Source organism: Schistocerca serialis, chromosome 1, assembly GCF_023864345.2.
Source record: "Schistocerca serialis cubense isolate TAMUIC-IGC-003099 chromosome 1, iqSchSeri2.2, whole genome shotgun sequence".
NCBI classification, from domain to species: Eukaryota; Metazoa; Arthropoda; class Insecta; order Orthoptera; family Acrididae; genus Schistocerca; species Schistocerca serialis.
The window spans coordinates 631550215-631622303 of NC_064638.1; positions in this window are offsets into that span (position 1 = coordinate 631550215).

Here is a 72089-nt window from a genome sequence, read left to right on the forward strand (position 1 = left end):
GACCGTATAATCTCGACAACGGATAAAGGTTACTGGCTAAGAAAAATTTTGTTTCAGCTCTAACTTTTTGTCTACCTTCGTGCAAAGTTTGCATCTATTCGTAGAAGTTTAAAGTTCAGAAACCTTTCTTTAGACCAAGGTCCGATACGCCGGTGGACCCAACTGAGCAGTCTCGCTCCAGTCCGGAGTTATTTAAGGGCGACCGTTTACACACTTAAAATCCGAACTGTGCACGTACAAATGGTGCCGTTAGCTGAGCACTAATTTCAGCCAATTACAGTGTTTTTCAAAGTGGATTAATTGATTCGCACAATTTGCCTGGGTGGTGGCTCCAGTTCGTCGTTCGAACTTCGCGTAATATACTCTGACATAGCTGCAATACGATAGGTGCTCGAATGGCTACGCAAATGGACCCTGGTCCGGGCTAAACAAACAATTAGTAAATATTTGTTCCTAGATCAAATAGAAACCGGGCACCAAGGGCACCTCTCCACCCTTCCTCAAGCCCTGATTCTGCGCTCTGCCTTTTCACATACATTTGTTACAGCTTTCCTGCAGTGTAACGATTATCGTTTCTGAGTAATGATCAAAGTAGAGGGAACTTAACACATAAACATTTTGTATGTAAACGCAGTTTATTAAGCATGATTGTCATTGTGAATCTGGAGTTGAATATTGGTTATTGGTGTGAACGTGTTATGCAAGGAGAAACACGTACCTGCAAGAGTCTTAATTAGACAGCGCTCGCTCGTGGCCTGTCGAAATAGCTTTTTGTCGTTTCGAGCTGTTGTTGCACATGTACAGGTATGTTGGAATATCAGGCTGCCATGGGAATATCGAATAGATGGATTCAGGGATGTCATAAAGTCATGTAGGATCGCAACGACCTCGCGCGGAATACAACAGCTCCATGCTCCCAGCGCCCAAGGGATCTACCATGCAGGATAGTAAAGACACGACACGTTTCTTGAGTCACGAAACAATGTCCTTCCTTGCAGCAAGTCACGTCTGGAGCTTCATAGACTCTCAGGACTGTGACAATTGTTCTTCTTCTTTTGGCACTGCAGCAGACAGAGGCGCTCCGACGGTGTTACACCCTTCGATAACAATGGACGCTCCTGTGTGAGTGGAGCCACTTTTTTTTTTCAGACTCGTTGTGTATATGGAATCACAATGAACGTATCCGTGCGTGTACGTGCAGAGAAGAACGAAAGTTGTCAAATTGAAATCGTCAGGGCCAAACGGGATCACCATCCAGCGTGACAGTATCGGATAGCATTGGGCGCACAATACGATGACCTTTGTCTGCTTTGCACAGCAGATAGTTCAGAATGCAGTCATTACATTTGTGAAATGTTAAGGCCGGATATTAGGCTCTAGTTTCAATAAGATAACGCAAGACTTGCATGTTGCCCTCGCTGACTTTGCGTATCCTAATGCTTAGTGTGTTCGGGTGTTAATCTCCGCAGCACTTTCTTTGGATAGCTGAACATGGATTCAAACTGAATATTTGTTAAAAGTGGTAATACAATTTTACATCTCCTGTTAGTGTAAATTGTTCTGTCGTCCCATGTCCCTTCATCCAGATAGACACTGATTCTGCTGGACCAAGTTTTCTCCGGTTCCCTAAAAATCATGAGAGGAGCATCAGGTTAAAATATAGTCCTTGTTGGTGAACTCTGAAATGTCAAAAATCTTGGACATAATCAAACATCTCTCAGTGAATCTCTCATGGTCAGCCAATGACACAGATAAACATCGTACCACACCAATAGTAAGCCATTCATTCCTATGTCTAACAGCACCACTATGATAAATACTAAAACATAGCTTAGAACCTACAAAAACACAAGGACTAACTAAAAAAGTGAGATTCGGGCAGTTGCTTCGACGGATTTATTATTTATTCCCATAGAACCCGGCTTCAAATCAAGACCCTTAATCAACTTGAAGACAGTAGCGCGATGACGCACTTTCTCAGGATCTCTCGCACACGGAGAGATGATGGGGTGCTAACAAACTGGTACGCTCGCCAGAAACCCTGACATTGAGTTGAAGCACCATGGAGTGACATACTCGTAACTGTCAATATCTCATTTCGATTCGATGCCCTGCAGTTTTATAGCGATTTTTGCTGCAACAAGTGGGAGCTCTGTAAACAAGCTTTCGCATTTTGGCACCCTCAAATTAGTTTTCTTCCTACTACAGTACTTATAAAACAGTATTTCTGTTCCCCATATTTGAAGACCTGCTTACAGTTTCTGCACAGATTAAGAGTCAGGTGGACGACGAAAGCCTCTGGCTGTCTGCGGTCCTTGCGTATGTCCGAAGTCCATCGTAATGCTACGATAAATCTGCCGCGCGGGATTAGCCGAGCGGTCTACGGCGCTGCAGTCAGGGACTGAGCGGCTGCTCCAGCCGGAGGTTCGAGTCCTCCCTCGGGCATGGATGTGTGTGTTTGTCCTTAGGATAATTTAGGTTAAGTAGCGTGTAAGCTTAGGGACTGATGACCTTAGCAGTTACGTCACACACGTTTGACGATAAATCCAGCAGACAGGCCGGCCGGAGTGGCCAAGCGGTTCTAGGCGCTTCAGTGTGGAACCGCGTGACCACTACGGTGGCAGGTTCGAATCCTGCCTCGGGCATGGATATGCGTGATGTCCTTAGGTTAGTTAGGTTTAAGTAGTTCTATGTTCTAGGGGACTGATGACCTCAGAAGTTAAGTCCCATAGTGCTCAGAGCCTTTTGAACCAACTAGCAGAGACAAACACCGAAGAGCGAGTTCGCAGTTTAGGTCGTCAACAGTCTGATATCCATAGTGTATCTGGTAAAATAAATGTCATGTGACTGGGCCCCCCGTTGGGTTGACCATTCGCCGGGTGCAAGTCATTCGATTTGACGCCACTTCGGCGACACGCGCGTCGATGGGGATGAAATGATGATGATTAGGACAATACAGCACCCAGTCCCTACGCCGAGAAAATCTCCGACCCAGCCGGGAATCGAACCCGGGCCCTTAGGATTGACATTCTGTCGCGCTGACCACTTTTTTATTTGTTTTTATTTTGTTCGTTATTCTTACGTTAGTTTTTCTGGGTGGACGTCACATGACTTCCGCTCAAGTTGATCGTCGATTCTTTTACTCAGCTACCGGGGGCGGACTGCGTGTGTGGTATGCATGTGGGGATGAATACTAGACTTGGTTATCGCTGTGCAGGCAGTTCTATTGCACACCAGAGACCACGGGTGACACCACGTGACACGAAGTGGCCCATTGCTGTGTATTCGCTGCCTGCTGTGAGTATGTAGCTCTGCCAGTTACGGAAGCGAATACATAGACCCCTGTCAGAGTCTTTGGCTATAACAAGTGTAATGCACAATATGTAAATCTTTATCTTTTGCTATACTTTCTGGAGTTGTCATTTTAAAGGACAGTGCTGCGCAAATTGACAACGCTGCGAGATACTTTTAACGTCTGCGACAGCACCACTGGTGAGGGATTCCCTCCGCTCGTGCGCACACGGCGACAGCAGTCTTGGCAGCGAGTACGCCTGTTGCGGGGAGAATCATAATTTGCGGACGACGCTTGATGCGGCCCCGGCGCGTGGCAGGCAGGCGGCGGCGGCGGCGGCGGAACGCGGGACTGACAGCCGAGCAGAGGCAGCGCGGAGGCGGCGGGGCGGCGTGTTTGCATATTCAACAGGTCTGGGGACGTGCCGGCCGCGGCGCGCCGCAGGATTGCGACGGCAAACAACGGCCCGCCCGGCCACGAGGCGCGGGGCTTCTGGCGGCAGGCAGGCTGCGAGGAGGGGAGAGGCGAGAAGAAGCGGCCAACTTACAAGCAGGCGGCTGCGGAAAATTGTAAGGCAGCTCTCCAACCTGCCATCAGAACCGGTGGCGGTGACAACACGGGCCTTGACTAAATACGTCTAGTTACGGGTTAAGGTACCACAAAACAAAGAAAACAGTCGGACCTTTATACAAATACTTTTAAATGTCGTCCAAGAAATATTCATTCATCGACAGTATACTGTTGCCAACGTTGTAAATCTAATAATCACCAGCCAAAATAGCAGGTTAGTTTTCTGTGACTGCGTTGTAATGAAGGACGTATGTATTTACGACAACTAATAACAATATGTAGTATTATTCATCTTATAGCATTAATTTATTAGCGTCGCGTTTCCAGACGCTTTTGCTGATTATCAGGCATCAAAGCATACAAATCACTAAAGCATTATTTCTTGAGCTGCCAGGTTCTTCATTAGGCCTAAAATAAAGGCTTTCTTACTGGTACATATAAACGAAAATCTCGTTTGCTATATTTATTAACAAAAATCGTGCTGTTGTGTTAATGTTTTCTGGCGATGCAACGCTGGTGTCACAATGCTCGACCGAGCGAGGTGGCGCAGTGGTTAGACACTGGACTCGCATTCGGGAGGACGACGGTTCAATCCCGCGTCCGGCCATCCTGATTTAGGTTTTCCGTGATTTCCCTAAATCGCTCCAGGCAAATGCCGGGATGGTTCCTTTCAAAGGGCACGGCCGACTTCCTTCCCCATCCTTCCCTAATCCGATGAGACCGATGACCTCGCTGTCTGGTCTCCTTCCCCAAAACAACCAACCATCATAATGCTCGTACGTCCAATGGCTGCTGTGGTGGTCGAGCATCAGTCTTCGTTTGTGATGCACTTTTCACCTATGATTTACTTACTTTCCACGATGTTTTGCTGAGTAAGTTCAAAAATGTTCACATGTGTGTGAAATCTTATTGGACTTAACTGCTAACGTCATCAGTCCCTAAGCTTACACATTACTTAACCTAAAGGACAAACACACACCCCCATACCCGAGGGAGGACTCGAACCTCCGCCGGGAGCAGCTGCTCAGTCCATGCCTGAGTAAGTAAAATGCAGCATAATATACTCTCACTTAACATCTTGGTGTGTGCTGTATTTGCGAAGATCATCACAATATAAAAAAAAGAAAAAAAAGAAGTCCGACATATAAATGCCATTTGCCACTCAAAGATTTTACAAGCTGGCGGAGATGCTTCACTTAGAGTGCACTTGCATGATACACGCTGAAGTAAGCAGTAGTATGTTTGCTACTACTGTTTGGCTATAGTATTTACTTACTAGCTTAGTACCCATCAATGCCTGGGCACATTTTTATTCCAGTCTTCTGTTAGCCCTTCTCTTCCGTCCCTCTCTCTCGCTGCACATCTCCGCCTCCCATATCTCTGTCCACCTCCTACACCCAACTCGCACCACTCTCTGTCCATATCCTGCTGGCCCTCTCTGTCCACCTGTTCCTTTGTCGTCTCTCTATCCATCTACGGCCCTCTCTGACACTATCTGCTCCTCCCCCATCCATTTGCTTCTTCTTTCGATCTCATCTGCCTCCTCTATCACCTCCTTCTCCTCTCTGTTTCCTCCCCACCCTGTCTAAGTCATCTCCTCCTCTCGCATCTCTCTGCCCATTTCATTCTCCACCCTCTCTCCGTCCATCTCACCTTTCTGTTTCTCAGTCCATTTTCCCCTCCCCTTTTCCCTCTCAATGTCCTCCTCCCCCTATCGGTGTCCATTTTTTCCTTCCAACTCTCTGTCCATCCATTTCCTTCTCCCAATGCTCTCTCCACTACTTCACCCCACCTCAGTAGGAGGCTGCTAGTTCTTACTACCGCAGTTGTTCATTCCATGTGGCAAGAAATATGTCTACCAAAGTTTGTTTGAAGTAAGTCCAGGGCTTTAGGATGAGGTTTTTACCCATGGCTTTGTCTGCGCATGCGTTTGTCACATATGCGGAGGTTCGAACATTAATAGTGGCAACTATTTATTTACAGCTCTTACAAAATAGATACGTGTTTCAAAGTTTAACTGGCCTTCAGAGTAGTCACCAGCATTGTGTATAACCCACTGCCAGCGATGTGGAAGTCGTAGGATACTCTTAGCAGAGTCAGTTGTGTTGACAGTTCGAGTGGCGCGGTATGTTGCCCGACGAATTTGCAGCAGTTCTGAAGCGAATGCCTTGACGTGTTTCCTTCAGTTGAGAAATCGAGTTGAACTCACGAGGGCTTAAGTCAGGGGTGTGCAGTAAGTTGCATAGCACTTAGCAGCCCCATCAGTCAAAAAGATCAGTAACGGCTTGCACTGTACGTGCTTGAGCATTGTCCTGCAAAATGATGGTCAGCTCCTGCAGAAAGTGTCATAACTTCTGTCTCTATGCCGATCATTCTTGGAACAAACCTACGACCAGCTTAGAGACAGAATTGATGACACTTTCTGCAGGATCTGACCATCATTTTGCAGGAAAATGCTCAAGCACTTACAATGCAAGCTGTAACTGATTTGTTTGACTGATGGGGCTGCTAAGTGCTGGTTTCTCAGGATGATGCAGGATAGGCTTACTGTTGTGGATGGGGCTGTAATCAGTTACTCTTGGTTGCACAACAAATAGGTAAACTTTATTTAAGAAAATTGAAATTTTAAAGCAATCTCTTAAAAAAACACAATTGACGGTATGACGACTGAAGACATTATCACAGAAAAAACAATTTCACAATTTTAGGGCCGTAGGCCACCAACAATAACCTCAACAACAAACGGCTGAAGATCTGAATTACAAGTCAGAAGAACAATTCCAAACAGTACACATTTCAACAAATACTTTGCCTCTAAAACAAGTTTGCTTAAAAAAACTTAATGTAACACGTCTGAAGGCCTTATTATGAAAGAGGTGAAATTATTGCTCGGCTGAAGGCCACACACAACTTCAAATCACAAACGGCTGAAGTCCTTAATTAGAAGACAGAAGAACAGTTCCAAATAGCACATATTAACATAAATACTTCGTTTTAAAATAAACTGTAACACGGCTGAAGGCCTTAGTATTAAAGAAGTGAAATAACTGCTCGGCTGAAGGCCACACCAACAATAATTAGAGAATTACATATATCCTTAAAACAAACATCACAATCTAAGGAATCAGGACAAGGGGTTCTCCGCAAGTGTTCCAAGGGTCGACCTGTGAAGGTAACTCAAACATAAGATAAGGTGAGACAGGCATCCAAGAGTTGTACTCACGTAACAGGGTGGAAACTCGAACTAGGGACAGCTTAAGCTCCGACCGACCGACTACCCAATCCGACTAACGTCCGATCACCGGAGCAATGATGGTTTAGGCAAGGGCGAAGAGACAGAGAGCACTACGTCTTCAGAAAACACCTAAGGCCGAAGGAAACATTAGAACCAAGGTAAATATCCCAAATAAAATATGCACAGTACAATACAAGAGGATGTCGAACTACACGCCGTGTCGGACAGCATCAACACTGCCGGGAAAGTATGCTAACCTCCAGGGCAGGTAACTGGGGCGTTAGCGGCCACAAGGCAGAAAATACCGCTGGTTGCACTTCACTGATAAGAATAATACTAAATTCAATGATGAATAACAAATAGAGAAAGACGGCTGCAATATTTCACCTCCTCGAAACACTTCACTCGTTGCCACCAGGCTCAGCGGCGCTGGGAGCAACAACCCGCCGACCAGAGGAGAGATCTCAGAATAGTCGAGGTTGCATCCGCAGTTAACTATTCACTCAACTTGAACGTCCGGGGCTCTGTGTGCAACGAAATCGTCGCTCTCCCAACTACCGCTCCTCGATCCGGCGGTGGCAGCACGCCGCTAGTGGCCCTGGCTTGCCCTCGCGTTGCACGGACCTGCTCGCTGCTGCACCCCCAGCCGACCTGATGTCCGTTCGCAACTCGCCACTCCACAACGCGACCCGGAAAAACTCGTGGTCGCTCCGAAGATAATACCACACTACTCGTATCGATAAGTGCTGCTGCTGCCACTCACGGGCAGGCAAGCCAGCTACTTAGTGACGCCAGTAAATCGAATAAGAAACGAGATGCCACAACCGCAATAACAAGATGCCAAGCAATAAATGGCACGAACACGAGCCGCACATGGCTCATATACCACCTACTACACTCCCCTGACAAGCGCTCGTGAGTTCAACTCGAGTTCTAAACTGAAGGAAACACTTCACGGCATTGCTACAAATTCATCGGGCAATAGACCGCGGCACTCGAACTGTCAACACAATTGGCACTGCTAAGAATATCCTACGACTTCCACATCGGTACACAATGTTGGTGACTAGTTTGAAGGTCAGTAAAACTTTGAAACACGTTTCTATTTTGTACGAGCTGTAAATAAATAGTTGCCATATTTAAGTTCCAACCCTTCTATTTCAGATTTCACTGACATTTGTAAACATAGCTTACCTATATTAGCTTACCTATATCTCTAGTGAATTTCGTGTTGCAGTTTCTTTCCACGTAGCTCATCACTCGTGCGATTATAGAATTTTCCAAGTACATCTGTTGGTATATGTGGATGCTGTCTCCAAAATATGTATAAAAGATTTAGCAGTACAGAAAGAATAAATTAAAATGCCATGCCTCATACGACAGTTTTACTGCATAAACAGCGGAAAGGAATTAAAGATAATTTTTTTCTTTCATCATTTTGGGTGGGTTGTCAGTGAGAAAAAGTCTTGTAAAGGTTTGAAATTATTTTTGTAGTTTTTCGGAAATCACTAAGTGCTCTCATTTTCAGATACTGGAATGAATATATTCTGGATATTTGTACGTCGTGAAAAACAATAATTCTTTACTTCCATCCCTTTGAGAGGGAGGCTGTACTTACCCAAACAATGGTTCTTTACAGACCGCACCAACTTTGGTTCAAATAGAGTCATAGTTTTAGGAGGATATGTAGAACATACATACGTACAGACATACATACAAGAGTACACAGTTCGTCTGTTGATGTGTTGACGTAAACAAAGACAAAGCGAGAATATGGAAATGTTTTCCACTTCCTATAAACCTTACAATAGGTGAGTTATATAGAGCTTCTGGAACCTGGCACTGCTTACTTCTTTTACAATCGATAGGAGCAGTGATGTCATAAAATGAAGTTGGGAAAAGTGACCATTATCGTTGTCTACTGTACTCTGACTCAGTACGGTAGTATAACGTTTCATATCCTACGCTTGTAAGAATGATGGATGTCGGATGTGCATATCTCCGAAATCTCCAGTAGTTGTTTCCAGTCTTCTTGCTTTCTGCTCTTGCTTGTTTTGCACTGTACAGATCGTGAATAGATGGCTCTGAGCACTATGGGACTTAACTTCTGAGGTCATCAGTCCCATAGAACTTCGAACTACTTAAACCTAACTAACCTAAGTACATCACACACATCCATGCCCGAGGCAGAATTAGAACCTGCGACCGTAGCGGTAGCGGTAGCGCGGTTCCAGACTGAAGCGCTTAGAACCGCTCGGCCACACCGGCCGGCACTACGTACATTATTTTCGAAATTACGAGCCCCGCCGTTGTCTATTTTTTACTTAATCTATAACACACTTAAGTGCTGATACGTTTCAGCATGATATGGGTATGTACCACCTGCTAAAAACAAATGTTTTTCATCTTGTAAACGCTGCATGGATTTGTTCGACGACCACATATTTCAGCACATACTCTATTTCACACACACCTTGTTCAAGCGTCACTTATAAACGCTGAGGAGGATGTCGGCACTGTACCGACACTGATAGATCTGCATCGTTGGAAAGAGAAATTCCCGGTTTGATGAGACTATTCTGTAAAAATTTCTTATACCAAGGAAGCATTCTTGTTTTCCGATCCTGAAAATCATGACAAAGGATCAAACGACACATCTTGTCCTGGTACAGAGACGTGAACAACAAATTAATATGATATAGTGTTGCTTTGACTTCTGATAAAAACCTCGGACCTTGACATCCACACAATTTTAGTTGCATTCTAATTTGTTTGGACAGCTATTCGGTTTAGCTCCCAGAAAAGCAGAGACGCTGAGGCACCTAATGATTTGTTATTATGGTGCCCAGTGCATGTTGTAGAACGTGGAACATTAGGAATTAATGAACTATTTTCATACTCTTAGTGCGTCAGAAATGCAGTTATTGTTTCCTTCCCTTGCTCCCCACGTAATAATGAGTGTTCACTGAATGGCCGGTCCGAAATTTGAACTGCAGTTCTCCCGGACTCGAATCTACTTTGAGGCCCTCGTCTCAAAATAAAACTCACAAGGAAGTAGTACTACGCAGAATTGTGCTTAACGGATGCTGTGTTAGTGCTCAAAACAGTCCCTCCACATATGAAACGAGACACGTGTTCTTTCATAACAACTATATTCCAACACACCGGGAAAAAACTTATTTCATATGTGCGTACGCCGTCCCTAACACACTACTCTCTCATTACGTGATCTAACTTTTTTTTCCAAAGGGAGACGCTGCTGAAATAACATCTGCATGCTTGGGACTGTAAATGTTATAAATGGCCATAAGAATTTAGGAGAAGTAAGATCAGTTGATGGACGAGAAACTGAATTTTATGAGATTTTATTTTGGAAAGATGGTATACACGAAAGCATCCTTTGCACCACTCGCCCAGCTAGACGTGCAGTCTAACACACTTATTTTTCGTGACAAGATGTTACCAAAAATTTCATTCATTTTTCTAGAATATATCTTATCCATACTGTAGTACGATTTCCCCCTCAAGCTGCTTGAATTTCCAAGGAACACTCTAGGACGCATTATCACGCTCCCTAACATTGCCGTCCATTCTCGTTATTGGAATATTCAATACAATTCTTATTACATTAATTAACGATCGTCTTTATTTGTGATCATTTCCAGAAAATAGATATGTAATCTAGGTGTACAATAACCACTGATTTTGCAATTAGGTTACACTATTTTTCTGAAAGGTCTGGTAAATAGCAAAGTAAATAAGAAACTGATACGCTTTTTGTATATTTTTCATTTTGTAAACGGTGCATCAGTAAATGTTGTAGTGGCGTATGATGTAAAGAACACAAATATGTTCGCTTTAGCTACGTATTCTTTATGAGAAGAACGCGCAACATAAGAAAAGCCAATAGATAATTTGAGTATGCTCCACTAATATAAACAACCTTAACTATTAAAATTGCGTGTATCCAGTTTAATTGTTAAATGGACTGATTTTTTTATTTGATGGTTTATAAATGGTAATGAGAAATAAGAAAAATAATTAAAATTCATCGAATTAACGAATATAACTTGCAGAAATGTTAACTTACGAAACTTAAACGCCGGCCGGCGTGGCCGAGCGGTTCTAGGCGCTTTAGTCCAGAAACGCGCGACTGCTACGGTCACGGGTTTGAATCCTGCCTCGGGCATGGCTGTGTGTGATGTCCTTAGGTTGGTTAGGTTTAAGTAGTTCACAGTTATAGGGGACTGATGACCTCAGATGTTAAGTCCCATAGTGCTCAGAGCCATTTGAACCATTTTTTTTGAAACTTAAACATTGGAATGCAGACAACGAACCCACATGGCAGGAGGTGGGCTTCCATTACCCATAAGTCAAGCTTAAAGGTAGCAGTAGCAGTACACCATAAAAATTAAAACTTGTGTTATGAAGGTTAATGACAATCATTTCTCTATGATTCATACTAACTTAAAAAAGAAAGATTGTGGTTCATGTATCATTGAACCTTTCTGTGTAATAAAATGACGTGACAGAAAAATTACGCTGTCACCATAGAACCGTAAGAAATAAATTATTCACATCCTTCCTACCGTTTCAACTGGATGGAACTGCTAAATATGTACAGAACATAATCCGTCAGTTTACTATGCAATCGTCATCAGGAACTGTCAATTATTTCGTTGAATAATTGGTCAGATTTTAAATTAATTAACGTATGTAGAATTAAAGTGGCGATCGGAAAGCATTCTTCAACATGTGTCAGCAGCCGGGGCATCAGTTTCCAACGACAGGTGTGGAATCAGCGAGTTTCGTCTTACAAATGCGGAGAGTGAAATTGCGGAGGGACTCGCCTACAATGTACGCTACCAGGCTGAACGCTAAGCTGACTGGCGCTTCAGTTGCTGATAACGGATTGAGAAAGTGGTTCTTTCCTGAAGATGAGTGGAGGCAAAGACGATGAAGGCCACCAAATGAGTCTAACACTTTGGTTTCGATGTATTAGTCGTCACATTACTAGGGTATTGAACGATATATCAACTTGCGTCAGTAGAATATAGAAATTTCCGAACTCGTACTATATTTCATGATGTGAAATATCGTCTGGTAACCGATCAGTACTGTGAATAAAAAACTTTCTTTCCAAGCCCTTAATAATTCATGTCAAACCGTAATAAGTATTCTAATAGTAGCAGATGTTTAACATCATATAGAAACCATCATATAAGAACTGCGATTATCAAAATTTGGCGGTGAAATCAATCAAAAAGAGAAATTCTTTTCAGACTGAGACCACATAACGCCTTAAGAAAGACAAATATCACATAATAGAAGCAAACCTCACCAAGTTAGATGATAATGTCGGCAAAACTGCGCATTTTGATGCTTGTAAAAATATCTATTCCAGGCATGAAGCAAACAGAGCTGTGATTCTGTTTATAAGGGGAATAATTTGGGTCAGTTCATATAATATGATATGAAATGTGGAATGTAAAATATACAGCTTGTGGTTTGACCCATAAAAACCAGTACACACTGATAACTATTTCCGACCTTCAATTGAACCATATAAGTAAGGTTACGAATTAGACTCCTGTCAGCCACTGAAGCACAAAATGTGTTCTCTTAAATACGATAGTTGAAGAAATGTTTATGGACAGTACAAAAATCATAAACAGGACTATTTTTGCCGACATTTTTCATAATGGGACCAAAACCATTAAAGAAGCTGCGTATTGTTTCTCAGTAGGGAGCGGTTTCAAAGGGGAGAAACAGGTATTACCTAGCGAAAAGGAGGTGGAGGAAACGCAATTATGGCGTAAGCCGGTTGGTGCTCTGTTCCCTACAATTTGCACCGATTGAGTTTTCTGGACTGCCTCAGAGAAGCAGCTATATCAGTAGCAGGACTGGAGGTGAATTTTTTATGCGGTAATTCCTGCCCGCCGACACGAAAGTGAACGCGGTGAACGGTTATGATGTCGTTCGGGACTTGGCCTGCTAGCTTACTAGCGTATTCCATTATTGTGCTCTTCTGTAATGAAATATTCAAGGCATTAAAGTCCAGCAGAGCTCGTACATTAGTGTGGAGCTGCAGAGCACGTACTCATAATTGTGTTATCCTTCTACTCACTCGTAAACTGTATGGATGAGCGCTCTGAAAATACTTATGCGCACAAATCATTCTGCATAGAAAGACGCAACACGTAGTGTGAACTTCTGGAAAATACATAAGGATCAAAAAATGCCTCCCTCCAGGAAGCTGGTATAGCGGAAACAAATTATGAATTACACTAGCAGATGGGAAGTGTATAAAAAAAACTAATGATATAGGTAATGTATGACTCCCTATTAGATTTTCATCTCATGCTTCCCCACCTCCCCCCCCCCCCCCCTCAAAAATATATATAAATAATTTGTAATCGTTATCAACATTTTTACTCAAAGATTGACTTAAACCATAATGATTTATTATATTTATTAGTGTCTATACATGTATTTGTGTTTATAATGGCTATCGGTGTCATTCCATTTTAAAACAGTTGGGGCTCTGTCATAACAAAATAAAAATATGCTACGTTCATCTTTCATAACTAATATGAAATACATATCTAAAAGTACCAAGTGTTATCCACAGCTACACTCGCATATCAGCAGTTTTGTTATAGTAAGTGACGGTGCAGTAGTAAGGTGTTGTGCATGCAATCAAGTCAGCTGTCCTCACATGTCTGCCTGTTTTGGTAAGCATGCTAGTAATGTCCAACCCCCCCCCCCCCCACCTCATGTTCACTGATATAAAAGATGGTCCATTCCCTACTTGACCCTCTTAGGAGTTGATTTATTTTCTTTATTTCCCTCTTCTAGTTTCTAGTGTAGACTATTTGTTCCTCTAGATTCTAACTGCCTCCATACCATGTTCTATCGAAAGTGATTTAATCGGTTTACAGGTTAATCATTAAAACGTAACAGACTGATTTGATATCGCATTTATAATATTAATATCGGAGTATTGTTTAAACACATTGAGGGTTGCGTAAGCATTGCATCCATTACGTTGAATCGTATTACGTGGAAAACATCGACCAATAAAAGCATATTCACAAATGTGATGAGAGATGAAACATTTTTTTCAAAGAGAAAATATTATTTCCCAATTCCTGTTTGCATTCTTCAAATCAAGAAATATCTTGTTCTTCACACCTCCTCACGTAGCCTGTTTGCATACTTCAAATCAAGAAATATCTTGTTCTTCACACCTCCTCACGTAGCCTGTGTTCTTCCTTAGTGTTCAAACTATCTCCATATCATATCTAATTGAAATCGGTTCGGCAGTTCAATTATGAAAGCTTAACAGACAGAGTTACTTTCACATTTGTGATATTAGTGTGTATATGCTGTACCTATTGTAGATACAGAGCAACCTATCAGTTACATGTGCTGCGTTCAGTCCTCATAGTCACCAAGATATTCGTTACGAAATCAGAATTATAAAGGAGTGTCACCAATAATATGGAATGCATAAGGATGATGAAGTCGATGTATGGAAACAGAACAGTTAAAAAAATAAATAAAAAATGAATAAAAATGAAATACTGGTCAGCGTATAAAACAAAAACTAGCTTGGATGAGGATCTAGTAGTTCATCCCTCGAACACAGTTCTAGTTCTGCAAATTAGTATGCTCATTCAGCTAGTATTTCACCAGATGGATTTATTTTTCGCGTCTGGGGAACACACTGAGTACAGCACACAGTCCAACTTCGCTACTGAGCTGGTGTCATTGTCAGGATGAATGTGTGTACCGAACACAGTTTTATTATTTGGGCCTACATGCGTATTTAGTAAATTTGTGTCCGAGCCTAGGGAAATAACTCTTTCTGATGGATTACTAGCAGAAACAGCGCACTATTATGCAAGACTGAAGGAAGTGTGTTCAAGCTGTGAACTACAAGATTCTTATCCAGGCTGGTTTTCATTTTACATACTGACCATAATTCTATTTTATTTTTGGAACTGTTCTGTCTTCACATACTGACTTCATCATCTTGATGCACCACACGTAAAGAGTGACACTTCCCAACACGCTAGCTCACGTTTGTTCTTAATACCTGGCTTTTTAAAATATGCACATATGTACTTAAGGCTTAATGGGACAGAGCGCAGCACATATACATAACAAGCTGCTCTGCAACTAAAATAGATACTTTATACACTTTTGTAGTTTAATTCGAATTCCCACTTACATCTCACGACATTGAACTGACTAGATATTGTGTATTTGTAAATGTTAGACAGATAAATTTCTGCTACTTGTTAATCAAAATGGTTCAAATGGCTCTGAGCAGTATGCGACTTAACTTCTGAGGTCATCATGAGGCGTAGCGCCTTCGCATCGCTACTGTCATTTGTTAGGACGGTATCGTTATAGGCATGAGTCATCGACAGATGTCACCAGCTGACACGGACCTGAGTTACAGAGCTGCACGTAGTTGAACTAGTAGGCGGCAGAAGTCAGCAATTGACGGACAGTGCCAGCAGTCATAGTCAAAACAATGTTGTAAAGTTATGTTTGATTAATATTTAATGTATTTGCATAATTATAATTGTTTTATATATGTAGTAATTAGCAGTGTGAGTGTTGTATGAGTGAAGAAGAACAGAAGTAAATGAAAATTGTTTTGTTTATTCATGAAGTACCAGTTAAACTATACAGGGAATTTACTATAGTTAAATGTGCAGTCAGTTTATGGTACTAATAAATCGTTAGTAGAACACAAATTAATCGGTAATTTCAGTAGGAGTAATTTTATATTTGATACTTTTCTAAATTTATTTATTTAGCAATTTCCATAGAAAGAAATGTTTTACTATGATTGATCATTGAAGTAAAGCGCGGGTTAGCACGGGATAATACTGCAATCTGATTTTCTGTTAGCAATATCAGCCAATCAGAAAAATGCAGACTCGCGCCACACTATGCTGGGAACAAAGCCTTTGGTGTGATCTAGGGGGGTCGGGACTGAGGGTTCGAACTAGTAACATCTCGTTGAAAGCAGCTTCGACGAAAGTACTGTAAAATCGCGGAAAAATGCTAATTACGAGTTCGCGACGTAGTACAAAGTGTATTTAAGTGAACGGTATAGTGAAAGTCGTGTGGAATTTCGGACGGAATATCAAAATTATTGCTTTTGACTGTTAGTTAAATCCGCGTGGCGTGTTGTGCAATCTAAGACTGGCACAGGTATTATGTGTAGAGCAGAGTGCACAACATTTGAGCGAGCATTTTCATAACTAAACGATCCGGTGAACTCTATTAACTTCGGTAACGGGTGTAAATACCATAAACTGGATACGTGTGTGACTGTGGTATGCGTGTGAACTTTACATTGTGTTGCCACTTAGTACGGACTTGGCAGTATTAACTGTGATCTTTATCGTAAAAATACACCTGAAAATTTACATTGCCAAGTTAAAACTTTTATTTCAGTAGCTAGTTTACCGGACAATTCTGTGTATGTAGCGACCTGCAATAGACAGTAGTGGTCTAGTATTGTCTACTACAGCTTTTAGCTAGACAAATTAACATTGCTGGACACTGGCAGGGCGCTAAATAAGTAACGTGCCGCGCCGCAATCAGTAGCCTAGAACCTAGAACTAATTAAACCTAACTAACCTAAGGACATCACACACATCCATGCCCGAGGCAGGATTCGAACCTGCAACCGTAGCGGTCGCTCAGTTCCAGAATGTAGCGCCTAGAACCGCACGGCTACTCCGGCCGCCTACTTGTTAATCCACCAGATATGTGTGTCATATATTTTATCTTTCGAAAATGGTATAAGTCAAAATGTGTAAGGTGTAACAAAGTCAATAGACACCGTGGGCGAACAAAAGTGTTACCATGGTGCACAGGTGCTCAACTGTTTTAAGTTTGAGATCTGCTACATGCAGTTTAGTCCAGTTAGAAAGCTACTGACGGAGGTACTTAAAGGTTTAAGCAAGAAATAACACCATAGCCAAAATTAACCATTATATCTGCACAAAGTTCACAAAAGGTAATTCTCCCTTCGTCAAAAGTTGTGGCGAACTACTTTGTTTTTAAGATATGCAGTTTAGTCCAGTTAGAAAGCTCCTGACGAAGGTACTTAAAGGTTTAAGCAAGAAATAACACCATAGCCAAAATTAACCATTATATCTGCACAAAGTTCACAAAAGGTAATTCTCTCTTCGTCAAAAGTTGTGGGCGAACTACTTTGTTTTTAAGATATTATACATGTCAGAAAAGTACAATACACAATATCATAAATGTTGAAAAAGGTTTAATGAGATACTTGGCTTTGCGTATCATTGGCAACTTTATTGTAATTTGGTGAGTTATTACGCAGAGCCAAATGTACATGATGACGATCAGTCGGTTTATTTCTACACTTAGATCGCCATTATTTCCATCGCTGAAAACATTGCCCCACATAGATACGATGATCCAAAAGACCACACAACATACTACCCTACTTTTTAAATGCTACCTACTTTCATTGTATTTTGATTTTAAACAAACGTCACTTTGAAACTGCATTATTTCCTCTTCAAGTTCAGCATCACTATAGAGAAAAGAGTACTCACTTTATTTGAAACATCTTCCACACCCACAGTCTTCTGGCTGGTTTGATGCAGCTCGCCCACGAATTCCTTTCCTGCGCCAACTTCTTCATCTCAGAGTACCACTTACACACTACCTCTTCAATTATTAATTGAATGTTTTCGAATGTCTGTCTTCCCCTAGAGATTTTACCACCTACAGTTCCTTCTAGTACCATGGAGGTTATTCCTTGATACCTTAACATATGTACCATTATTCTGGTCCTTCTTCTTGTCAATGATTTCTGTATGTTCTTTCCTTCTCCAAACTAGCCTCTTCATACCTTATCTTATCAGTAGACCTGATTTTCAACATTCTTCTGCACCATCATATCTCAAATGGTTCGAATCTCTTCCGTTCTGGTATTCCCACTGTCCATGATTCACTACCATATAATGATGTGCTCCAAGCGTACGTTCTTAGAAATTTCTTTGTTAAGTCATGGCCAATGTTTGATACCGGCAGCAGTGGAGCAATGATGGTGTTGAGTCTCGCCCACTCGTCTCATATAGGGTGCCTAAGGGATGCAGCGTTCTCGGAATGCTGTACAACAATTGAAACAAACAACATTAGTAGTTTTATTTCTATAAATCAGATTAACAATACTTAATTTGGAGATTTACAAAGAGTAGTCGCGAACGATGGGAGACATGCAAACAGTAATATTCTTCATTACAGACAAACTCCAAGTGAGCGGTTGATAAGAACCCCTACAATCTGTTCTGTGAGTGCCAGTCTACAACCGTCAACTAATGTCCACATACGGAGCCGATCTGGGCTCCCGTGGCCGGCAGGAGCGGCGCTTATGTTCACTTCTTGCAGGTTTCGCTCCTGTCGTGGCGCGGTCCTAATCCGCGCACCTTTGGCCGACGTCGTTTCACCGCCTTCTCTTGCGTACTTCTTCGTTCCGGCGCTTGTGGTTACGCCAGAACAGATGGGACATGGAAAATTTATCAAAGGAATTAATTATATCATTAACCCCACCCCAATGACATCATGGGTTTTCACCAGCAGGCACATGGGTCCCTTTCTCCACCCTTCAGGGAAATCGCGACCCCTCACGCATCCCTTCCCCTTCTCCTTCCAAATCCCCTACCTGCCTGCTTGGAAAAAATGGTGGGATAGGCAGTCTGTGTTTAGCTACTGGACTACAAGGATCAACGCAGAAATATTGAAGCAATTTCACCTGGTTTATTTATTTATTTATTTACCAAGTAGGAACAAGTTCACAATGTTTATTTATTTATTTAAACAATTAGAGAGCTGGATTTCACATTCAGTACCAAGTAATGTTGCAATGTCTTTGTGTGCTCATAATACCGATGTTTATTTAAGCAATTTGCGGAAATATTTTTTATCTAATCAGTTTTTGGGAGACAGGGCTGTCCCACGTGGATAAAGTTCATATCTGCCCCCAATTCCCGTGATGTAATAACTGTAAGCACAGAGGAATGATATAATATGTGGTACAGCAGCTGTCGTTTGGGCTCCCTCACTCATGTGTCTGTCGTTCGAGCGCCTCTATGGGAAACAAAAACCACCCAATGTCCTAACTACAAATTCCAGTACTAAATACCGCGATTCCTCTAATCTCGTTACCTTGAACAAAGTATCTGGTGGTGGCATTCTGTTGATCACGAAATTCTGGCTTGCTTCCTGTCTGCGTCTCTCTCGAGTGCCTGCTTCCTATTCACGCGTGAACCAACTTCTCGAAGCACACAAATGGATGTTTTCGTTCCTCCTGAGAATACCGTGCTCGTATTGGCTAATGCTTGGGATAAATGCAGGGCTGGTGCAATTTCGGTATTCAAGATACAGGGAAATAGTCAACTTGCACTAACCTATCAAATTAATTGTTTAACAATTTAGAAGATTCAAACAGATCACTTCAGACACTCACCACCACCTTACGATGATCCTTCTTCGCAATAAAACATATTTTCAATGCTTGAGCATCAGATACAAAGTCATTACGTGCATCTGTTGATTAAGTTTTAGCCACAAATAGATCGTAGCGCTAAATATACGGTTCAAATGGCTCTGAGCACTATGCGACTTAACTTCTGAGGTCATCAGTCCCCTAGAACTTAGAACTAATTAAACCTAACTAACCTAAGGACATCACACACATCCATGCCCGAGGCAGGATTCGAACCTGCGACCGTAGCGGTCGCTCAGCTCCAGACTGTAGCACCTAGAAGCGCACGGCCACTCCGGCCGGCTAAATATATCTGAGATCTTGTACGCACCAACGTTTGAGAACACAAGCACCCTTCTTCACCACAATGTTTCCACTAATGTGGCGAATAAAGCTTTCCAGTCGTGATGACGATCACGAAGCGCACGCCGGACCACATCACGCACCACCCGCCGCCAGGCTCGCGACGGAACCGCTCTGCGCAGAAACAGCTGTGCTGCGCACGTCCATCGTATGGATATTTAAGCGTCAGTCTCCCGGTATTCGGCATGCCTGCCACACCAGACGCCTAGGGGCGAGAGAGAGTATCATTGCGGCCGCCCAGCCATCAACCAATCTATTTACATGGTGGGAGATAATTGTCCAGCGAAAACACTCGCCACATTGAATTTTCTCACGCAACACACCCGTCCGCTTCAGTCAGCACTCAAACAGCGTACTGGCTAGTTCATTGTTCAGTTATCCAGAGGATGCAGCGAGGGCTGCCGCCGGGACTTATCTCTGCAGCCGCTTGAAAGACCCGACTCACCGGTACGCCGATTCTTTTTTTATACTTGCTGGTCGCTGGAGCCTGACACTTAAACTGGTCGCAGACACTGCGAGACAAGCACCAGCGGCTTGGCTGTGCACAGTAGTTCTACCTGATTCCACCTCAACATTGATCCCCGTCTTCAGTTTAAAAAATCCGGTTACCCAGACCGAGACAGTACATAGTTGACAATACGCCTCGAATTTCACATTCGCCGGTCGCTGTGGCCGAGCAGTTCTAGGCGCTTTAGTCCAGACCGCGCTGCTGCTACGGTCGCAGGTTCGAATCCTGCCTCGGGCATGGATGTGTGTGCTGTCCTTAGGTTAGTTAGGTTTAAGTAGTTCTAAGTCTAGGGGACTGATGACCTCAGATGTTAAGTCCTATAGTGCTTAGAGAAATTTGAACCATTTCACAGTCGAAATATAGATTACTCAATTTTATACAAGTTATTTGGTACAGGGTACCAAGTGCCACACACCTTACAATGGCTTGTAAAGTAAGTATATAGATGTTAATGTAAAGAGACAAGATTCTTTCGTGAGGTTAGTTTGCCTATAAATGGATGGAGAGACATCTACCTATTAGATGTCACGCCATCCATTTATAGGCGCACATATACAGGGTGAGTCACCTTACATTACTGCTGGATATATTTCGTAAACCACATCAAATACTGACGAATCGATTCCACAGACCGAACGTGAGGAGAGGGGCTAGTGTAACTGGTTAATACAAACCATAACAAATTCACGGAAGTATGTTTTTTAACACAAACCTACGTTTTTTTAAATGGAACCCGGTTAGTTTTGTTAGCACATCTCAACATATAAACAAATACGTAATCAGTGCCGTTTGTTGCATTGTAAAATGTTAATTACATCCGGAGATATTGTAACCTAAATTTGACGCTTGAGTACCACTCCTCCGCTGTTCGATCGTGTGTATCGGAGAGCACCGAATTACGTAGGGATCCAAAGGGAACGGTGATCGACCTTACGTACAGAAGAGACTGGAACAGCACATTACGTCCACATGCTAACACCTTTTTATTGGTCTTTTTCACTGACGCACATGTACATTACCATGAGGGTTGAGGTACACGTATACACGTGGTTTCCGTTTTCAATTACGGAGTCGAATAGAGTGTGTCCCGACATGTCAGGCCAATAGATGTTCAATGTGGTGGCCATCATTTGCTGCACACAATTGCAATCTCTGGCGTAATGAATGTCGTACACGCCGCAGTACATCTGGTGTAATGTCGCCGCAGGCTGCCACATTACGTTGTTTCATATCCTCTGGGGTTGTAGGCACATCACGGTACACATTCTCCTTTAACGTAACCCACAGAAAGAAGTCCAGAGGTGTAAGATCAGGAGAACGGGCTGGCCAATTTATGCGTCCTCCACGTCCTATGTAACGCCCGTCGAACATCCTGTCAAGGGTCAGCCTAGTGTTAATTGCGGAATGTGCTGGTGCACCATCATGCTGATAACACATACGTCGACGCGTTTCCAGTGCGACATTTTCGAGCAACGTTGACAGATCATTCTGTGGAAACGCGATGTATGTTGCAGCTATTTGGGCCCCTGCAATGAAGTGAGGCCAATGAGGTGGACGCCAATGATTCCGCACCATACATTTACAGTCCACGGTCGCTGTCGCTCTACCTGTCTGAGCCAGTGAGGATTGTCCACGGACCAGTAATGCATGTTCCGTAGACTCACTGCCCCGTGGTTTGTGAAACCCGCTTCATCGGTAAACAGGTAGAACTGCAACGCATTCTCTGTTAATGCCCATTGACAGAACTGCACTCGATGAATAAAGTCATCACCATGTAATTGCTGATGTAGCGACACATGAAACGGGTGAAAGCGGTGACGATGCAGTATGCGCATGGCACTACTTTGACTCAGTCCACCGGCTCTCGCAATGTCTCGTGTAATCATGTGAGGGTTCATGGCAACAGCAGCTAACACACCAACTGCACCCGCTTCTCCTGTGACGGGCCTGTTACGGACCCGTTTGTGTGCTACGACCATACCTGTTGCATACAGTTGGCGGTAGATGTTTTGCAATATGCGGCACGTTGGATGCTCTCCGTCCGGGTACCGTTCTGCATACACCCTGCAGGCTTCAGCTGCATTTCGTCGACACTCGCCATAGATGAGTATCATCTCCGCCTTTTCAGAGTTCGAATACACCATGGTCACAGTTCCTACAACACTACACTATCACAGACGTCTGGTAACACGGTGTACTACAATTGGTCTGCGTGCGGAGACGAATGCAGAATAACAATAGCAGCAAGTGCTACATGCGGACACTGCGACAGCTAGACCAAACCACAACAGTGTACTATAGCCACACTCGTAAACACGGTCGTCATCGTAAACATGTCCCTGCAGATGCTGCTCGCCGACCGTGGCCCGTGTTTGTTACAACACGCAACTGAACGTCGGAGGTTTCAAGCGTCAACTTTAGGTTACAATATCTCCGGATGTAATTAACATTTTACAATGCAGTAAACGGCACTGATTACGTATTTGTTTATATGTTCAGATGTGCTAACAAAACTAACGTGGTTCCATTTAATAAAACGTAGGTTTGTGTTAAAAAACATACTTCCGTGCATTTTTGTATGGTTTGTATTAAACAATTACACTAGCCCCTCTCCTCACGTTCGGTCTGCTGAATCGGTTCGTCAGTATTTGATGTGGTTTACGAAATAAATCCAGCGGTAACGTTAGGTGACTCACCCTGTATCATGGAAGAACCTTGTCTCTTATTTATCAAAGAAACAAAAGACGGTAGCTCTGCTGCTGTTTGTCTCTCGGTGAAAAATTTTCGCATTGGCTCCTAAATACCACATTGCAGTCATGTTGGGAGATATATGTCAAGGTAATATGTTTGCCTATGACACTAAAAAAATGGCTCTGAGAACTATGGGACTTGTGAGGTCATCAGTCCCCTAGAACTTAGAACTACATCAACATAACTTACCTAAGGACATCACTCACATCCATGCCCGAGGCAGGATTCGAACCTGCGACCGTAGCGGTCGCGCGGTTCCAGACTGTAGCGCCTAGAACCGCTCGGCCACTCTGGCCGGCTACGACACTTAGAAGAAGTAGTATAGAACTCCCCTTTCCTCAGAGTATCGCTTACCTGTCGTTCCCTTACGTATCTTCCAGTCTTCGGTTGTAGCATTTGAATCCACACTATTCGCATGAGTAAGAGATATCCTCCGCCAGGTCACAGGTCTCTGAAAATTCATTCAAAATCGCATCACTTTCTGGCAGCGCTGTTTCATAAGTTAAAAGGTTGTCTAGTCAACCACCTGTCACAGAAACAGACGTGTGTGTTGCTTAAGAAGATTACATATGGCGAGTGTCTGCGCCGGACAACGCTGGACAATTATTCCCAACTCAAGAGACGGATGGCGTGTGATGCAGTGTGGCAGATGGCGTGTGCTTCATGACCGTGATTGCGGCTGAAATTTTGTTTTCGCCAGATTAACGGAAACGATGAGCTTGAGGAGGGTGTTTGTGTTCTCAAACCTTGATGCATACGAGACCTCAGATACATCAGCGCTACGATCTATTTGTGGTGGAAACTTAATTAATTGATGTGCATAACGTTTTTGTGTCTGATACTCAAACACTGAAAATATGTTTTATTATTAAGAAGGATAATCGTAAGGTGGTGGTGAGTGTTTGAAGTGATCTATTTGAATCTTCTAAAATGTTAAACAATTAAATGGTTCAAATGGCGCTGAGCACTATGGGACTTAACCGCTGTGGTCATCAGTCCCCTAGAACTTAGAACTACTTAAACCGAACTAACCTAAGGACGTCACACACATCCATGCCCGAGGCAGGATTCGAACCTGCGACCGTAGCGGTCACGCGGTTCCGGACTGTAGCGCCTAGAACCGCACGGCCACTCCGGCCGGCCTGTTAAACAATTATTTTCATAGGGTAGTGCAAATGGACTATTTTTATTTTGGTTACTTAAATTGCGCCAGCTGCTGTAGAACATTTCATTTCATTCCTCTGTGCTTACGGTTATTACATCATGGAAACTGGGGGCTGATATGAGCTCTAACCACGTGAACAGCTCTGTCTCCCACAAACTGATTAAATAGAAAATATTCCCGCAAATAGCTTAAATAAACATTGGTATTATGAGCACACAAAAACATTCCAGCAATACTTGGTGCTGAATGTGTAGTCCTTCCGTCCAATTGCTTAAATAAATAAACTGTGAGAAATTATTCCTAACTGTTTAAATAAATAAATAAACCAAATGAAAATGTTTAAATAAATACTACGAGTATAGGGGTGAGGGAAGGGAACCACGTGCCACTTGGGGAAAACTCATGACGTGATTGTGGGTAATTAATTCGTCATTATGATTAATTTGCTTAATTAATTTGACATCAGTTTGGTGTAAATTGTACTCCAGTACTGCCTGTAGCCTTCTCTGGATCAGGAACGCTCTTTTTGACTGTGCAAGCCTGCTTCTTATCTCCTGCTTACTTCGACCATCGCGGATAAGCTCACAGCGTGGGGCCATTCCTTCACTTCGTCTGCTTTGTCACCCCAGTTTCTGTATTAAGTTTCTCGCTATTCTAATTTTTGCTACATATTATTACCTTTGTCTTTTTCCAGTTTACTCTCAACCCGTATTCTGTACCCATTAGATAGTTCATTCCATCCAACAGAACTTGTAGTTCTTCTTTACATTAATGGAGGACACAACGTCATCAGTGCTCTTGGTATCCTTTCACTCTGAATTATCGTCGCACTCTTGAACCTTTCTTTTATTTCATTCAGTGCTTCTTCAATGTAAAAACTGAGTGGCAGAGCCGAGTACTGCATTCCTGTCATATACTCTTTTTAATCCGAGGCCAATGCTATTGGTCCCTCTTTCTTCCTGTTCTTATTGTATATTATCAGTCTTTCCCCATAGCTATAGGTACAGATTGAGCTATGAAATCTTGAACAGTTTCCATTGCCTTTAAATCTGAAAATCGGTTTTGAAACTCCGTGTTTAGTAATGTCAGGTTGGCCGTATACTTCTTTGCAGCTTCGTAGTCGAATGATGTTTATTTATGCCACAGTTCTGACTGTATTTGTAGAAAGTGTTTAATTTTTACTTCTGTAACTGTGCTATCAAAACGGCAAGTTTTAGCACGAAACACTTTACTGAAGACAGATGTGTTATGAAGGTTTGGTTTTTTCCTTAAAGTTCTTTGTTAACTCATTTGGTTAACTGCAATTTCTGTTACAAACGCCATATCCAGCAACCAGATCAAATATTATAGTTGTGAGTAATCTTCCTCCCTTTCAGACACAATAGATGTTATCGCTGGCAGAAGTTCTCTAAATCTGTTTAGAACCGTACTTCTATTCAGCCATCGAACATCGGGTGTGCTTTAACAGGTGTACATACTGACTATCCAATTGTACCAATAGCACTCTAAACTTTCTTCTCTGTGGTGATTGTAAGCAAACTGAATTCAAAAATTTTGTTACAATCCTCATCACACGTGCCATTTTCTAAATATGTCCATAAAGCACTTGCTGATGCGCGATAGACTAATACTTAAACAGATGTGGGAAAGACTCGTCGTTCGCACACGAGGTAAAAATTCCTGCCATGCAAGGCCCTGCACTATAAGTAACAGAAGTAAGTTTCTGAACTGGCAAATCTTATTCAGAAATGCAGGATTAGAACGCATTGTAAAAATATTCTCCTCATTTAGTGTTTTCTTGTGCCAAAATTGTAAGCAAGACTTCAAAACACTGCAATAGAAAAATATAACTCTTAAAAAAGTCATAACTCGAGGTGAATCTACTCGATCTACTGACTCGTCTAACTGCCATGAGAAACACGTACAGGATTACGAATGTGTTATTAGTTGAAGTTTTATATTTTTCGCCATTAATTACACTCTTGAAATATCCGGCAGATTAAAACTATGTGCCGGAACGAGACTCGAACTCGGGATTTTGGTCATCTGTCGACAAGTGCTCTATGCACTAGCCTGTGATAGGCAAAGGTCCGGAGTGCAAGTCTCAGTACGCCACACAGTTTTAATCTGCCAGGAAGTTTCATATCAGTGCACACCAGGCTGCAGAAAAAAAATTCGTTCTGGAAACATCCGCCAACGCCTTGGCTAAGCCATGTCTCTGCAATATCCTTTCTTCCAGGAGTGCAAGTCTTGCAGGTTTCTCAGGAGAACTTCTGTGTAGTCTGGAAGGTAGGAGACGAGGTACTGGCGGAAGTAAAACTGTGAGGACGGATCGTGAGTCGTGCTTCGGTAGCTCAGTCAGAGTGCCTTCGGCAGCGCAGCGATTCGGTGTTTACGTCCCTGCCCCACGTATTGAGCGCGAAGAGTTTATCTGTAAGTATGTGGCTGTGTACTGCGTTAGTGGATTGAAAGAATAATGGCCTCGTTCCGCAAATCGACAAGGAAATTTAGTTTTGTTAACGAATATGCTCGACCGAACGCTTAAGAGATCGAAGGTTACTGACAGGGTGAGTTTAAAATCGAACCTGACGTTCTAGTGGAAAACACTCATCCGTAGTCGATAGCGTCAAACTCATTAATGATGAAATACTACTCCGACACTGTCAAGGATTTAATTTCGTCATTCATAGGAGCATGTTGGAGCGTTTACAGTTGAACACGCCTGCACGAGGCCACAAACGATCCACATATTTGAACTCCCGTTCGAGGTACCAGAAGAGTTGCTGATCGACGCATTGCACTTTTATGAAACGGTTCTTACTCATGTGGCTGAAAAATTGGCGAGTTTCAACACATATCCTTTCTCCAACGACCTCAGACAAATATGGATCGAACTACGAAAACATGTCTCGTCGTACCTGTACATCGCTGGCTGTAGGACTATTTTGTTCGATCACGGTCATCACGAACGTGCTTTTGGTTTGGAAATGGGGGACACGTACACTCCGAGTGTACCCAGAGCAGCGTGCTATAGCTGCCACTTGGTGAGCCCCACACACACTACAAGCGACGGTTCTCCCGGTGACCCAGGCCGCAGTATTACACGATGAAGTTGGACATGCTAGAGAAACATACAGGAACGAACGAACAGTGGCAGCTCAGGGCCAAACAGGTAAAAATGAGGTCACACCGGACCACCCTGAGCGGCTGCAGGACGCTCTGTCATCGGTGCCGCCCGCGACCCCATCGGATTTGGCAGTTATGGAAGTAGGCAATTCGACGGAACAGGATTCCGAAGTCCCCCACAACAATCAAGAGGCGATTGATTCGGAGACTCGGCAACGGAAACAGCGCTGCGCCGCCTCACGGTGGAGAACGGTCAACAAGATCCAGAATGGAATGCTGAGGCTTTTCCGTGTATAGGTCAGCCAACCATAGATACAGAAGAACTTGTAACACGCCCGGGAGTACAATGGGTGGGGTGGTACATTTTTAAACTGTTGGTCGTTTCGGACCGTTGCTTGACCGCGCGCCATGTCCACACCACGTACCTGTTAATACCGCGGCGGTCGTTTTGTCCTGCTCCACACTACTACTGGCTTGCCTGAAATTATCTATCGAAATATGCAAGCGAGTAAGGGGAGCCACTCAATGTTAAGCACAACACTGTTCTACGTCTGGTATGAATATCTATATTCTGAGACGATATGGAAATCACAGGTTGCTCTGTTTACACTCTTAAGTCGTAAAAGTTTATCCCAATTGACAGTCTTGATGATTATCCGTCCACAATATCATTCTGACGAGCGTACGCGTAACCGACACGACGTGGGTGATTGTTGTTGATACGGAAGCCGAATGATCGAACGAAAGTTCTTACGCTCGTCACACATGCAGATATGTGGTAATAGTCCTCCTTGACACTAGTGATAATATAACACAGTTCGTAAAGTTATTTTTTCAGTTTCTTAGTTCTCACTTGTACGAGCGTGCGCGTAACCGTTGCGGCGCGACTGATTGTTAATAAATGCGGAACGCGATGACCGATCGCACGTCCTCACGCTCGCTACAAGACACTGGCACTTGACTGCACTCTTTTATGGTAACTAATTTCTACTGATTTACATCAGTTCATTCCGGGAGACCGAACACGGTGCGGATGATTGATTCTGTGCGACGCGCAACGAGAGGATACATAAATACGTAATTGACGGCATTGCTCATTTTCAATTACTTCTTGACGCACTTTCCCCTGAACCATATATCATCACTTTACTGTAATAGCACTTGTAGCAACACTTCAACTTCCATACTAGCAATGCCTCTCATATGCGGGGCTACGCACTACAAAACATAACACTTCCGTGTTCCGCGCTCGACTCTACAGACTCGGCTGTCCACAAAGATACTCCATAACTAAACCAGCGATATGACAGTACATTTACAAACTGCATAGCTTGGATGCTGGGGGTGCCGGTGGAATGGCGACGCGTGTTTGCCGGGACGACGTCCAGGAGGCAGCGAAGGAGTAGGACCGACCACGCCAGGTTACCAAGGAGGCTAAGGCCTCTGCAACGCCGGCCAGTGTGGCCGAGCGGTTCTAGGCGCTACAGTCTGGAACCACGCGACCGCTACGGTCGCAGGTTCGAATCCTGCCTCGGGCATGGATGTGTGTGATGTACTTAGGTTAGTTCGGTTTAAATAGCTCTAAGTTCTATGGGACTGATGACCTCAGAAGTTTATCCCAGAGCCAGACATAACACACAACCATGCACGAGGCAGGATTCGAACCTGCGACCGTAGCGGTCGCATGGTTCCAGACTGAAGCGCCTAGAAACGCTCGGCCACTCCGGCCAGCCTTGTTCTGTTCATCTGCAGTGATTGTTTTTCCTTGCGCTGCTTTGTTCTTGTTTGGTCTTTTATAGTGAACAACGGGCAATTGTGACATTTTGTTTCCTACTCGGTAAAATTGCTGCTGAAACTGTTTTAATGTTGAAAACAGCTTACCAAGGTGACGATACGGGGCAATGTGCGATAGGTGTGCTCGATTTAAAAATAGTGGCTTGTCGATTGATGGCAAACCTAATTCTGGACGTCCATGAGTTGCCTGAATCGTCTAAAATATTGAAAAAATTCAAGCGCCTGTGCTCATAGACCGTCGACAGACAGTTGTTGATCAATGTCAGAGATTAGTGGGTTATCCTGGAGCTGCGTTCAGTGAATTTTAACGGAAGATCTGGGAATGAAAACGGTTGCTGCCAAGTTTGTTCCTCGGGTTCTGACTGACAATCAGTAAGAACGTAGAGATGAAACATGTCGCTCTTTGAAACAACAGCTTGAAACTGATCATTACTGGTGCTGTGGTTACGACCTAGAAAAAAAGCAACAGTCTAGCCGATGGGAGACGCAATCTTCACTTAATAATAAAAAAAAGTCACCAAGTCAAATGAAACATCAAAACAATGATGATTAGCTTTTTTGATGCCAAGGGCGTAGTCCTTTTAGAGTTTGTTCCCCCAGCTCAGATAGTCAATCAAACCTTTAATTTAGAAATTATACGAAGATTGCACAACAGTGTTCATCAAAAAAGACCCGATTTGTAGCAGTCAGGAGACTGGTTCTGCCACGACGGCAACACACCTACACACACTCGTCTCTATTAGACAGTTTTTGGTTAAAAATGGCGTAGTTTCGCTGCCCCACTCACCTTACACGCCTATCCTAGCTCCGATCTTTTTTTTTTTTATTTACACGCATCAAAAGGCGCATGAAGGACACACGACGGCTGAACAAGCCTTGAAGAAAACGAGGTAGGAGCTGTTAGCTGTTTCTAAAGATGACACCACACATTTTTCGAACAGTGGAAGCACCGGTGGGACAAATGTATTAGTTGTAATGCAGAGTATTTTGAAGAGGTAAGGTAGTTTTATAAACAGTTTGAAATTATAGCTTTTAGACCATAATTCCTGTTTTTTTCTCGTATTTAAAAAACCAACGATCTGTCAGACGCGACTGTCCCTTCTACATCCTCCAGCATGCGATCGTCTTAGAACGGTGCCTCGCAAGCCTTCGTCATCGATTAGCTGGGATCTCTCTATGGCATTTATTATTTAAATGTCGAGAACATGCAGAATATATGGTGTTTCTCATATGGCCTGAAGGGGAAAGTCGTTCAGCACTAGACTGCATAATAGAATGGCATCTGGCAGTGAGGTCAGCTTCCGAAAATCACAATACATTCACGTGGGGCGTGACTAGAACCAGGAACGGAATTACTGCTGATTATGGTCTAAACCCTACGATGTTTGTATGTCACCATTCGTCAGGAGACGGCGGAGACGGCTGCGTTCAATTACCTCCGGTTGCTGAGCGGAGTTCTCACGTCTCTGCAATTAAACACCTTACGGTTGGAGGATGTGCCGCAGCGAGTGACACTCGTTAGCCTTTATCGCGCTCCCATAATGGGTCACCTGACACACCTTCTCCATATGACGCGTGCGATGTCTAAGACGATTCAAGCGGCTTTTTGGTATTACGTAATCCTGAGACAGCTCTTTAAAGTACAGTACGACACCCTTACCCTCCAGTGCGAGAAGGGCGTGTTAGCTTAGTCCAAGAAGAGGCGCGGGCCATCTACATTAATGGGATGCACAAACAGTGGTGCAACAAACACCCCTCCCTAACGGGGTTGCTCATCAAAGAACTACGTCCCTACATTCGACATCAAAGAGTATGTACAATCAACTTCTTCGGCAAATTACCCAGAAAACAGAGGAACAGAAACATCCTGCCGTTAATTCGAGAATGATGCGGCGTATATCTTCTGGTAAACCTTCCGGGATGTAAGGTCGTGGTCCATGAAACTCTTCAGCTCCTAACGTTTCGTCCAGAGCTGCGCTGGACATCTTCAGAGGGGTGTTTCTCCTCCGGTGAGTCTTGCCGACTGACGGGTCGGACGTCTGAGAGCGACTTATATATCGTAGAAAGTGGGCGTGACCAGAGTTGCACGTGATATGCAGAGCAATTCTCAAAATCAGTCAGACGCCTGGAAATTTTACGTAAGAAGAGAGCGCATTTAATTTGTACTTTAACTTTGTTGTTGCGTTGTAGGGATTCGTCTACCATACCGAATTTTCTAAAGTTGAAGAGGATGTTCCAGACAGCCCGTGTTCATCGGATATTTGATTATACAGAAGCAGCACTACTTCGAGAGAGGATACATTATACAAGACGAGAGATGGATTCTGTTGACCGTAAGTCACTGCAGCTACATTTATTCCTTGCTAGTAAGATACAGATAGACCTATAGAATAAAATAGATTGCCTTACATTTCGATCTATGGAAACCATGATGGAAACGACTACTAGAAGGCATAAGAAGTTCGAAAAGTTACAAACTTATGCAGAATCTTCAAATAATACAGCGATGTCCGAAACTGTTATTAACAAGTCAGACAGAGTTTTATCTCAAGACGAAATTTCAGTTCTTGCAAAAGGAGGAAACTACGCTATAACACCTCGGAAAGTTCCTGTTGAGGATATTATTGCAAATGTAGAAGCAGGTATACCTACTCTCCCCAAAGAAACTGCAAATGCAATCCGGATCGAAACTACCAGAGTATTATGCCGCAGTAAACCTCTGGAAAGTAATTTAACCAATGGCGAAAGAAAGGCTCTGAGAGATTTAAATGCAGATGAAGACATAGTGATTGTTCGTGCTGATAAAGGGAATGCTACTGTAGTTTTAAATACAGAAGATTATTAAAACAAAATTTTGAATCTTTTAACGTCAGGACAATACAAAAAACTTAAGAAAGATCCTACAGCCAGCGTACTACGGAAAACAAATAATCTGATAAAATCGGCCACTTCTATTCAAAAAGAAGAAAAAAGAGCTTTATTGAAGACTGAAGCTATGTGTCCTAGACTCTATGGCCTACCCAAGGTACATAAGAGGGACCTTCATCTGAGACCGATTGTTAGTGCTATCAATTCTCCTACGTATGAAATAGCAAGATATCTAGCAACTCGTTTACTACCATATATTGTAAAAACTGACTCATATATAAAGGACTCACGTCATTTTATAGAGAAAATTGAAGGTTTAATTCTGACGCCTGAAGATATTTTAGTAAGTTTTGATATAGTATCTTTATTTACTATGATTCCAGTTAACGAAGTTATGGATTTTATAACGGATATTTTTCCAGAAGATCTGACTGCTCTTTTCAGACATTGTCTTACTTCCAGTCAGTTCCAGTGGAATAATGAACTTTATGAGCAACTTAATGGCGTAGCAATGGGTAACCCATTGGGTCCTGCAGTAGCTAATTTCTACATGGAGAAATTCGAACAGTCAGCCTTGGAAAAAGCAGATAAGAAACCATCTCGCTGGTATCGGTATGTAGACGATACATTTGTGATCTGGCCACATGGTAGAGAAGCCTTAGACGAATTTTTTGATTACCTTAATAATATAAATCCAAGAATCCAGTTTACCATGGAGAGAAAAATGATAAGAAAATACCGTTTTTGGATGTTTTAGTTATGAGACAGACAGATGGAAGGTTGAAACAACAGATTTTTAGAAAAATAACGCACACAGACAGGTACTTACATAAAAACTCTAACCACCATCCACAACAAAAGAGAGGTGTGATTAAAAGTGTCGTTGACAGAGCCAGACGGATTTGCACGCCGGAGTATCTAGACATCGAATTAAAACATCTGAAGCACGCTTTTGAGAAAAATGGCTATTCAAAGAAAGAAGTAAGCAGAATTCTGCACCCAAACAACAAAAAGCCTAAGGACAAGCCCGAAAAACGATGGAAGAATACAGTCTCTCTCCCTTTTATAAAGAAAGTAACGGATCAGATTGGAAAGATTTTAAGTAAACATGATATTAGACCTGTTTTTAGACCAACGAAGAAAATCTGTCATGTTCTCCGGTCTGTAAAAGATAAACGCTCTCCTCTATCAGCCAGTGGCGTATATAAAATTCCGTGTACATGTGGTAAAGTTTATATTGGAACAACAAAAAGAAGCGTAAATACACGGTTAAAAGAACACAGAAGTCTTTGCCGATTAGGAAAAACAGATAAATCGGCTGTAGCAGAACATGCTTTTCAGTCAGGAAATCATCAAGCGAAGTTTTCCGAAACAAAAATTTTATCTACGACGACGAACTATTACCCACGGCTTTGTAGAGAAGCAATTGAAATATATAAACATAGGGATAGTTTTAATCGGAAAGAAGAGACCATGAAACTTAGTGATATTTGGACAGTAGCACTACAGAATTGCTAGACAGTTTTATCCGTGACGAGATTACGATCGATAGTTAAGTTTTATCTCTGTCAAAGATTATCTCTGGGTATCACGTGCAACTCTGGTCACGCACACTTTCTACGATATAGAAGTCGAACTCAGACGTCCGACCCGTCAGTCGGCAAGACTCACCGGAGGAGAAACACCCCTCTGGAGATGTCCAGCGCAGCTCTGGACGAAACGTTAGGAGCTGAAGAGTTTCATGGACCACGACCTTACATCCCGGGAGGTTTACCAGAAGATATGTCATCCGGTCGTGAAAGCCTTCGTACTATGATGCAGCGTATAGTTCAGCACCCCCACCTACCTATATCAGTCAGGTTGACATGGTTCATTATGGTGAACTGGAAGTCCCAGACGAATGGCAAAAAGTACGCTATTCATTTGGAGGAATCGGCCATGTGTCAAAGACGTGGCATGCTTCACACGGACGACCACCGATTGAAGTATAAGTAATGTGGTAAGAAGCTGGCGTTGAGTGGAAGGACAATAGGCCACAAATTTATTAAAATATTTATTAAAAACACAAAACAATCTATTAAAACACAGAAAATTATGCAAGACACTCTGAGAAGCTATCCCCGGAATTAATTAGTTTCCAACGACACAACTATTGGTAGGTATTACATTACTTTCAAAAATGAACCTTGAGTTAAGTAAACTGATAGGTACTTAGCACAGAGATCTAATCAGATCACAATTCTAATAAATTAGCTCGCATATTCCACATTACAAGTTTCAAAAACATATTGAAAATAGCTAACAGGTCATTAACATCAGCCACGCACTATTACGTAACTGTCGCTGAGCTGTACTGTTGCTGTGCTGTGTAATGCTGCACTATTTTGATCGCGATTGTTTCGATAGTTAATGATGAAGCAGTTATTTGACATGTCAATTCAAACAGCAATCTCAGTTTCGTTAAATCAAAGTATTTAACCAATGATTACCTCGCCGCGCACTTTATTGTTTCGTGGAAGCTTGCAAACAGAGGTATGTGTTGGCTACTGCGCAAACCCTGAGCGCTCTCCCTTCTCACCACAATCTCTCTCACAACGTGCCAAGTTGCAGTTCGCGAACAGTAATGCCAGACTTTAAGACAATTGACAGGAAGAAATCAATATGTAAGGAAGTGGGATAAGGAAGTACTAAGGAATGACGAGATACGCTTGAAGTTCTCTAAGGCTATAGACACAGCAATAAGGAATAGCTCAGTAGGCAGTACAGTTGAAAAAGAGTGGACATCTCTAAAAAGGTCCATAACAGAAGTTGGGAAGGGAAACATAGTTACAAAGAAGGTAACTGCGGGGAAACCATGCGTAATAGAAGAAATACTTCAGTTGACTGAGAAAGGAGAAAGTACAAAAATGTTCCGGGAAACGCAGGAATACAGAAGAATACAGAAATACAAATCGCTGAGGAATGAAATAAATAGGAATTGCAGGGAAGCTAAGACGCAATGGTTGCAGGAAAAATGTGAAGACGTCGAAAAGAAATGATTGTCGAAAGGACAGCCACAGCATACACGAAAGTCAAAACAACCTTCGGTGACATTAAAAGTAAGTGTGGTAACATTAAGAGTGCACCGGTAATTCCACTGTTAAATGCAGAGGAGAGAGCGGATAGATGGAAAGAATACATTGAAAGCCTCTATGACGGGGAAGATTTGACTGATGTGATAGAAGAAGAAACCGGAATGGATTTAGAAGAGATAGGGGGTCCAGTATCGGAATCAGAATTCAAAATAGCTTTGGAGGATCAAGTAAGGCAGAAGGGGTAGATAACATACCATCAGAATTTCTAAAATCATTGGGGGAAGCAAGAACAAAACGACTATTCACATTGGTGTGTAGGCAATATGAGTCTGGCGACATAACATCTGACTTTCGCAAAAACATCATCCACACAATTCCGAAGACGGCAAGAGCTGACAAGTGCGAGAATTATTGCAAAATCAGATTAAGAGCTCATGCATCCAAATTGCTTACAAGAATAATACACAGAAGAATGGAAAAGAAAATTGAGAATGCGCTAGATGACGATCAGTTTGGCTTTAGGGAAAGTAAAGCACGAGAGAGGCAATTCTGACGTTGCGGTTAATAACGGCAGCAAGATTAAAGAAAAATCAAGACAGTTCATACGATCTGTCGACCTCGTAAAAGCGTTCGACAATATAAAATGGTGCAAGATGTTCGAAATTCTGGAAAAAAAAGCGGTAAGCTATAGGGAGAGACGGGTCGTATGTACAATATGTACACGAACCAAGAGGGAATAATAAGAGTGGACGCTGTTAGAGGCTGGAACGATAGAGAAATAGCCTGAAGGTGCTTCGATAAACTGTCTGCCAGACACTTGATTGTGAACTACACATTAATCATATTTATTCTTAAGAGTTGTTATTTGATGAAAATTTCAATCATGTCTTCATCACTTTCTGTGGCCTGATCATACTGTTGTGTAAGAACATGACATCCTTTAATGTAGATATAGAAAGGGCGTGAATTTAAAAAAGCAGTCCACGTAAGGAGGGCCATGATTAATATGGTATGTTCTAACACGTATCGCAGTTTACTTAGCAGTGGATGGTGCTGTGCAGGAGAAAAATTGTAGAAACGTACAGTTACATCGTATGTGAAACAGAGATGATGTACGTAATAGGTATTTAGAGCTAATATATCAACAAGAGATTGAAGGAGATGTAAGGTGACATTCAGTATCTGAAGAAGACTGATGACGTAAGAGATGGGTAGGGTGAGGGTTGCTTCCAAAGCATGCTTCATTAATTAAATCTGAAGCACTTTTTACGGTAGAAGTTCACAGGAAAGTACGTAAGGCTAATGTTGCTAACGACGTCCAAAGCATTATTCCAAATGGAATCTCTGAGTGGAAGCTTTTGTCTTTCTTTGAATATTGTTGTTCAGCTACAGCATTATATGCAAACGGTCTGTTGTGCGGTATTTAAATTGTCTAGTCATACTGCTCGCTCTACATATCCAAGGTCAGTAACGCATGCCTGTGCTGTGGCGCCTGTATTAGTTGGTTCGAACAGGGGTGGTGGGGACCTCTGCCATGACCACTATTTGCCCGAATAGGGAAAAAATGTGATGGGCCACAGCTCCTCATCACCATGATTTACGTCGAAGCCTTTGGTTAAATTACTAATCAATTCGCATTATCTCAAGAAATGGGCATACTTGAAATGATTGTAGTCAAAGAAGTTAACTCGGTGCTGTTCTACAAGAATATCACCGGAAACAGAAACAACATACTAGACAGCAGCACAAACACCCATCACATATAACTACATCAAAGAGTTAGAGTTGAGCCCCTAGTACACAAAACATCTCTGCTGAGTCAACTAGAAAGGATTAAACAAAGCCTAGGACCAAAATAAATCAATAACTCATTATCATCTGTATCATCTGGCTGGAAGCAATATTGAATTGCTTTGTTAGTCATATGGAAGTTTAATCATTTAGTTATATAGCTATTAGTAACGTCTTATACCAGTTTCATCATCTATTGACAGTTACAGGAAGAAAATAACATGTCTGCACATAAATTTTCCTACTTTCGTAGGAGAGTTAAGATCGTGAGTCAGAAGCACATCACTAGTAGTTTGAAAAAAAAAGTATAAACTAACATGGGGTCATTGCAAGTGGAAAAGATAGTTACTCAACGTTTCTATGCTAGATGAAATGCAAATGTGTATCCACACTCTTAACAAATTATTCAAATACATAATCAAATTATCATCACGTAAAGAACAATAATCACTGATATAAGTAAAGAAATACGGTCTGACACCAGCACGATATCTTATGAATTTCTACGAGAACACATTACATTTGACGTACACCAGTACAGTCTCTGGGGCTGTATTGCTGGCGCTGCCTAATTGTTTGTGCAGATTGCACTGTGTGTAGAAACGGATACATCCCGCACAGCTCGCATGTTACATATGTCATATAGTGGCTGCAGTAGACATGGTTTGAACAGAGGAGCTCCGCTAACGGTAGTTGTCAGAGGCATCATTTTCAAAGAGAGTTTACCGCTTGTGAGGCTTTCATCGTATTTGTAGGTCGCAACAGCAACGATCCATAACCGGTCTGAATGTGGATGACTTACAGATACATCCGCTGCTCTGAGTTGTCGAGTCTAACGGCGTAATGGTACTGAAACTGATATGCATTGTTTCTACTGACGTGCCACACTTCACCTGGCAAGTGTATCAGGGATGGGGCACCATTCAGAAATCCACTGCCAACATCTCGTCGCTCTTGTTGAATTGAAGGTTGTAACATAACTTCACGTAACACTATACATATTCTACGCATAAAATAATCGTTTCATTTTCGTTGTCTGTTGTAATACGAAAAATTTTAAATATTTGTATAATGTATTTCATATTATAGAGTAGTTTACTTTGAAGAATTTCATTATCGAATTAGCTTTGCCAAAGATTAAAGCTTTTTTGAGTCATCAGTCTTCTGAATGGTCTGATGCGGCACGCCACAAATTCCTTTCCTGTGCCAACCTCTTCATCTCAGAGCAGCACTTTAGAACTCTCTCCGGCTAATTAGGCTTTTCTATATGACCGTGTACCTAAAGTCCCTAATCTTCGGGGAAAAGGCATCTATTCCGAAGAATAATGCAAAAGCGAGAAAAGTACATGAAGCTATAACCGAATCGCTACTGCTCAGTACCCACAGATACGGACTGCCTAATATTTGTGCACAACCTAGATACATATCATATGAGAACATTCGGCATATTCTCTATCGAAACAGCTGTCACATTCTTTATTATATTTCTGTTGATACATTAGTGGGTATAAACATCCAGAAGCAATGTTAACGAAGTCTCACTTGTATTTTACATTGATGTAGGTAGTGTATGAAGAGTAACGTTATGTTTGCATATACGTGGAAAGATATTTACGGAAATCAGTTTCCATTTACTGAAGTTAATAGGTTGCTACTGCCACTCAAATATGTGATCAGTTCTTCGGACATTTCCATTGTTACAAAAGAATACGAATAATCGTGTAGGGCTCAATATACTTGGAAGCACGAGAGCGCCATCATCATCTTTTGACCAGATTTGGTCCTTGTGGAACTGGTTGCCTACACACGGCCACTGTAACGCTGATCTTTGATCTTAAACTTTGGACATGATTCTTACCTATGAAACTAAGACGGTCGAGAGTCATGTGACTCGATGTAAGAAGCTGTCTGTTATGACACAATAACAGTCAAGTAGAGAACTTCAGCCGGCCGGGGTGACCGAGCGGTTCTGGGCGCTTCAGTCTGGAACCGCGCGACCGCTACGGTCACAGGTTCGAATCCTGCCTCGGGCATGGATGTGTGTGATGTCCTTAGGTTAGTTAGGTTTGAGTAGTTCTAAGTTCTAGGGGACTCATGACCTCAGAAGTTAAGTCTCATAGTGCTCAGAATCATTTGAACCATTTTTAGAGAACCTCCTGCTACAAGGATATTACGAAATAAAGCTAACATTTTAAGTCAATTTCTAGTCCTTCCAATTAAAACTCAGTATTTAGTCACAAGATAACGAGTCATGTCACCTTGTCTTGCATAATCAATTCTTCGTCTCCACAATGAAGTTTTTCTTCCCTAACTTATATCTTTCTTCCTTTTCACTATGCAAACTTTTGAATATGTATGTGTTGTAACTTACGCTCTCACACACTCACGTATTGAGCCCCCACGCAGCCCCCTTCCCCTGCCCCTCCCCTTAACACATGTTCACCGTTAATGGCAAGTTAGTTCCGACAATTTACTTAACGCTGTGTACCCGAGACAGATTTTGAGGATGTGGCATAAAATAAAGCGATGGCCAGATATTTTAAAGGGCCTACGGATGAGACTCTTTTTCATAATATAGCGCTTTAACGTTGTGCACTTTCATAACAACAAACAGTTAAGGGGAAAGGAGGTGTGACTGCCCACTCAGCAGACGGTGTTCTGGAACTCGAGCCACACACATCTGTGCCCCTGGTGACACAATATTAGTATGCGAATGATAATCGTCAATGCGCATTAGAGCGCTGTAAATCATAGCTGAATCATTGTCAGTACGTAACGGATATATATATATATATATATATATATATATATATATATATATATATATATAAAATTATGGTTACACTGACATGAAATTACGATTCTCAACTTCTCTTGGTGCTGCCAGGATAGTTACGGTACGTAGTATCGCATGTTTGCTAACTCAGTATTAAACAGCATCAGTTGCTACGTGTTCCACGTTTCGATTTCAGCTAAATGCTTCCTTAGTTTCCGATGTAAGTAGGACACGTAGTCATTCTAACTTAACGAAAAATATTTCAGGAAGAAAGATTGGACTACATTTTCCCATCTCCGAACTTTGAGTACTTCGTTTCTAAAAACTCTTAAATCTAATCCAGGTTATGAAAAACGTATAAATAAGACAAACTGAAATTTAACCTGGGCTATAAAGCAAATTCTTAGCCTCACTAAACAGTGCGTAGTTCGCTAATGATCTAGTACGTCTGGACTCCACTTAAAGGCAAAAAGTCTCACAGTAGAGATAATGGCAAAGATGGGAATACCAAGTGAGATCAAACATTTAGATAGCCACTTGAAAATCCATTTCCTTAATGTGTCTGAAGCGTGATATAAGCAATAAAAGATACATATGCGTCACAAGAAAACTAAGCATTACACTACAACAGTAGTTTCAACAAGTCTGTAGTAGTTTTAGCAAGGCTGTATGATTCTGAAACAGGGACCATTACCAACCGTAAAGACGTCAAAATTATGGCAACACAGAAAATATGCTCACGGGTGTATTGTAAGATTCTGGTACAGGATTGGAGTCTGAGCAGGGTAGGGAAAGAGGGGTATGGCGTCACTCAATGTTACTAGCTCTATAGAAAGATTGCTACATTTTCATTAGCAGGCTATAGCAAGCTATTTCATTAGCGTTTTAAAATGCTAATATAGTAATAATAAATTTTTTAGTTTCGACAAGATGTATAAACCGTTTTATTATATCACTTGGTTTACATCAGTGCTTATAATAGTGTGTAGCGTAACTTCGAAGAAATTTCAGTACTGAGGAATTTAGCATCTGGAACTATTCATCCGAAAATTTTAGAACTTTATGAGTCATATCAGTGATCTGAGGATTATGGTAGCAACAAACTCTCGAAACATTGACAAACTCATTGACAATGCCAGACATTACATAATCACACTGTATGCTCACCATCATCAATATTTCACTGAGAACAATAGGTCTGCGGAATATGGCTATGCGAATGTGTAAATGAGGGGAATGATGTTTCTTGCAATCACCATCCATGTTTAGAAAGTCGTTCGTTCCGTCTCTCTTCTCCTTAGTGAAGAGTCTTTCGCTGTGTATCTTGCCCTTACTGAATTTCCTGTGATTTGCCAGTCCTGCTAGCGGTGTCGCGACGGATTTATTGTTGACAAAAGATGCTCTCAGCAGGTGTGTGTGTGTGTGTGTGTGTGTGTGTGTGTGTGTGTGTGTGTGTGTGTATGTGTGTCACCACATGGGTGGCATGCTCTCTGCTGGAGGCCATGCCCTCATGCAAGCAGCTGGTATTATTCTTCCTGAAGCACAGTTTGTAAATGTTAAAATTCCTTTCCCTTTTCGAGACTTTTATATTTTTCTTTCTATCCTATTCTTCTAAAGTTAGCCGAGAATTTTGTAAGTTCATGTAGGAATTTAAAACCTAGAAGTTTTTACTAAAATGTTGTTCTTTGTTGAGGAAGGGATCATAATTTTCACCGTCCTCCCACCCTCTTCCCTTGGATCCCCGCCTAGTGTGTATCCGAAACAACCAAATAAGTCGTGATGAACTATGTCTGAGAAAATAAATCATGTTGGATACAGTACATGTGCAGCGAATCGTGATACTGTAATCGGCTGCAATATTAATCTTTGACTGACACAGAAAGATATTTGCATTGCCTACCACTACACACTGATAATAATGACAGTGTCTTGTAATGTGAATGAAATAAATATAAAAGGCACTAGTGCAAAATGACATTACATTTTAGTATGCATGAGCTGCGACGATGTGCCACTGCTGGAAATATATTTTATTTGCGTCACTTGACACACGAACGTAAATCATAGCAATGTACAAGTCGGAAATTAATCGCCAAATACATCTCAGTTCCTAAAAGATATTAAAAGCCGTGCCAAAGTAACTATGTCCTGGCTTGGATAGTGGATACACACCATCAAGAATAATTTTACTGTATATTTCTTAAAAGCTTAGTAAAATATTTTTAGTAGCCTACAATGGAATATTACGAGGAAACTAACGCACATGTGTAACAAATAAGATTCCATGAAACTATAGAAGTATCTTGGAATATTTTGTTGAGCCTTTTTTTTCAAAGATGTCTGTTCACCAAGTTACGAAACATGACGTAATGTAATGATTAATAACTATGTCTTTCTTTTGTATTAAAGAAATGGGAACTTCCTTTTTTGAGATCTTTTAGGAAAGGTTGAAGAAATAAGTATTCAATATAAGAGTAACAAATTACAAAATTATGACGCAACAGCAACTCACGAGCAGTAATACATTACGGTTATGAACCTGAGAACGCAAGGTCATTTAATCTTTACAAGGCAGAAGCGCTGTAACGAATATGTCTGAAAAGGCCGCACGCTGAATCGCCGTTTCGGGGATTACGTTTAGCTCGGACCAGAGGCTATTTGTATAGCCATTCGAACATCTGTCTTAATGTAGCTATGCTACAGTATACTGATCATGATTTTAACTAGAAACCGCAGATGGCGCCCAGTCAAATAGTGAGAATCGATTAATTTCTTTTGAAAAAGGTATTAATAGGACTGAAGCAAATGCTCAACGTGCAAAAATAGGACTCTCGTTCACATTTTACTTGCAAAACCAGCCAGCCTCAAATAACTCTGGTCCAGTGCGAGACTGATACTTCAAATTTGGTCTACTGGTGTGTCGGACCTTGATCTAAGATAGTTTTAACCGTTTGAAGGAAACTTGCTCCGTTTGCATATTACCCGCAAAAACACGTTTTTCTGGGAAATTTTTGAACCACGTCACTTCTACATTTTAAACTTGCAACAGTCAGTTCAAACTTTACATGAAGGGAAATAAATGTATAAAATGAAAATATTTATTTTTATTCAATAATCTTTATCCGTTGTGGAGAAACAGTGGTTTAACGTTTTTCTGGGATGTTTTTGAAGGGCATCATTCCGTAATTTAAACTTGCACAAATCCGTTCAAACTTTACGCGAAGGTAATAAATCTGTAAGGTCAAAACGAAACTTGTTTCACCAATTATCTCTACCATTTGTTGATGCAGGATGATTTAAACTCAAGCTAAATGCATAATGAAAAATTCGTTCTTACATAAACTGGACGCGCAGAATCTGTTTAAAGTGAATGAAACAAATAAAAAAAATCATTATTACGAGAAAATTGAAAAGTCAGATTAAAAAATCTAGCTTCATTCGGATTTTACGTGGAAAAAACATATTTTTGTGAATTCTTTTTACGCATGCCACATCTATGTTTCAAACTTGTGCGAATCCATTCAAATTTTGAAAGAAAGTAGACAAATAAGTACACAAATACGTGTAATTAACGGTCGCCCTGTTGTTTTGGAATGCACGTTATAAGCAACGTGGCTCGAAAGACAATAGAAAAACGTGTACAGGATCAGTCGTCGCCTGAGTAACTGAAATCTACCTGAGTTGCCGAACTGTGGCAGTCTAACATCAAAATTATGGTAGAGCAGAAGTTGGAAAGCAGAATGAAAAATGTTCCTGTCGTAGCACAAAAAAAAATAAAAAATAAAAAAATATGTCCTGGGCAGAGATACGGATGAAAATGAAGGGAACTAGCTTTTCTTGTTATCTGGCAGCTTCAGAGACATTAAAAAAAATATTTTGGCACATCCCCACTTTTTTAACGAGTTAATCCTACCTGCAGAGAGCAATCAGCTCTCTTACATCCAAACCGGGTTACAAGTATGGTGAGGGGTGTGAGAACATATTTATATTCTTCTAGAGAGTGGGATGCATCTACAACAGGAAATGTCAGACAGTGGGGGTACATCTACAATAGGAAGCAAACCAGAGAGGGGACGCATGCACACTAAACTTTAATTGTCACCTTGTGTTATGCTACGCAACATGACAAATTTCATGCTGGATGACTTGATGGCATATGTCCCGTTATGACATCATGAACCATGTTAGTTTACTTGACACGTTGCGTTATATTAAATGTCGTGGGAAGTAATACTAACAAGCAAAAAACGCGAATATATCAAAATTTTTTGATTTAAAAGTCTTTCAAAATGACAGATAAGTACAAAAGCAAGTTCCCTCGTTTCATATCCCTGATTCTGCCCATGACATTTTCGTCTGTTTATTATTTTTTTTGTGCCACGATAGGAGCATTTATTCATTTGGTTAAAATATATTTAGTTCACAGCAAGTTGAGAATTTTTCCAGACTGTAGCATTTTAGAATATATAACAAAAGAGCTGCGGAAAATGTTGCTCTGCCGAGACAACCGTGAAAGTAAGGTAAGGCATTCGGTAGTGGGAAAGGTGAAAATGATTCAAGAAAATGTTGCAGGAGGAACATAAGTAGAAAGGTACTGGAAAGCTAAGGAATTGAGTAGCTGGGGAGAGAGAGAGAGAGGAGGAAATCTTATGTCTTAATAACAGGTGCTCAGTTCAGAGTGGAGTCGTTTGCCACCAGAATCTGAGGGAGAAAATTCGCTTGGAGAGACTCCAGAAGCAGCGGCGAGCAGCGACCTTAATTTACATATCTGCGCAGGCTGGGAGCACCGGGGCGCTGCGCGACTCGCACTGTGCGTCTTGCGGCGCTGCCGCGCGGGGCCGTCTGCAGGCCGCCTTCAAAGACCTAGCGCGGCCGCCGCGCCGGAAGAATGCCCGGAATGCTAATCTCGGCCGCCGCTGGCCGCGTGCACAATTACCCGATATGACATTCCTGTCCCGCTGCGGCAGACTGGCCGGCACACACAGCGCGGCCCGGAGCCGCCCCACTGCAGTCGGCCTTCGAGGAACGCGGCGCTGGCGCCTGTCGGTGTCTGTCACAAAGGCGCCTGCTCTGACTGCAGCTGCAGGTGCTTCCCTTTGGCCTTACCGTCCTTTTAAACCTCTGCCTGCTGGTTATTGGTCGAAGTAGCGTAGCGCAATTGCTTCCGTATGACTACAGTTCGCGAATTCTCAGTAGACCCTCTGTTTAATCAGGAATAATAAAAAATTAAAGAGGGTCTTCCTTCTATTGAGATCATAGTTTTGTTTTGTTTAATCCCCAAACATGTTTAACCACAGTTATGGCTGATTTCATTCTTTTTATTTTTTCTTAAGTATGTTGTTGTTGTGGTCTTCAGTCCTGAGACTGGTTTGATGCAGCTCTCCATGCTACTCTATCCTGTGCAAGCTTCTTCATCTCCCAGTACTTACTGCAACCTACATCCTTCTGAATCTGCTTAGTGTATTGATCTCTTGGTCGACCTCTACGATTTTTACCCTCGACGCTGCCCTCCAACGCCAAATTTGTGATCCCTTGATGCCTCAGAACACACCCTACCAACCGGCCCCTTCTTCTTGTCAAGTTGTGCCACAAACTCCTCTTCTCCCCTATTCTATTCAATACCTCCTCATTAGTTACGTGATCTACCCATCTAATCTTCAGCATTCTTCTGTAGCACCACATTTCGAAAGCCTCTATTCTCTTCTGTCCAAACTATTTATCGTCCATGTTTCACTTCCAAACATGGCTACATTTTATATCCTCTCTACTTCGACCATCATCAGTTATTTTGCACTCCAAATAGCAAAACTCATTTACTACTTTAAGTGTCTCATTTCCTAATCTAATTCCCTCAGCATCGCCCGACTTCATTCGACTACATTCCATGATCCTCGTTTTGCTATTGTTGATGTTCATCTTATTTCCTCCTTTCAGGACACTGTCCATTCCGTCCAACTGCTCTTCCGTCCTTTGCTGTCTCTGACAGAATTACAATGTCATCGGCGAACCTCAAAGTTTTTTTTTCTTCTCCATGGATTTTAATACCTACTCCGAATTTTTCTTTTGTTTCCTTTACTGCTTGCTCAATGTACAGATTGAATAACATTGGGGATAGTCTATAAACCTGTCTCACTCCCTTCCCAACCACTGCTTCCCTTTCATGCCCCTCGACTCTTATAACAGCAATCTGGTTTCTGTACAAATTGTAAATAGCCTTTCGTTTCCTTTACTTTATCCCAGTACCTTCAGAATTTGAAAGAGAGAATTCCAGTCAACATTGTCAAAAGCTTTCTCTAAGTCTACAAATGCTAGAAACGTAGGTTTGCCTTTCCTTAATCTTTCTTCTAAGACAAGGTGTAAGGTCAGTATTGCCTCACGTGTTCCAACATTTCTACGGAATCCAGACTGATCTTCCCCGAGGTCGACTTCTTCCAATTTTTCCATTCGTCTGTAAAGAATTCGCGTTAGTATTTTGTAGCTGTGACTTATTAAACTGATAGCTGTGTAATTTTCACATCTGTCAACACCTGCTTTCTTGGGGATTGGAATTATTATATTATTCTTGAAGTCTGAGGGTAGTTCGCCTGTCTCATACATCTTGCTCACCAGTAAATGCCTTGCTCTTAAGTATATAAATATAAATTTATGCAGCTTAGTGATATGCTGAAATCAGATTTTGTTCTTGTTAAGATTAGGTTATTATGTACTACACTTTTTACATTATGCGTGCCCTGTGGCTGCCAACAGAAATCTGTTCACTCCGTCTTCAGGCCACGAGTGGCCTACCGCGACCATCCGACCGCTGTGTCATCCTCAGGAGAGGATGCGGATAGGAGGGGCATGGGGTCAGCACACCGCTCTCCCGGTCGTTATGATGAAATTCTTTCCGAAGCCGCTACTATTCGGTCGAGTAGCTCCTCAATTGGCATCACGAGGCTGAGTGCACCACGAAAAATGGCAACAGCCCATGGCGGCCCGGATGGCCACCCGTCCAAGTGCCGACCACGCCCGACAACGCTTAACTTCGCTGATCTCACGGGAACCGGTGTAGCCACTGCGGCAAGGTCGTTGCCAACAGAAATCACCCACACATCTGAATTAATACACCATCGAACTCTCACAATAAGGGTTGGGATAATTTTCAGGAGAAACACATGTCAGGTGGACCCACATATTTCGTCATTTGTCGTTTCGTGCAATATACTTTATTACTTAAGTACAGTTATTGTAATTACAATTTAAAAACCCTGTTAAAATAATAACAACGCCCACAATTATTTAAAGAACTTGAACAAGATCAGTTTATTAATAACAAGCTTTAACAATTTATACCATTAAGAACAGGGCTTGAAACGAAGAATATACAATCGTCAACTAGAAGTAAGAAGTCACACCAACTAGGTGTGGCTGCAAGTGCGTTCAACAAACTGAGATTTATCAGTGAAATGAATTACAAACGACTGCCAGTAAATGCACTAATAATTCCCAAGCATGGATAACACGTTAAAGAAACAGACAACGCCCATTCAAAATACAGAAAAGATAACATGTGACGCCACTGGTTGCGGCTATTGCAAAGCCCTTAACAATCTATAAAACTAAACAAAACTCCGCCTGAACAAGCCATGAGGGCCGAATGGTACCGACCAGTCGCCTTGTCATTCTCAGGTGACAGGGGCCACAGGATACGGATATGAAAGGGCATGTGGTCAGCACACCGCTCTCCCGGCCGTATGTCAGTTTACGAGGCCGCAGCCGCTCAGTCAAGTAGCCCTTCAGTTTGCCCCACAAGGGCTGAGTGCACCCCGCTTGCCTACAGTGCTCGGCAGATCGGTTGGTCACCCATTCAAGAGCTAGCCCAGCTCGACAGCGCTTAATTTCGGTGATCTAACGGTAACCGGTGTTACCACTGGCCTTAACAATCTATAAACCTTAATAAAATTCCATAAGCAGTAAAATACACAATCCCCCAAAATATAAGTAAAGCTGGGAAGGAATAAAATTTAAAACGTGACTTGCAGCTGTTATACAGCAGCAGAAACATTGCCAATGACTCTTAAATAAATGTACAGTCCTCTAAAGTACAAGAGAAGCTGGGAAGAAAAGCAATTTAAATGTGACTCCCAACTGGTACACCGCAGCAGAAACATTGACAATGATCCTAAAGTAAATATACAATCCCCAAAATACAAGATAAGCTGGAAAATGCAGGAGGCGGCTATCACAGCCAACAGGAAAATCGCAAGCAGGTTTTACAATTAGTGGAGTTAGGCGATGACTGGATAAAAAGGAGAAACCAAACAGTTCATATTCATAAGTAAAAGGCCTTAAAACTTAACACCCCCAGAAGCAGTTAAAAAGCAAGTATAGTGACGAGAAACTTCGAGTTTGCAGAACACGTTTCAAAGCTTAGGTGCTTACTGAATTCACAAAATTTGATAGCTTAAGTGTTCCCAATTAATTGGCGAAATTCCGCAGTGGCAATAACCAATCGATCAGGTTCAGTTGATTCAACACGAAGCAACTGGCAGAGGCACCAGACTGCGGGCCATCCTAGACGCCGCGTGACGACGGCAGTTTCACCGAAGCAAAAAGAAAACACGTCTCTGCTCCGGGCCAACGAAACAGGAATGCGTCATCCGCTGTCAGAACTACCCTGCCAACACACAGCAGAAGGACGCAGTAATCTGCCCAAATAAGGCTACAGACGAGAATGCCTGGGATGTAGCCAAATTAACTAATTGCGGAAGCGACTACATGTACAAGTTAAAAGCTTAACACTCCTTAAAATTACTTAAAAATTGTTGTTGTTGTGGTCTTCAGTCCTGAGACTGGTTTGATGCAGCTCTCCATGCCACTCTATCCTGCGCAAGCTTCTTCATCTCCCAGTACCTACTGCAACCTACATCCTTCTGAATCTGCTTGGTGTATTCATCTCTTGGTCTCCCTCTACGATTGTTTACCCTCCACGCTCATTTCCTAATCTAATACCCTCAACATCACCCGACTTAATTCGACTACATTCCATTATCCTTGTTTTGCTTTTGTTGATGTTCATCTTATATCCTCCTTTCAAGACACTATCCATTCCGTTCAACTGCTCTTCCAAGTCCTTTGCTGTCTCTGACAGAATTACAATGTCATCGGCGAACCTCAAAGTTTTTATTTCTTCTCCATGGATTTTAATACCTACTCCGAACTTTTCTTTTGTTTCCTTTATTTCTTGCCCAATATACAGATTGAATAACATTGGGGAGAGGCTACAAACCTGTCTCACTCCCTTCCCAACCACTGCTACCCTTTCATGCCCCTCAGCCCTTATAACTGCAATTTGGTTTCTATACAAATTGTAAATAGCGTTTCGCTCCCTGGATTTTACCCCTGCCACCTTCAGAATTTGAAAGAGAGTATTCCAGTCAATATTGTCAAAAACTTTCTCTAAGTCTGCAAATGCCAGAAACGTAGGTTTGCCTTTCCTTAATCTTGCTTCTAAGATAAGCCGTAGGGTCAGTATTGCCTCACGTGTTCCAATATTTCTATGGAATCCAAACTGATCTTCCCCAAGATCGGCTTCTACTAGTTTTTCCCTTCGTCTGTAAAGAATTTTCGTTAGTATTTTGCAGACGTGACTTATTAAACTGATAGTTCGGTAATTTTCACATCTGTCAACAGCTGCTTTCTTTGGGATTGGAATTATTATATTCTTCTTGTAGTCTGAGGGTATTTCGCCTGTCTCATACATCTTGCTCGCCAGATGGTGGAGTTTTGTCAGGACTGGCTCATCCAAGGTTGTCAGTAGTTCTAATGGAATGTTGTCTACTCCCAGGGCCTTGTTTCGACTCAGGTCTTTCAGTGCTCTGTCAAACTCTTCACGCAGTATCATAACTCCCATTTTATCTTCATCTACATCCTCTTCCATTTCCATAATATTGTCCTCAAGTCATTGCCCTTGTATAGACCCTCCACTGGGTGAGTCACCTAACATTACCACTGGATATATTTCGTAAACCACATCAAATACTGACGAATCGATTCCACAGACCGAACGTGAGGAGAGGGGCTAGTGTAGATGGTTAATACAAACCATAAAAAAATGCACGTAAGTATGTTTTTTAACACAAACCTACGTTTTTTTAAATGGAACCCCGTTAGTTTTGTTAGCACATCCGAACATATAAACAAATATGTAATCAGTTCCGTTTGTTGCATTGTAAAATGTTAATTACATCCGGAGATATTGTAACCTAAAGTTGACGCTTGGATACCACTCCTCCGCTGTTCGATCGTGTGTATCGGAGAGAACCGAATAGGGATCCAAAGGGAACGGTGTGGACCTTACGTACCGAATAGACTGGAACAGCACATTACGTCCACATGATAACACCTTTTTATTGGTCTTTTTCACTGACGCACATGTACATTACCATGAGGGGTGAGGTACACGTATACACGTGGTTTCCGTTTTCAATTACGGAGTGGAATAGAGTGTGTCCCGACATGTCAGGCCAATAGATGTTCAATGTAGTAGCCATCATTTGCAGCACACAATTGCAAACTCTGGCGTAATGATTGTCGTACACACCGCAGTACATCTGGTGTAATGTCGCCGCAGGCTGCCACAATACGTTGTTTCACATCCTCTGGGGTTGTAGGCACATCACGGTACACATTCTCCTTTAACGTTCCCCACAGAAAGAAGTCCAGAGGTGTAATATCAGAAGAATGGGCTAGCCAATTTATGCGTCCCCCTCATCCTATGAAACGCCCGTCGAACATCCTGTCAAGGGTCAGCCTAGTGATAATTGCGGAAAGTGCTGGTGCACCATCATGCTGATACTGAAACGTCCCCTTAGAAAAATTATACGTGACTGTCCTTAAACTGACACACAATATTTTGTTAGCGCAACGCAATCTGACTTTCAATAATCCCTACAAAAGAATGGCCCTGACTAACATTAACCTATACGTTTCACAAATCACTTACCTCACAAAAATCTTGGTTACTCGAACTACTGGAATACAGCGAGCACCTCTACTGCCAGCTAAATAAAAGATTCAAACTACGGAAGGCACTAACTACTGATAGGGATAGCTAGCAAATGAAAGATATTAATAGAGAACAAACAATGTATTTACCTAAATAGTCATAATATATATAGCAGTTCATGACAAATTACAAAACTCCGCCATCTCTCTCCCCACATCCACCACTGCTGGCGGCACACCTCCAACTGCCCAACGCTACGCGCTGTTAACATCCAGCTGCCCAACACTACAATGGCAGACAACAATGCAAACTAACCACAGACTGCACACAGCACAGCCAGTGATTTTTATACAAAGGTGGCGCTACCAATAAAAAACCTAAACAGCCTACTTACATAGCCCCCATGCTCCCCACAAAAAATTTTACAAATTGTTTTGGGCAGTGGCCACTAATGATTTGAAAAAAAATTTTCATAATTACTATAACAAAGATATCAAATGCACACACTTATTGATACAATGTTGGTCAAAAGCTAAAATTTTCTCACAGTCTATAAAGACAGTCCTGATTCATCACAGTAAAATTACAGTGTTTTTCTTTTTTTTTGAAAGTCCGAGCAGTAAAAGAAAATGCACACAGAAGTAGTGGATTTCCATGCAATCTTGAAGAAGTAGTGTTGTCCTTCCAACGGAAAGACAGTGCTGACTCTTGACATGCACACAGGTAATGGGCCACAACAGAGCAAACCCACAGCAGAGTCAGTCGAAGTTTTGAAGAGTATTGGTAGGTAGGTCATCACAGAGTAGACCCACTGTGGTCCTGGTAGAGATTATGGTATTGGTGGGCCACCAGAGGTGCAGACCCACTGCAGTCCTTGTAGAGATGGCTAGCAGCCATCCGTTGCGACTGTGCAGGTGCACAATCACCATCGAAGATTCTTGCGGAGAATATAGCAAGTCCATAAACCATCACTTGTGCACGCGCAGAAAATTTTTTTTGAAATGTCCTTAGAACCAGCAATGCTGTTATCCAGTCCCTTGCTGAATTATTAACACACGTGCAAACACTAACAGTCCCTACTTCTCACATATTGTCCATATAGTATGACCAACAGAAATGTAAGCAGTGAAATGTAACTTACAAGTTACTTAATTTGATGAACTGGTGTCAATTACAATTTTATAACATAAGAATACAATTACAAAGGTACAAAATAAATCATTAAAGAAAATAACAATACAGATAACATTTGCAGTAAAACAGGCTTTACAAAAGAATAGAAATAGACATATACATCAATGTTACAGGAATTATGACATAAGTAGATACATAAAATATCAGAATAACTTTTGGAACATCAACTTTATACATGAGCATTAAAACAAAACAGAATAAATAATGTCTAAGCATATTTACAAGGTAAATAACATATTATTAATTCAAATTATATTTGAGGATAACAGTATTCCTCATCATAGTGAATGTGGCTTAGTATTAGAAAAATTCTACAATATAAGTCTTATCAGATAAACATATAAATACAGGAAAAACATAAATACCCAAGGGCACACAAATATGTAGCGGAATAATACAAGGAAAGGACAGGGTTTGTTTTACTGCAGTATTTTGCAAACAAAACTTTCTTTACTTCTCGGAGATCTCCCTTCGTTCTTCATTATTTCCAAAAGTCCTATCTATACCTGCTTTCTGTACTTTTCTCGTATAGCCTCTCAGTGCATTTCTTCAAATTCTTCGCAACTCATTCTCTTATAGACTACCCCCTCTTAAGCTAACTTAAATCTACTGAGCTCAGATGCTAAACTAAGGGACGAGGCAATGCAGCAGCACAAAACGATTAACACAAACATCAATGACAAAAAATTTAAATAGGCAAAGCAATTGCAATATTACAAGTAATGTAAGGCACTGTGCAGCAAACAAGAAAAATAAATGCGTAGTAAACTGGCTTAACAGCATAATACAAAGTCAAATTCAGTAACATTATGCCTGGCAAACAGCAGCAGCAAATAAAAAAAACATATATCTAAACATGACATAGCTCAAGCAGAAAAAATAGTACACTAAAGACAACAATGCAGACAAGGGAAATGTATATTCACATCTTAATGTCTATGTAATTAAAGTGGTGCACCACAAGAAGTTATTCTACCAAAAAGTTACCAATTACTTGAAAAGAAAATTATGAATGCAGTTCCTGTGAAGGTAAATGTCATTTTGTGCTCCCTCATTTTTTTGAAAAAATTATTATTTACTCGATCTGTAGACAGAAAATATTTATATTAGTACATCTATAAAATTTTATTTTAACCAATGCTGCAGTGCAGCTAGAAACTAGATATCAAATGAAATAAGCAACTATGTACAAAGTAAAGCATAAGAACATCATTCAGCAGTCATTAGGCATTTCATAAGTTAGTAGAAAAATCTCTCAACTAGAGAGACAGTAGTCATAATCAGGCGTATAGACATAAAAATATTTCTCGTCATTTCATTAGGCAATTTAGTAAATATCATAAATTAAGAACTCTACAGTGTAATCATGTTTTCAAGTTTGAGGGTGTCGTATTTACGATGCTTTCTACAAAGGAATGTCGATAGCAAGGATAATGGCCTCCCCCTTTCTTTTTCTACCACCTAATGGCTTTTTCTCAAGGCGGCTGGCACACCTGGCCGCTCACAACGAATTACCTTTCTTACCGAAATATTTACGACAGCAGTTTTCGCTACATATAAAAATTTCACAGGTCGAAAATTTGCGTTACAAATGTGTAGAAACGAAATCCTGTAAATATAACAGCGTCCAAAAAAATTTTCGCCAGCATTGTGATACATTCACTTATATACACACATTTCATAACTCTTAAAGTACGATTCTTGGTTTCCAACAACCTTTTTCACAAATCAGAGTCCCTAATCACTACTCATTATTCCTTACCTTATTCGTCGACACTTCTTCAGTATTTCATCATAAGAAATATGTAGCATAATCAAACTCCTCATATACGGTATCACCATCTTATTAATCATAAACATAGCTCAACAGTATAATACACATCGTCGTCGTAATAATAGCATAACATCTTAGTCAACTCTCAAAATCGTCGTAGCTTCCTCCAATAATTTCAAAACCTAAAAAAATTCTCTGCTCATGTCAATAGTGTCATCTGCCTCAAACATACTTTAAAAATCATGATCCCATACCAAGTACATCATTCAAAGCTCTCATAGTATCACAATGGTTCCGAAAAAATATGAACAGTTTACAAAGTACAGACAAAATACAGTTTCATATGTGTGAAGTTACCCAACTGTGTAATTGCGTAAACATGTGTCACTGATGTAGTAAAAAAATGTTTATCTCTCAGTTAAATGATCAGATAGCTATGTAATTTGTGTGTTAGCGAAATATGGTACCGATGTGTAAAGTTGTATAAGGAAATACCATATTAGCTAGGGCTCCTTGTGCTTGCCAAACACATGGTACACAAAGTGAGCGTGTACCCCCCTGAGGATTAATGTAATTATACCCTCAGGTGTTACAGATTACACCAATGGAATGAAATATATCACGGAAAACTTTCTTTGTAATTCAAAAATCTTTAAAAATAAATGTTTTAAGTATAAAATTAATCACTCAAATACGTGTACTGTAGCGCTAAACTGTGCGTCTTGTAACATAATCTCTGTGGAAGTGTCGTAGTTATCGTCCTCCAAAAGCCAAGTTCTGCAGAAGTCAATGTACTTACCTCATGATAAACAAAAGTGAAATGCTTTGCGTATAGATATCGTAGTTATTATGCTTATTGGCGTGATGAAGAAAGTACTGTACAGTAATGTATTGTTGTGCCACGAAAAAGGCTGTCTCATTGTTGCTATACCACAAAAATTACTACTAAAACATGTTTTTCTTTCCAGAAGAATTCAGAAAACTGTGCAGATATAAAACAGATACACCGCAAAAGCAACATTGTAAATTGTCACTCATTAGTAGCGTCGTGATAAAAATCGTGTAGCTGTCACATAAACTAACCTCTGTCATCTGGTATCTCTCAGAAAGCACTTTAAATTCAGAATGTATTTTCAAATAAACCAAAATGTTGAATTAAAATCTCATTAGCAGTACTGGTAAATGTTCTAAGTATGTGAACCTTATAGTCGTTACGTAATCGTGCAACAAACAAGCAAGAATGCACACACACAATAACACTGTGTCGTCTGTCCACAATAACAATGCATTCGTAATTTCCGTTTCAATAAATCTCTTGGTTCTTGACTGGATATTTAACTTCAAACATTGTTGTATGTTAACAGATTCTAAGTCTGACAAAGCATACTAGATATGTGAAGTGAAAAGTTTTATGGCAAAGAGAAAGTTAAAAAGCAGATTATTTGTCAATAAACGGTTTTACATGAGAAACGTGGTGCAGTCCTTTACTCTTCCTAGTACTCAGAGTTTCAACTTGAACGGAATTATCATGCAGTATACGTCGTTAAACAATACTGGAATTTTTCTTAAGGTTAGCGACTATGTCATTTTTCTCTGAGCCAGGCGGCGCAAGCGGCTGCCTGCTGTGCGAGTCATTGTCTGTCCCTTTGTTGGCGCGCGTCGTTATTGGGATTAGGAGACCTAGCTTCTACAAATTCACCGTGACGAGAGGGCCCTGCCCTGTTTAAATCCCGCCAGTTCTGATGCAGTTCAGGTCTGTCGTTACGATCACATCGTCTGTCGTCATGTCGGTAGTTCCTGTAGAGTCTTTCTTGTCGGTTAAGTGGTGGAGAATTTCTCCCTGAATCGTAACTGTGCGCTGGACCGTTGCGTCTGGAGTTATTCTGTCTCCCTTGATAATAATCGTTTTTGTTCCCATGTTGTCTGCTTCTATGGTAATCTCTGTCATATTCATTACTACGGAAATGCGATCTTTCTCTGTAACTAGTATTACTCTGCCAGTGGTTGTCATATGTGTGGTGTCTATTTTGGTCACGATTTGCGTTGTAAGAATAGACTTGTCGTGTCCAGTTATTGTTTCTGTCGTCACGGAATTGTGACGGATGTGACCTGTAGTGATTGCCTTCCTGTTTTCGCATCCCGCGACTGTCTGTGTCAATTTCTAATTCTTGTAAGAGTCCCTGAAAAGCTTCAATGTCGTCTTTGCAACGTCCTGCTAAAATAATATGTCGTAAATGTTCAGGCAATTTGAGTAAGCAAATGCGGATGAGTTCTGAGGCGCTGTATGGGTTTGAAAGATACTGATTCTTGTGCAACATGTCTTCAAAATATTTCACAAGACTGGAAAATTCAGATTGTTCGAAATGTTTCATCATTATGATGCCATGTTTTACTCGGTCTTGTGTGGCTTGAGACCAATATGCTGAGAGGAAGGCATGATAAAATTCTCCATCACTGTGACAATCGTGAATGACCGATTGCATTCTTACAGCTGGTTCATTCTCTAAGTAGCCACATATAAATTCTAATCTGTGTTCTAACGACCAGTTGGGAGGAAAACAATGAGAGAATTGATGGAGCCATGCTTGTGGATGAATGTCGTTGCCAGAATTCTTAAACGTTTTGAATTTACGTGTAGTAATGAACAGCTTATAGTCAAAATCATTGTGTTGGCAAGTCGCATGTCGGTCATTGTTACGTCGTGTCGGCGGTTCAGTCTCAAAAGTCGGTGCACATTGCCAATTTCTTTCATAATTTCCGAAGTGTCCTGTGTTATTATTTTGTGGTTGTTCCGTATTTCTAAGTCCATCTTCCCGTATTGGAGCGCGAGTGGCCTCTGAAATACGTAATTCTTGTATTACCTGAGTCAGCTGATCTTGTACTTCCCGGATTTCTCTTTGGTGTTACGTATTAATTTGATTCTGATTTTGTTTGAATTTCCTAATTTGTTCGCACTCTTCTGTGTCATTAAAGACTACCGGTTTTGTGTCGTTCAGATTATCATCTACCTTCGTAGATAAGTTAGTGAACTGATCCGAAAGTTCGGCTACTTTCTCCGATAGTGAACACATTTCCTCAATGTGTTTTTCTGAACCAAGTTTCAGAGTGTCCATTTGTGTTGAAATCGAATCTACTGTGTCCTGAGTTTTTGCAAGTTGTGTAACTGAATCGGTAGATGCAACTGAGTCAAATTTAGCTTGCAAGGTCTCATGATTTTCATGAACAATAGTTTGCAGTTCTTTTATGGCTGCTTCGTGATTCTGTAATGCATTTTCATGCCGCGAAAAAATAGGTTGAAAATGTTCACAAATTTGTGTTTTTACGTCATTACAGACTTTTTGACATTTCGATTCAATGTTATGTAACTCAGTAGTTAAATCTTCACGTGTTTGTTCAAGAGTTTGTTCCAATGAGTCTAACTTTTGGAGCTTTTGCTGTGTTTGTCTCTGATTTTGTTCCATTGTGTCTAACTTTTTAAGATTTTGTTCCACTGTGTCTAACTTTTTAAGATTTTGTTCCACTGTGTCTAACTTTTGAAGATTTTGTCCCATTTGTCTCTGATTTTGTTCCATTTGTTGCATTAATTGCAATAATAATGTATTAGTGTCTGGAATCTGTTTCTCTACGCTTTTCGGCAGTGCATTTGCACCGGCAACATTCACATTTTGACAAGCAGAAAATGTGTCTTGACTTATTTGAGAAAACGGTGATGACCCAAAACCTGAATCTACAGTATTTGCGAAATTGTGTCCTGTCATTTCGGATTCCTGAGGCGAGCTGTTGCCGACCAATCGATCGATAATGCTTCCCTGTTCACTACCTGTTTCACTGTCTACACTATTGTTTGCAGCGCGCTCCATTTCCCTATGCACAATTACCAAATTACTACTTTGAACATCAGTTAATTCATTACTCGGTGGCGCTAACACACTGCTTTCGTCTTCACTGTAATTTCTCAGTTTACTTTGGAGCCTAGTATTACGTTTTTCACACGCCATAATTGTCACAATATTTCACACGATAACACAGAAAAGCACAATTTGAAGAGCAAAAATAAGAGAACACATTAACATAGCACTGAAAATAATATCTAGTTAATTGCAAGCGCAACTGCGAAATACTTAGTGCAAATCTAAATGCATGCCACAACTGTGTACAACAATGAAAAACTACAACTACAAAGGAAATTCTCTCTACAATTACGCGCTAGCAATAAACAATAGCTACACTAATTACACAAACTACAAGAAAAAAATCAGAAGATTCCAGTGAGGTATCCTAGGCTAAGGGTCGACATATGAAACTTCCCCTTAGAAAAATTATACGTGACTGTCCTTAAACTGACACACAATATTTTGTTAGCGCAACGCAATCTGACTTTCAATAATCCCTACAAAAGAATGGCCCTGACTAAAATTAACCTATACGTTTCACAAATCACTTACCTCACAAAAATCTTGGTTACTCGAACTACTGCAATACAGCGAGCACCACTACTGCCAGCTAAATAAAAGATTCAAACTACAGAAGGCACTAACTACTGATAGGGATAGCTAGCAAATGAAAGATATTAATAGAGAACAAACAATGTATTTACCTAAATAGTCATAATATATATAGCAGTTCATGACAAATTACAAAACTCCGCCATCTCTCTCCCCACATCCACCACTGCTGGCGGCACACCTCCAACTGCCCAATGCTACGTGCTGTTAACATCCAGCTGCCCAACACTACAATGGCAGACAACAATGTAAACTAACCATAGACTGCACACAGCACAGCCAGTGATTTTTATACAAAGGTGGCGTTACCAATAAAAAAACCTAAACAGCCTACTTACAATACCACATACGTTGACGCACTTCCAGTGGGACATTTTCGAGCAACGTTGGCAGATCATTCTGTAGAAACGTGATGTATGTTGCAGCTGTTTGGGCCCCTGCAATGAAGTGAGGACCAATGAGGTGATCGCCAATGATTCCGCACCATACATTTATAGTCCACGGTCGCTGTCGCTCTACCTGTCTGAGCCAGCGAGGATTGTCCTCGGGCCAGTAATGCATGTTCCGTAGATTCACTGCCCCGTGGTTTGTGAAACCCGCTCCATCGGTAAACAGGTAGAACTGCAACGCATTCTCTGTTAATGCCCATTGACAGAAATGCACTCGATGATTAAAGTCATCACCATGTAATTGCCGATGTAGCGACACATGAAATGGGTGAAAGCGGTGACGATGCAGTATGCGCATGACACTACTTTGACTCATTCCACCGGCTCTCGCAATGTCCCGTGTACTCATGTGTGGGTTCATGGCAACAGAAGCTAACACACCAACTGCACCCGCATCTCCTGTGACGGGCCTGTTACGGACCCGTTTGCGTGCTACGACCATTCCTGTTGCATACAGTTGGCGGTAGATGTTTTGCAATGTGCTGCACGTTGGATGCTCTCTGTCCGGGTACCGTTCTGCACACACCCTGCAGGCTTCAGCTGCATTTCGTCGACACTCACCATAGATGAGTATCATCTCCGCCTTTTCAGAGTTCGAATACACCATGGTCACAGTTCCTACAACACTACACTATCACAGACGTCTGGTAACATGGTGTACTACAGTTGGTCTGCGTGCGGAGACGAATGCAGAGTAACAATAGCAGCAAGCGCTACATGCGGACACTGCGACAGCTAGACCAAACCACAACAGTGCACTACAGCCACACTCGTAAACACGGTCATCATCGTAAACATATCCCTGTAGATGCTGCTCGCCGACCGTGGCCCGTGTTTCTTACAACACGCAACTGAACGTCGGAGGTTTCAAGCGTCACCTTTAGGTTACAATATCTCCGGATGTAATTAACATTTTACAATGCAACAAACGGCACTGATTACGTATTTGTTTATATGTTCAGATGTGCTAACAAAACTAACGTGGTTCCATTTAAAAAAACGTAGGTTTGTGTTAAAAAACATACTGCCGTGCATTTTTGTATTTTGTATTAAAAAATTACACTAGGCCCTCTCCTCACGTTCGGTCTGCTGAATCTGTTCGTCAGTATTTGATGTGGTTTACGAAATATATCCAGCGGTAACGTTAGGTGACTCACCCTGTATATACTACTTCCACCTTTCTGCTTTCCCTTCTTTGCTTAGAACTGGGTTTCCATCTGAGCTCTTGATATGCATACATGTGGTTATCTTTTCTCCAAAGGTCTCTTTCATTTTCCTGTAGGCAGTATCTATCTTACCCCTAGTGAGATAAGCCTCTACATCCTTACATTTATCCTCTAGCCATCCCTGCTTAGCCATTTTGCACTTCCTGTCGATCTCATTTTAGAGACGTTTGTATTCCTTTTTGTCTGCTTCATTTACTGCATTTTTACATTTTCTCCTTTCATCAATTAAATTCAATATTTCTTCTGTTACCCAAGGATTTCTACTAGCCCTCGTCTTTTTACCTACTTGATCCTCTGCTGTCTTCACTACTTCATCCCTCAAAGCTACCCATTCTTCTTCTACTGTATTTCTTTCCCCCATTCCTGCCATTTGTTCCCTTACGCTCTCCCTGAAACTCTGTACAACCTCTGGTTTAATCAGTTTATCCAGGTCCCATCTCCTTAAATTCCCACCTTTTTGCAGTTTCTTCAGTTTTAATCTACAGTTCATAACCAATAGATTGTGGTCAGAGTCCACATCTGCCCCTGTAAATGTCTTACAATTTAAAACCTGAATCCTAAATCTCTGTCTTATCATTATATAATCTAACTGAAATGTGTCAGTGTCTCCAGGCTTCTTCCAAGTATACAACCTTCTTTTGTGATTCTTGAACCAAGTGTTAGCTATGTTTAAGTTGTGCTCTGTGCAAAATTCTACCAGGCGGCTTCCTCTTTCATTTCTTAGCCCCAATCCATATTCACCTACTACGTTTCCTTCTCTCCCTTTTCCTACTACCGAATTCCAGTCACCCATGACTATTAAATTTTCATCTCCCTTCACTATCTGAATAATTTCTTTTATTTCATCATACATTTCTTCAATTTCTTCGTCACCTGCAGAGGTAGTTGGCATATATACTTGTACTACTGCAGTAGGCGTGGGCTTCGTGTCTATCTTGGCCACAATAATGTGTTCACTATGCTGTTTGTAGTAACTTACCCGCATTCCTATTTTTTTATTCATTATTAAACCTACTCCTGCATTACCCCTATTTCACTTTGTATTTATAACCCTGTATTCGCCTGACCAAAAGTCTTGTTCCTCCTGCCACCGAACTTCACTCATTCCCACTATATCTAACTTTCACCTATCCATTTCCCATTTTAAATTTTCTGACCTACCTGCCCGATTAAGGGACCTGATATTCCACGCTCCGATACGTAGAATGCCAGTTTTCTTTCTCCTGATAACAACGTCCTCTTGTGTAGTCCCCGCCCAGAGATCCGAATGGGGGACTATTTTAGTTCCGGAATATTTTACCCAATTGGACGCCATCATCATTAACCATACAGTAAAGCTGCATGCCCTCGGGAAAAATTATGGCTGTAGTTTCCCCTTGCTTTCAACCGTTCGCAGTACCAGCACAGCAAGGCCGTTTTGGTTAGTGTTACAAGGCCAGATCAGTCAATCATCCAGACGGTTGCCCCTGCAACTACTGAAAAGGCTGCTGCCCCTCTTCAGGAACCACGGGTTAGGCTGGCCTCTCAACAGATACCCCTCCGTTGTGGTTGCACCTACGGTACGGCTATCTGTATCGCTGAGGCACGCAAGCCTCCCCACCAACGGCAAAGTCCATGGTTCATGGGGGGGGAGGACTTAAAAATTAATAGAGTGAAACATCAGCGCGTGCTAATGCAATGACTAGGGCAAACTCATTCACAAAGGGTGCTTGCTCTCGACACAGACTATGTTACAATTTCAATTTCATCAACTCAATTTATAACAGAGACTGCTTGTACACTTACAGAGAATATCACCTGGAACGACAGTATTACCATCAGTTACACTGTCACCATACGCGTAATCACTCCTCGGAAGCGCGTTAATATAATAGGTTCAATACCACATTAACATAGACGTGGGGGTACGATGACAAGCACAAAATAAAAGAACTGCTTACCTCCAATCACGTGTGAAGGACCATTGTCTTCCACGATTCCAAGCCAGGGTGTTATTGCTTCCAGTCCGTACAGGCGGTCTCCGAGGCGCCGTAAGATTTAAGCTTGCAGAGTAAGCCGGGAAGTTGCCGACCATGTTGCACATGGCATCCGCTGCTCTTCCCACGACTCGCCGCTACCAGTCCTTTCGCGGGCCGGCAAGGCTTGCCTCCGACCGATTTAACCGCTCGCGGTTTCTCGACGCCGATAACGGACAGCAGCTTGCCAGCCATGTACCCTCCAGGGCCCGCCGAAACCAACAACACATACCTCGACCAAAGACGATCAGGATCGATAACGACAGCCCAAGCATTTAGTGGCGCCATCGGAGGGCTATACCTCCGAAAATTAGAGACATCTTAGCTCAACCTTCCCGTCTTAAACCAATTATTCCTCCCAATTATTCCTCCCAATCCCCGAGAAAAGGCGCAGAGGTCAACACACAGGCTCTACTTGACTAATGGGACACCGAGGGTCTTGATAAGACCTTGACCAGCAAATTAAGCGGCCTCAAAACCCTAGCAGTGGAACACGGACCGAGAAGTTTGGGATGAAGTTACCAAGTATAATGTCACCCTGCCTCCACCAGGCGTACTTTTCAACAAAGACCTTATCCCCTACCTTTTCCTGAATGGGACGTCTACCTTCGCTTTAGCGCTTTGCTTGTCGACGACAGACCGATTTGATGTCATTGCCAATTTTCTTGAAGGGTATCAGGAATGATAGATGGGGGCAGACGATCATCAATATTCCACACTTAAGATTGAGGAGAAGGGATACGCCTCCGAAATGCTTCGATGTCTTCCTTCAACCTGACGTGGTACACTCGAGCAAAACTCAAGAATTGGTGAATCATTCTTTCCTAAAATTCCCCCAATAAACCGAAGTCGATTATTTCCCTTCCCTACCACAGTTTTCACATTCTACTTCCAACTCATATCACTTTGAAACATTACGCCCAGACATATTGAAACGACCTGACTGCCAAGCAGGGTACTAGCAATAATGTATCCGAACATTACAAGTTTGCTCTTCCTGCTCATCTGCGTTAACTTACATTATTCCACATTTAGGGCTGGCTGTCATTCATCATACCAGCTGGAAGTTTTGTCTAAGTCTGTAAGTAGGCTGTTTAGGTTTCTATGTTGGTAACGTCAGATAGCGCTTCGTATGAAAATCACTGACTGTGCTGTGTGCAGTCTGTGGCTGGTTGGACTCATTGTTGGAATATTCGCTATTGTAGTGCTGGGCAGTTGGACGTGAACAGCGCGTAGCGTTGGGCAGTAGGAGGTGAGCCGCCAGCAGTGGTTGATGTGGGGACAGAGATGCCAGAGTTTTGAGAGCGGACGATATGGACGTGCGTCCGTCAGAAAGAGGAAATTTGTAAGATTGGATATCATGAACATATATATATTACTGAAAGTCAGATTGCGTTGCGCTAAAAAAAGTATATTTTTTGCCAGTTTAGTCATGATCAGAATAAGTAAAGAGAGAAATGTCTAATTACGTTCAGTTCTGCTCTGTACAGTAATTTATAATTTTTTTAAGGGGACGTTTCATTTTAAAATTTTTCTAAGGGGACGTTACAAGTAATATCTTGCAACAGTTCGAAACCTTATCTTACATCACCGCATCATCAGCAAACAACCGTAAGTTGCTGCCCACCCTGTCCGTCAAATCATTTATTTATATAGAGAACAACAACGGTCCTATCACACTTCCCTAGGGCACTCCTCAAATACCCTGGTCTCTCCTAAACACTCGCCGTCGAGGGCAACATATTGGGTTCTATTATTTAAGAAGTCTTCGAGCCACTCACATATCTGTGAACTTATTCCATATGCTCGTACCTTCGTTAACAGCCTGCAATGGGGCACTGTGTGAAATGCTTTCCTCAAATCTAGAAATATGGAATCTGCCTGTTGGCCTTCTTCCATAGTTTTCAGTATATCATATGAGAAAAGGGCAAGCTGAGTATCGCACGAGCGATGCTTTCTAAAACCATGCTGATTCGGACATAAGTTTCTTAGTCTCAAAAACGTTTATTACATTCGAACTGAGAACATGTTCAAGGGTTCCGCAGAAAACAGAAGTTACGGATACTGGTCTGTAATTCTGAGAGTCCGTTCTTTTACCCTTCTTCTATACTGGAGTCCCCTGCTGTTTTTTCCAGTCGCTTCGGACTTCCTGCCGGTCGCGAGATTCACAATAAATGCAAGCTAGGTAAGGGGCTAATGCCGTTGAGTACTCTTTGTAAAATCGAACTTGGATTCCATCCGGGCCTAGTGATTTATTTGTTTCCAAATCTTTCAATTGTTTCTCTGTGCCAGGTATGCTTATTTCTATGTCGTTCACACGGGAGTCTGCCCGATGGTCATACGACGGTATGCTTGTACCGTCCTCCTGTGTGTACGATTCCTTGAACGTGAAATTTAAAACTTCGGCTTTCGTTTGCTATCTTCTACTGCCACACCAGACTGGTTGGCAAGGGACTGAATGGAAGGCTTAGACACGACCAGAATTATCTCTTGTTCTGCTAATGTGTAGCTTTGGTAGTTGTATGCTTCGCGCACAGATATTAGCACAGTCGCACAAATCTCTCTCTACTAACCTTCGCTTGTCATCATATGTGCGTCGCCTTTTGAGCCTACGGTGCAACAGCCTCTGCTTTCCCAGCATCCACCGAATTTCATTATTAATCCTGGTGGTTTTATTTTTCATCCTTTATCCACTTACTAGGCATGTTACTCTTCAGACCACGATTTACCATCTGCTTAAACTTTGCCTATAATTCCTGTGTATTCATCTTATTAGAACTAAGTGATGCCAATTCACTGTCTAAGGGAGGTGTTAATTACTGCTCATCTGCTCTATCTAGCAGAAACACTATCCTAGCCTCCTTGACTAATTTATATATTTTCGTAATCGCGATCACTAATCAGACATTGTCGATAAGGTTCAGCCTGTTTGTGGCTACAGGATCTAAGTTATTTCTATTGCTGCTCAAGACAATTTTCTGAAAACAATTCAAAAGTATTTCGCATGATTGTCTGTCTGTACCCCCTGCAATGAGTCCATAGACACCCCAGTCTATATTCGGCAGGTTAAAGTCGCCTCCAACTAGAATTGCATGATCTGGGTATTTACGCGCTGTTGACCGTAGACTTCCTTTGAATGACTCTAGAACTGTCAAAATGGTTCAAATGGCTCTGAGCACTGTGGGACATTACTTCTGAGGTCATCAGTCCCCTAGAACTTAGAACTACTTAAACCTAACGAACCTAAGGACACCACACACATCCATGCCCGAGGCTGGATTCGAACCTACGACCGTAGCGGTCACCCGGTTCCAGAATGTAGCGCCTAGAACCGTTCGGCCACTTCGGCCGGCTTAGAACTGAACAGTGGTATCGGGTGGCAGGTAAAAACATCCAAAAATTACTTAGTTCCATCTGCACCTGTTATATGTGACCAGATGACTTTACTGTCACTCAATTTCGACCTCAATAGAGACTATATTTTCGTCAACTGCAATGAAAACTCCCCCTCCTATGGCCTCTAATCTGTCTTTCCGATATACGTAACATGACTTCTAAATATCTCAGAGCTTTCCACTTCAGGTTTCAGCCAGCTCAGCAAGAATAATTTGAGTGCGAGAACTTTCGTGAAGGGTCTTAAATTCGGGAACTTTACTACGAATACATCGACAGTTTAATGATAAAATTCTGATAGCCGAAGTGTCTTTATTCTGAACGCCGTTTGACTTCCTTTGCTATGTATCGACTGGCGAGTGTTCATTAGAGCACCTCAAACTACCACCTAGCTAAAAAATCCTCATGTGGACTCCACAAGAACTCTACTACTAGAGAAGCTGCTTCCTTGTGTAGAGCATCCCTGACCTATCAAGGATAGTCCTACATGTTGTGACTTGGCAAGACAGCCAAGCCACTAGGAGATAGCCGAAAGGCACGCGTTTAAGCTCACGCAGGCTGGCGTGAGGTCTGGAACAGTTAAAGGAATTGAGTCTGGTAAAAAAAGTACGGAGCTTCTGGAATACTTAACTTTAATCAATAATTGGTGAATATCGATCTGACGGTACATGCATCACAAGATAAATAGCAAATGATAATGGCGCCTTGCTAGGACGTAGCAAATGACGTAGCTGAAGGCTATGCTAACTATCGTCTTGGCAAATGAGAGCGTAATTTGTCAGTGAACCATCGCTAGCAAAGTCGGCTGTACAACTGGGGCGAGTGCTAGGAAGTCTCTCTAGACCTGCCTTGTGGCGGCGCTCGGTCTGCAATCACTGACAGTGGCGACACACGGGTCCGACGTATACTAACGGACTGCGGCCGATTTAAAGGCTACCACCTAGCAAGTGTGGTGTATGGCGGTGACACCAGACTAGAAATCCACACACGATAACGCAGGTCTAGAAATCTGCAGCCAACACTGTCACAGAGTCCACGAAGCAGAGACCCTCCACCCGTCGGCAAACCAAAGAATCCTTATCAACTCCAGGAAGGATGCTGCAAATTCAAGCTCTGCTTGCACCCAGCGCGTGAGGCCAGCAGTCTTCACCACCTCTGCCAGCCGCCTGTACGTACTGACGATCGCCTCTGAACTCATGTGACAGGCGTCGTTGGTGCCTATGTGGGCCATAACTTGCAGACGACTGCACTCTGCACACGCCATATCCACAAGCAAGGCCGCCCCGACAACTCGGACGAGCCCCTCCGCAGATGTATCAAGTGCACATTGGCTTCCTTTCCACACCTGAATGCTATCTGCCTAAGGGTCTCCATAGCGCGCCGAACATTGGAGCTCCCAATAATCAGTAAACCCCTTTCCCCGTGTGCTTGCTCGGATCCTGCTAAAGGAGCGGCAACCTGTCCACTCACAGTCTGAATGGGCGAGTCCAGGCGGCTGGTCTCCCCACTGGCCCTCCACCTCGAGCGAAGCGAACGCGTTACCACCCTCACTCACCCTGCTCTCAGAGTAGATCCACCGCATCGTGTGCACTAGGAGGTGACTCGGAAGCAGAGACCATGGACAAAACAATGACAGCTGAGGTGTCCCACCCGACGCGGCAGATCCTCCGCCAGCGCTACACCCCAATTCAGCAGCCTGAAGGTGACTGACCGTAGCCAACATCACCTTCAACTTTTCGCAAACTGCCGGCAGCTCCTCCTGCGTTCGTGCACGGCATGGACACATCAATCCTAGCAAGACTAACTGACCAAGTGAACTATAAAAGCAGACAATCCGAGATATGGGACTTGCTACCCTCCTGATGCCTCACCAATAGATGCTAATATGTTAAAGGGCTATGTAGCTGGCTGTTCCGTGAGCAACTAACGCTTAAAGACTGAACGAATTTACACCTACAAAAACGCGAGATTAACGCTGTTAAACAAAGAAACACGCACAATATTTAATAAATATACTACGTGGAAAACACAAAGAAGGATAAATATTTTACTTGCCGCTCTGTAGATGCACCGGAATTTGCCGTCCGCGGTGGTCTCGCGGTTATGGCGCTCAGTCCGGAACCGCGCGACTGCTACGGTCGCAGGTTCGAATCCTGCCTCGGGCATGGATGTGTGTGATGTCCTTAGGTTCGTTAGGTTTAAGTAGTTCTAAGTTCTAGGGGACTGATGACCACAGAAGTTAAGTCCCATAGTGCTCAGAGCCATTTGAACCATTTTGCACCGGAATCACAGCCGAAGCTGGAGCCTGACTGGCTGGCTCGCTAATTTTCGCCAAGGTCTTGGACAGGCCTCAACGCCCACCCACGAACAAACTGTGGAAGTAATGAAAGATGGAAGGCACTTACTTAAGAGGCAAGCCAATCCTTAATTCCCCGCGCTGGACCACTTGCTTACATATTATACCATTCTTCAATGAAAACCTTGGCACCTCCTGCCCTGACAACACTTGCCTCCTAATCGGTGCTCACAATGGGTCCTGGTCCTGCCTAATTCTGAGATCGGCAAATAATTGGGGCATTTCTCGCAGAATGGTGCAAGCAAGAACATCGGGGACACGGCTCCATCTCCCTCAGTGCTACCTTCCTGCTCAAACATGCGGCTGAGAGCATAGGTTACCTGATTGTTGGAATCTTTAATATGACGCACCTTACAAGGAAACGCCGGAACCCGTATCGCTCACCTCGCTATTTACCGGTTTTCCGCGGTCTGGCCAGTACCCAACTTAACGCCTGATTATTGGTCTCTAAATCGGACTCCCTATGTTCCAAATAGAACTGGAATTTTTCTAGGGAGAATGGGATAGCCAGTGGCTCACATTCAAACACATTCTCCGTCTAGCACAGAAGCTCCTGGAGATGAACTGCAGAAATTCCTGCATTAGAAGCGTATGTACAGTAAATCTCTTGTCGAAGTTGGGCACAGCGAGCACTGGGGGTGGGGGAGGGGGGTTGGAGGAGGTTCTCGATGGCCATCTTAATAGGTTCAAAGGCACACTGTTGGTTTTCATCCCTTACAAAATTTTCTCCCTTCCTGCGCAGACTTTTAAGAGGGGCGGCAAGCTGAGCGAAACGGGCAGCGAACCTACAGAAGTAGTTGGCCATTCCAATAAACCTAGCTACCTTCTTCCTAGTTCTAGGTTGGGGGAACCGCTTCAAGTCTTTCATTTGTTTTTGGCCGATACTACTGCCATCCTCAGAAACCAGATGACCTAAAAATAAAACCTGACTCCTAGCGAGAGTAATCTTAGACGGCTTGACGGTTAACACATCATCACGAAGCTCGACAACACCTGTCTAAGACTGGAAAGGTGTTCATCAAACGTAGAACTATAAATGACCACGTCATCCAGATAGTTAAATGCACAGACGGATTTTAAGTCCGCTAAGATGTGATCCAACAAACGAGAGAGGACAGTGGCCCTGGTGACCAACCCAAATAGCACCCTATTGAACTCGTTGAGATTCCAGTCGGTGCAAAAGGCCGTGCGTGCTTAGATTATCCTGTGAGAGGTCTTGACTCAAGTGAAGCGCAGTGAACCACTTAGTCCCGCAGAACTATGTAAAACTTGTGGAGATCGGTCAAGAATACTGAATCTAAGACCACCTTTTTGTTCAGCAGCCTGTAATCCACGGAAAGCCCATATTCCTCACCCTGAGTCTTGTAGAGAAAAAATATCTGCGAGGCGTAAGGAGACGTAGAAGGCCATGCCATCATGCAGCATGTTAGCCAGTTTCTGCCTCAAGATGTTCATATCAGGGAGGAAAATCTACAAGGAGAGTGCTGAAGAGGAACATCATAAATCAGTCGTATATCATATTGGATCACACTATGTAAGTCTGCAGGCTTTCGTGGCCGTTGTCATGAAAGGTAAAATCTTCTGGGTTTTTAGGGAGCGTCATTTTTCCTCTAAAATAATCGACAATTCGATCCCTCTGTTGAGATCTTTTTCAGGATCTTTCGGTGTCCAGTACTGCTAGAACACCGTCAGAGACCGGTGTAGCTTTCCCTTATAAAGGAGAGTGTTCCCGCGTTTGTGCTGGAGAAATGGGAGTATTGGTTGAAACTCTTGTGGCTATCATTGGTGGGCCATTGTCATAGGCTAATACTCCCGCGCTGATGCAGAAGGGGCGTTATTGGCTAAACATATCATTGGATAGAAAGGCGCTATTCCACACTTACGCTGGAGAAGGGTTATTGGTTGAAATTCCTCCTACTGCTATTTGTTGGCCGTCATCATTGGCTACATGTGAAACGGATAGAACAAGAGAGGGGGAATGTTTACTAAAATTATTATTGTCCACCTAGGTGACTTGCAGCGCATCGTTTACGTTGCTCGCACACCGCGGTCGCATATTCACTTCCTTGATGGCGGGAAGCCACGATGGCGGAAGGCTATAGCCGTCACCTCTATTGAAATTACATGCGTTCTTGTAAATTTCAACCACTGCTCGAACCTTTCTTCCATAAATGTTCCTTACCTTAGCCAGCACACGTACATTATTAAAATAGATGTCAGAGCCACAGTTCTCATGATGTTCCGATACTGCCGATTTTACATTTTGTTTTAGCCTCGTGTGCCGTTCGTGATCCTTAATGCTTTCTTTCACAGTTCTTTCTGTTTCGCCTGTGTACAGTTTGCTGCAGCTACATGTCACTTGATGGACGCCAGTACTGTGAAGGCAATCTGGTCACGTAGGGTGAGGCAACGCAGGGCCCGGCATGCGGTAAGCCCGCTCGCTTCAGCGCTGGAGCGATGCCACGCACCAAACCGACTGAGCAGCATTTTGGCCCTGGCAGCGGAAATTCCAAAGCAGCATGTTGGTCTGCCCGGCTACGGTTTGTGAAGCCTACTAGGGTTAATGTTGGCGGAACGTCTTCGTGTTTCGTGATCTTGGCAACATCAGTATGTTTAACCCGTAGCCCTCCTATAAGATCTACATCCTTTGTGAACTAAAAATCATTTCTCTTCCTCAACATCACTGATTACTTCCTGATTATTTGGTGAGTTCCAGTCTCTTATTTACTCAAATTTATTATAAAATAAAGTGCTCCTTTGCACTGTTTGTGCAGAACGAGTTTACGATTCAGCACTTTTCTTTTATATGTACTAGATATAATAGCTGAACTGAATTGTAATCTGTTTCGAATTTTTCAAGAAGAGCAGTCGGAAGAAAAATGGAGAGAGTAAGAATCTTTTGACAAATTCTACGGCAAAAAACTAAAAACTATATAGTGTTGATAATGCAACCTCAATCCTTGTTGATTAAGTTTAAATTTGAAGAAAACCTTTAAAATGTTACAAAATGATTAAATGTAAATATAAGCCGAGAGTGACAGACAATTGAAAGAAGAAATTGGTTTACAATCTACTCATTTATCTGTAATGGTATACTAATCACAAAAATGCTTAATTTTCATAACACATTTATTCTGCTTCGAAGAAAGTAAAAGATAGTAGTATTAGAGCCACTGCAAATTTTTGTGTGCATGAACAGTTTACAGTTTACTGTACACCTAGACATTTCTAAAATATTTACATTTTATGTGTCTCAGTATTATGTTTAGCACTTCACACAAACATATGAATACGCTATGATACAATACACGCTGATTAGTTAAATGTTCCTCTTTTAATCATCAAAATATATTTGGTATTATTTGTTAATTGGACAGAACATTGCTGCAAAAATCAATAAAATTCCTCGAGACTGCGGACTGCACTATCAATATCATCTCAGCATAGTCCTGAGGGAGGCCACTTGCAATAGTGGCCCAAAAGTCGGACAATTTTATATACTGACAACGCGGCCAACAGCCCAGAAGAATTTTATTGACAGTGAAAACGGCCGCGGACGCCTACGCTTACGCTGCTGCAAAAATCTCTGTCATTAAGAAATTTAACATCCGAGCACTCCATTTCGACTGTATGTAATTATCTGCTAGTGGATCCTGTACTTTTGGACATTAAAATCAGTAATATATTTAGTTTTTAACAGATGTTTTCAAATTGTGAAACATAAAATTAGTATTTCACACAGAGCTCTACATGCAAACACATGACAAGTCTCAGTGACACTCGGCAAGTGAAAGCAGAGGGAATGGAACTATAAAATAAAAGTACATTTCTTCAAGTTCCACTGAGCACGAAAGTAGTTCGGTTCATAATCTGATATATGAAAAAGAATCATTACTTGCAACTTCATTTCTGTAGTTTTTGCCTCGTGTCAGTACATAAATCTATACTGTAGCGTAACATGTGGAATGGTCTGCCCGTTGTTTTCAATTCTAATGGTAATTAGAATTTACGTAACTTGGACATCAAGGTAAATAGATAGCGTCAAACTTAACCTTGATAATCATGTACCTGGGGATGAGGACTTACGACTATTAACTCAAGTTATTCAATATGATTTGTTGTGTCAGTTCTTATTGTATCTACTATTCGATTGACGCTGAGTGTTTCAATGGCACGCTTCACCATGAGTGCCACTTGACTGGTTTACCTTTTCGTGCTCCATTTACATACTCTCTCTCCTTATCCTTCTTTTTTTTGTCATCACTCTTGTGACTGGTTTGATAGGGCCCGCAACGAAGTCCTTTCTAGTGCCAACCTTTCCATCTCA